The sequence below is a fragment of the Taudactylus pleione genome, unplaced genomic scaffold (genome assembly GCF_031769625.1).
Source record: "Taudactylus pleione unplaced genomic scaffold, aTauple2 ptg000370l, whole genome shotgun sequence".
Classification (NCBI taxonomy): Eukaryota; Metazoa; Chordata; class Amphibia; order Anura; family Myobatrachidae; genus Taudactylus; species Taudactylus pleione.
The window spans coordinates 1,814,967-1,887,055 of record NW_028284771.1 but is presented as its reverse complement, the minus strand read 5'-3'; positions in this window follow the sequence as shown (position 1 = coordinate 1,887,055).

The window sequence follows — 72,089 nt, the reverse complement described above, 5'->3', positions numbered from 1 at the left end:
TTTCGGGCCACCCAAAGCGTCTCCTGCACGCCCCTGTCGCTTTTCAGAAAATTCCCAGATGTAATGCCCGCACAATATTGGTGGCGTTGTCAGATATCACAAATCCCCAGGAGAGTCTAAGTGGGGTAAGCCACTGGGCGATGATTTCCCTCAGTTTCTCTAAGAGGTTGTCGGCGGTGTGCCTCTTACTGAAACCGGTGATACACAGCGTAGCCTGCCTTGTAACGAGCTGGCGTTTCTGAGATGCTGCTACTGGTGACGCTGCTGCTGTTGCTGCGTAAGGTGATACATCTACCCAGTGGGCTGTCACAGTCATATAGTCCTTAGTCTGCCCTTTTCCACTTGTCCACATGTCCGTGGTTAAGTGGACATTGTGTACAACGGCATTTTTCAGGACACTGAGGACACTTTTTCTGACGTTTCTGTACAGTCTCGGTATCGCCTGCCTAGTGAAGTGGAATCTAGACGGGATTTGGAACCGGGGACACACTACCTCCATCAATTGTCTAAATCCCACTGCACTAATGGCGGATACCGGACGCACGTCTAACACCAACATAGCAGTCAAGGCCTCAGTTATACGTTTTGCTTCAGGATGACTGCTGTCGTACTTCATCCTCCTCGCTAAGGACTGTTGGAGGGTCAATTGTTTAGTAAAAGTAGTGGTGTTCCTACTTCCTCTCTGGGATGATGAACGACTCCCAGCAGCAGCAGCAACAGCAGCAGCGGCAGCAGTAGGCGTAGCAATGCAGGATCCTCCGGAGGAATCCCGGATAGGAGAGTCAGTCATGCCAGTGATATGGCCTGCAGGACTACTTCCGATCCTGACTAAGGAGGAAATTGACGAGGAGGGAGTTGACGGTGTGGTTTGCAGGCGCTTGGATACAACAGGACAACGGGATTTAGGTGTCCCTGGACTGCTTACGGTCTGAGCCAAAGTTTCTGAACTTGACAGTAACTTTTTATGAACGCGCTGCAGGTGCCGTATAAGGGAGGATGTTCCTAGGTGGTTGACGTCCCTACCCCTACTTATTTCACCTTTACATATGGTACATATGGCAAGACAGTTGTTGTCCGGATTTGGATAGAAATATTGCCAGACCAAAGAGGTGGAATGTTTGGTCTTCTGCCCAGGCATGACCGTGATGGGATTTTTCATCCCACGGACAACAACTGTCTCCCCCGGAGCCTGATTTAAACAAACCACATCACCATCAGAATCCTCCTCGCCAACTTCCTCCTCAGCGCCAGCTACACCAGTATCCTCATCCTGTTGTACTTCAACAGTGACATCTTCAATTTGCATATCAGCAAGTGGACTGTGGGTGCTCCTTTCAGCACTTGCAGGGGGCGTGCAAATGGTGGAAAGAGCCACCTCTTCCCGTCCAGTGCTGGGAAGGTCAGGCATCGCAACCACCACCACACTTGGACTCTCCTTGGGGATTTGTGATATCTTCTTAGAAAGCACAGTTCTTCGCTGTGCTTTTGCCAGCTTAACTCTTTTGATTTTTTTAGTGGGAGGAGTGCTTCCATCGTCATGTGAAGCTGAACCACTAGTCATGAACATACTAGGGATCGACCTTAGCCGTTCCTTGCCACTCCGTGTCGTAAATGGCATATTGGCAAGTTTACGTTTCTCTTCAGCTGATTTAAATGTCTTTTTCAAGGTCATTTTCCTGAACTTTGCCATTTGGGATTGTATGTGCCCTCTACTATGACATTGGGCATCGGCCTTGGCAGACGACGTTGATGGCATGTTATCGTCTATGTCATGACTAGTGGCAGCAGCTTCAGCACTAGGAGGAAGTGGTTCTTGATCTTTCTCTATTTTATTTTTATCGGAGAAAGTTTGGTCCTCCATTTATGTTATATCGATTTGATATATACGTGCGGCTAAACACAGAAAATAATTTTTTTTTTGGTTTGGACTGGAGTGTACTTTGTGGGTTACAGCACCCTTTAACGGTCAAGCCAGCCGGCCCTTTACTTATGACACAGGCGCACTCTTGGCACTACTTTGTTGATGCACGTGCGGCTACTGCGCACACAATTCACAAACACAGAAAATAATTTTTTTTTGGTTTGGACTGGAGTGTACTTTGGGGGTTACAGCACCCTTTAACGGTCAAGCCAGCCGGCCCTTTACTTATGACACAGGCGCACGCTTGGCACTACTTTGTTGATGCACGTGCGGCTACTGCGCACACAATTCACAAACACAGAAAATAATTTTTTTTTGGTTTGGACTGGAGTGTACTTTCGGGGGTTACAGCACCCTTTAACGGTCAAGCCAGCCGGCCCTTTACTTATGACACAGGCGCACGCTTGGCACTACTTTGTTGATGCACGTGCGGCTACTGCGCACACAATTCACAAACACAGAAAATAATTTTTTTTTGGTTTGGACTGGAGTGTACTTTCGGGGGTTACAGCACCCTTTAACGGTCAAGCCAGCCGGCCCTTTACTTATGACACAGGCGCACGCTTGGCACTACTTTGTTGATGCACGTGCGGCTACTGCGCACACAATTCACAAACACAGAAAATAATTTTTTTTTAGGTTTGGACTGGAGTGTACTTTCGGGGGTTACAGCACCCTTAACGGTCAAGCCAGCCGGCCCTTTACTTATGACACAGGCGCACGCTTGGCACTACTTTGTTGATGCACGTGCGGCTACTGCGCACACAATTCACAAACACAGAAAATAATTTTTTTTTTGGTTTGGACTGGAGTGTACTTTCGGGGGTTACAGCACCCTTAACGGTCAAGCCAGCCGGCCCTTTACTTATGACACAGGCGCACGCTTGGCACTACTTTGTTGATGCACGTGCGGCTACTGCGCACACAATTCACAAACACAGAAAATAATTTTTTTTTAGGTTTGGACTGGAGTGTACTTTCAGGGGTTACAGCACCCTTAACGGTCAAGCCAGCCGGCCCTTTACTTATGACACAGGCGCACGCTTGGCACTACTTTGTTGATGCACGTGCGGCTACTGCGCACACAATTCACAAACACAGAAAATAATTTTTTTTTGGTTTGGACTGGAGTGTACTTTCGGGGGTTACAGCACCCTTTAACGGTCAAGCCAGCCGGCCCTTTACTTATGACACAGGCGCACGCTTGGCACTACTTTGTTGATGCACGTGCGGCTACTGCGCACACAATTCACAAACACAGAAAATATATTATTTTTTTAGCACTTGGGGGGAGCACCCCTGATGGACAGAGCACCCCCTGGACAACACTACAGCACCCCTTTAGGACTGGGACACTGCACAGGACTTTGGAGTGGACACAGCCCCTATGGAGAACTGACTGCACAACACAGTCCAGCCAGCCCCTATGGACTTTGAAGTAGTGGACACAGCCCCTATTAACAACAGCAGCACAGCACAACACAGCCAGCCCCTATGGACTTTGAAGTAGTGGACAACAGCAGCACTACACTACACTACACTACACAGCACTAACTCCCACCCTCCCTCTTCACTGTCCACAGCCGAGTGAGAAAATGGCGCCGACGCGGGTACCTTATATAGGATCCAAAACCCGCGAGACTCGGAAGGCGGGATGATGACGTTTTGCCTCAATGTCAGATCCGAGTCAGGCGGGAAAAGTCGAGCCTGACTCGGATCGGACTCGGATCGGGGGGGCTCGGGGGGGTTCGGATTTCAGAAATCCGAACCCGCTCACCCCTAATTAAAACTAAAGTTTATTAAATTCTTAAAATGAAACATAGACACTCGAAATCAACTTATTATACAAAGACAGCATAGACAAATAAGAACATTAATAGTGTATGATACACTATATCTATTAACAGTGATCCACTATATCCAGGTCTATTTGACAGTACTGGAAGTATAGTTATAAATATTTGCTAATGATATACACAATTGAAATCAACAATTCATCGAAATGCCACCCTAAATAGTACACATACGATACTTCACTAATCACAGAAACCATGCATATGGTGCTGGGGGTATAGTTATAAATATATGCACAATTGAAATGGATAATTCATCAAAGTACCACCCTACCTAGTACACATATTAAGATGCAATATTTCAAAGATCACAGGAAACATACATATGGTATGTCTAGTGAAAGTAGTCCCTCAGTAATCCACCAGAACCAGTGAAAAAATAATACATAAGATGAGCCCACCACAGCCTTCTAATGTGATATTAGTTAATAAAGGTGTAATGTACTGTTATCTAGGGTAAGATATTCTAAGGTTGAGTGGATCCACCTGTATATTTAGATATACAAATAACATATAAATATAAAAAACATGTATCACAATTGACATACAAATACAAAACTAAAGGCAAAATAATAAACAAATACATACAACATGCAAAAGGTATAATGATACCACAATATTAAAATGCTGAACACCACGGATACCACCTATATATATAATATGGAGGTTATTAGAGGCGTCCCTCTATTCCGATCTGGGAGAGTACATATGGTACTAAATATTTTCCTGATATAGATACAGGTATAGAGTGGTGTGCTTATATGCCCAGGATCTGCTGTTGCCTGTCTTAGATATTAGAGGACAGGGAATGAGAGTCCCAGGAACTGGCACCAGAAATTAGAAAGATGCTTCTGCTGTTACAGCCCAGTCTCACCAGTATCCCTGTTGCCGTACAGCAGCGCAGGGAATCCAGGCAGCTGGCTATAATGAGAGAGCAGGAAAAAGTAGAAGGAAGAAAGTACCTGCCAATATTGTCTCCCTTCTGTATGATCGTCCGTGGTGCAGGGGTCCAGAGTGCGCTCTGTGGAGCCCACCAGCAGGCTGTCTGACACGTGTTTCGCCGGGGCTTTATCAAAGGAAGCTTCCGGCGAAACACGTGTCAGACAGCCTGCTGGTGGGCTCCACAGTGCGCACTCTGGACCCCTGCACCACGGACGATCATACAGAAGCGAGACAATATTGGCAGGTACTTTCTTCCTTCTACTTTTTCCTGCTCTCTCATTATAGCCAGCTGCCTGGATTCCCTGCGCTGCTGTACGGTAACAGGGATACTGGTGAGACTGGGCTGTAACAGCAGAAGCATCTTTCTAATTTCTGGTGCCAGTTCCTGGGACTCTCATTCCCTGTCCTCTAATATCTAAGACAGGCAACAGCAGATCCTGGGCATATAAGCACACCACTCTATACCTGTATCTATATCAGGAAAATATTTAGTACCATATGTACTCTCCCAGATCGGAATAGAGGGACGCCTCTAATAACCTCCATATTATATATATAGGTGGTATCCGTGGTGTTCAGCATTTTAATATTGTGGTATCATTATACCTTTTGCATGTTGTATGTATTTGTTTATTATTTTGCCTTTAGTTTTGTATTTGTATGTCAATTGTGATACATGTTTTTTATATTTATATGTTATTTGTATATCTAAATATACAGGTGGATCCACTCAACCTTAGAATATCTTACCCTAGATAACAGTACATTACACCTTTATTAACTAATATCACATTAGAAGGCTGTGGTGGGCTCATCTTATGTATTATTTTTTCACTGGTTCTGGTGGATTACTGAGGGACTACTTTCACTAGACATACCATATGTATGTTTCCTGTGATCTTTGAAATATTGCATCTTAATATGTGTACTAGGTAGGGTGGTACTTTGATGAATTATCTATTTCAATTGTGCATATATTTATAACTATACCCCCAGCACCATATGCATGGTTTCTGTGATTAGTGAAGTATCGTATGTGTACTATTTAGGGTGGCATTTCGATGAATTGTCGATTTCAATTGTGTATATCATTAGCAAATATTTATAACTATACTTCCAGTACTGTCAAATAGACCTGGATATAGTGGATCACTGTTAATAGATATAGTGTATCATACACTATTAATGTTCTTATTTGTCTATGCTGTCTTTGTATAATAAGTTGATTTCGAGTGTCTATGTTTCATTTTAAGAATTTAATAAACTTTAGTTTTAATATCAACATCAATACATCTATTTTCAGATATATTAAATGGGTAAATATATGGTGGTCTGTCTGCTAATTGAGACATTAATGTAAATTTCACATATGATCATGATCTCACTTAGATGTAATCAGTTTGTCCTATTTCTCCTATACTAATTTTGTAGCCATCAATACAGCACAGGAGTGTGCCCTGATAGGAGTCTTTTCTTTTTTTTTTTTTTTTTTCTCTCCTCTTCTAAACCTTGATAATATTTACTCCTGGGATGCACCTCCAGTTTTTGAAATATACCTAGATACGTGTATCCAATAAATCTATAATTAGATCGTTAGAATTAACTGTTTTCCTGTGCAATCAATCTTCTTCCCCTTTTCCTGTATGACAGTGCAATGTGTTTCTCAGCTGCGGCTGAGAGAGAGTACCTGTGCCTTACCTGCCTGCCTGTCTGTTACTTTACTAGCCTGAACCTTGCCTGCTCCAACCTGCTGGACTTACCCTGTACCCTCCATATACCTTCCCACCTGCCTGAGTACCTGAACCTGCTGTTTCCCTGCACCTTGCCTCATTTCACTCCCAGCTGGACTTCATTACCTCTAGCCTGCATTTGTTTCAGCTCATGATACCTGCATTCAGTTACAGCTCATCATACCTGCATTCTGCTACAGCTCACTATAATTGTATCCTGGACTGTTCCTGTCTGTCACTATCTGGACATTTCTCCATGTACTCCCACTACAGTTATCAAGTGCACTTTAGTGCAATACCTGGACTTTTTCATTTGCCATTCCCACATTTTCTAAGTCACTTATTAAAAAAAACACTTTTTCATATATCTGCTTCTGTGTCTGCTCCTAGCACCACCCCGGGTCCACAACAAATTCAGAACCTCACAGAATTCAGCATTAAATTTCCTTTCATTTGATATATAAATCATTGCACTGCATGAAGCGTAACAGTTTTCATAAGCATGCGAAGTTGAAAAACTTTAAAATTTAAATTTTGGCAACCACTGTACATTGCTGCAATAGCGATAAAGCACTCACAATAAGCAGCCGGGAGTTGGCAGTCACGTGTTAAGTGCCCTTATGGGGAGTAAAGAGTAGAAGGAAGAGGTCCCTGCTCGTGAGAGCTTACAGTTCCTCATTTCCCTATCTCAATGTATGTTCTCTTGGCATAGTGGCAGTTACAAGTTCAAGACACAGTAGCTTTAATGCTATCCTGGTGTAAATCAATCATGAATTAGTCTATAGAACAGGAGCATCCCAGTACTCATGCTGGTAGTCATAGCTCTTCTTCAACATCTACTTTTAAAGAAGTTGTAAGAAAGGGCACTCCAAATCCAAACAATGTTTGACAATATTGTCAGAAAACATCACCTCCAACTATGAAGGAACAAGTTACTGCTAAAAAACATAAAATGGCCAACATGCCATACACCACACGCAATGGCAAGAAAAGACTCAGACTATGGCCTTTATTTATGAGTTGTGGTCCTATTACTGCTCTTTCATGCACTAGTATGCCTATTATGAAAGACAGGGCCAAACACAGTCAGGCATCTTCTGTAACTGCATGTACCACCATGAATTTGAGTCTACATGTGTTACCTCTAAAACAGGAAAATCAGTGCACAAAAAGAACACTAAGGCTGAAGAACAAATTTTGTGTTCACAAACTTCACAGATGCCTGAGGAGGGTCTAAGGGTATCCACAAGTGCTATTCATGTGGTCTGACATTTTGGATTATGACACTGTAATCTTAGAAAAGCGTACTTCCACTATTTCTGAACCCTCTGCACATGTGAGGATGAGTAGTAAAAAAGTAATGATGATGCTTTAGATATAGAATTATGGATGCTATTTTTGAAGTGTAACAGGAGGATAAGGGGGATAATTGTGTATCTGACACTAATGAGGATGTTGATGATGAATGTGTTGGATAAAACAAGTTGATACAATTCAGGAGGATGATGTTATTTGTGTCAAAGTAAGTCAGCCACCAGTGGCAGCAATTCATGCCAGTGCATTGTCAAGCCTGGGCAAAAAAACAAAAAAGCCACCTCTTCCATGTGCAATTATTTTTACCCATATCTCGACATCATTTGTCAAGCTATCTGTGGCATTTTAGTGTCAAAGTAAGTAGAGGTAGGGACCTTAACCATCTAGGCACCTCCTTCCTGTTACATCATTTTCAGCAAGTTCATTCAAGTTATTTATCAAAATCTGTTAAATCATATATAACAAGCACACCTTCATCATCAACCTCCTTATTAGACATCAGAGGAAGTCCTCATGCATCCAATTTGCAAAGGCAAACTGACTCCTCTAATGCAATCCACAATTCCCAAGAAAAATCATTGTGCGCTAGGACTGTTGATGGAGGTCAGTCTTTATCACAGAAAGGAACCAAAAAGACTAGTAGTTCCATTTAATAATTGTCTGTGAAACAATCCTTTGCAAGAAGAGGAACCAAGCATGACAGCCTCCATCCTGTTGCACAGCTGAAGTCATGACGCTATGATAGCATTAGATCTGCATCCACTATCTGCCATCAATGCATCTGGTTTTAAGCAATTAGTTGATGTCCTGGTTCCACACTATCAAATTCCATCTCAATTCTATTTTAACAGAACAGCAATTTGTCTCCTGTACAGGGATGTTAAACAAAAAGCTATTCTTTAACTAGAAAATACCATTTTACCGACTATCCACTTAACTACAGATATGTGGACAAGAGGTACTTGTCAAAATAGATTTTATGACCATAATAGCCCACTGGGTAGGTGTATTGCCTTAAGCTGCAGTATCTAACACACAATGCCAGCAGACTACTCGCTATATCAGTGGCTTCACTAGGAAACATACCTGTATCAATCTATTGGAAAAACACAGGGATGTGATAGCAAAATGGCTTACCCCGCTAAGACTCTTCTTAGGATTTGTCATTTCCAAATTGTATGACCTTTACAACTGGGTGATTTTGTAAATATACTGTACCATATTTTGCAAATGTAATAAACTTGGTGGTTCCAAACTTCTTAAATATGACAGGTGTGTGCAGGAGATGCTGTCTGTGGCCTGCAAAATTTCTGATCATTTTCGGAATTCATCAATCACATGTAGACTATTGCAACAGCTGCAAGAAAAGTTCAATTAGCCATGCCAACAACTGAAGCAAAAGGTAGTAACCAGGTGGAATTTCACCATCTATGTGCTTCAGCAGCTGGAAGAACAGCAGCAAACCATCCAAATGTACATCTCTAGCCATGAGATAGGGAGGGTGCATCTTACCTACCTGCAGCTCGCTGGAGTATACTCTCATATTTATGCAAGCTATTAAAATCATTTAAAATTATAACCTATGAAGTGAGTTCAGACACTGCCAGTCTGAGTCAGGTCATACCCTTAATTAAACTACTGGAAAAACAGCTAGAGAAGCTGAAGGAGGAGATTTCTTTGTTTGCTTTGACAGTACCAATGGGTATGCAACATCTTGCAATTGGATAACTACATTTTGGTAACCATGCATGAGCCTAGGTTTAAGTCCTATCTAATGTCTTTCTTTCCAACTGACACAGATCTTAAGAGATGTAAAAAAAAAATTATTTGCAAGCAAGTTGTCAACTCAAGTGGCACATGACACATCTCCTGCTTCAATTTCTCCTGCAAATACTGTTGCCAGTAAAAAACTGACCTTTTCCAAGAGACCAGCTGGTGATGATTAGTCAACTCAGCGCACCAGAGTGAAACATTATGACATCTTGTCAGGCTTAAATTGCCCACATATACCATGACTCAATCTGATACAGTAAGCATCAATAGAAGTGGGGAGGCTTAGTTTAATGATAATGTATTCATTAGCATCTCACACAGTCCCTTAGAATACTGGGAGGAAAAAAAAGGCAATTTGGAGCCCCTTGTACAAACTAGGTATGGTGTACTTAAGCTTCAAACCTTCCAGTGTTTAGCACAGCTGGAAACCTTGTAAGCAATCAGCATAGGATGCTATTTCCAAAAAATTTTGAAAAACTGCTGTAATCAAAATAAACTACAAATTTAATAAGGAGGAACACCTTAGCCACCAATTACAACACACATATACTGTATAATGTTTCCAGTGGGGATGAGCTAATATTGAGTGATGATGATATTAACAACAGTGATGAGGGTGATGATGATAATGATGACATCTTCAACTGTGAGGATGATTAACACTGTTAACCTTAAACCCATTGGTAGCTTGGTTTAACCAAACCATCAAAATGTTTTCTTTTGTGGGGCCCAAACAAAGTATTTCAGCCACAAAATTGACAGTCCCTATTGATGAAGTGTTTGGTTTGTTAAACTGTGCATGTTCTTTTTAATAAACAACATAAGGGTTTGTGGGAGGGCCCAAGGACAATTCTTTTATGCACCACTTTTCATTATGGGCTTTGCCAAGATTGTGCATGTTTAAAAGGCAGCATATATTACTGTACTTACTAGGTGTTTTGGCCCCGAGTCAAAATTATATTAATTCAAGGAAAAATTCTGACTGCAAGAAAATAACTCCCTATGTGATTGTCACCACTATCCTACAAGGAATGTAAATATTGATGGTGACAGAATAAACACATGTAAACTATTATGTGAATTAAAGAAGTCAGCAGATTATTTTAGCCAAACTGAATTTATGGAATTTATGGAAATACTAATAGGTGCCCTCTGGTAATGAGACTTTCTTTTATATATTCCCCCAATAGACTATAATGAGTACAAATCATTTGAGTTGCTCATTTTAGCTTTTCCTCCTTCAAAAGATGTTGAAGTATCAGCTGAAACTTTTCAACTCTCTTCTGGAGGTCATGGCAACAGCATGCATCTTGTTCTGGACAGCCACTTGTCACTGGCATTGATGTTCTGTATCTTGCAAGACCATCCATTTGTGGACATGGCTGTTTTCGGGAGAGTATCCTGCAAGTACTAATATACTGATATATATATATATATATATATATGCTCCTAAATTCAAATCTAAAGCTCTATCAAAGCAGGACTCACTCTTCACATTATTTTTTAACAGCCTAATGTGTAAATATTGACTTTTGTCATACTCACTTTTTGACCTGGCTTCAGTTTTCTTCTGGTTGCTAACAATTCCCAGCACTTGAGCTCAGACAATAGTTCATCTCTACATCAGCCACATTGTCTCTGCTTACCTACTATAATTGACTGATCGCGTCTCTGACTGAACAAAGATACACCAGGCACTGGAGCAATGTACAATGCTCATGCATTATATAAACATGGACTTCTATTAATAATAACTTAATTTCCATATTTGAGATCAGAGGTATGACCAATAGACATGTCATCCATACATGCATAGCTAGCCTATAAAGATCCAGAAACATACAGGTGAAATATTTACAGTATGGGGAAAGTTCTACGATATAACATACTGATTGTAATTGTAAGTCTCTCTCTCTCCATAGAATTGCAAACTGTTCATTTTTTTTTCATTTTAGTAATGACAGTTTCTCCATTCTATTATTGGATTGTTTTGAAAATCAATATAAAAAGTATTAACTTTTTACTTAATTATACTACATAATTTAAAATGTAATTGAACAGATTTATTAACTGGAGTTATTTGTGTTCACTTTTCTAATTGGATTTACTTTTTTAAGTTGATCTCAGTGCAAAAAGTGGGAATTTAGAAAAGGGCCTATGGAAATTTTAAACAAAAGCCCCCCATCCCCACCCCCTTCTGTTTCATTTGTCTGTCAGTCTCCTCATGTGCCCATATCTTAATTCTAACCCTCTTACTCTCCACATGCTCTACTTTGTGTCTGAATACCTGTTTCTCTCTCTCCTTTACTTACCCCCTGTACAGTACCTCTCACTCCCCTGCTACCCTTTCTGTCCAATTTCTCTCACCCCCTGCACCTATCACAACCTGCATCCCTCTCATCCCCAGCACCTAACACTGCCTGCTTCCCTCTCACCCCCTGCACCTCTCACTGCCTGCTTCCCTCTCTCACCCCCTGCACCTCTCACTGCCTGCTTCCCTCTCTCACCCGCTGCACATCTCACTGCCTGCTTCCCTCTCTCACCCCCTGCACATCTAACTGCCTTCTTCCCTCTCTCATGCTCCCCATAATTCTCACTGCCTGCTTTCCTCTCTTTCCCCCACATTTTTCACTGCCGGCTTCCCTCCCCCTGCACCTCCCACTAACTGCTTCCAGCTCTCACCCCCTGCACTCAATGCTTCTCTGTTGGTGGCACCGTGTTCCCCGCATTTACTACATTTCTCCAGTGCAAATTGGCACTCATCTCAGAATTGCGCTGGCAGAGACCGGCTTATCTTCCTTTCAGTCCCCCTGTGCCTCGGCTGGCATTGGGCTCTCTGCGGGCAGCTCGGTATCCTCCAGCCCCAAATGGGGACACATCTCTGACCGGCACTGGGAAGGAGCATGAGGTCATGCTGCTAAGGCAGATGTATTGGCAGTTTAAACTTGGCACAGGCTGCAAGCTCTGAGACCAGCGGTCATTCAAAAGAAGAGGTGACAGCAGCCTTTTGAATTTGGTGTCAGTTGCGAGCCAATCGCGGCATGGGTACAAGCTTGCCACAGCTGCTTTTGATTGGCTACCGGTCCGTGAGATGTGATAGGCTTGCAGATAGTACTAAAACTGCCACCGCATCTGCCATTGTGCCGGGACCCGATGCTTCATCCCAGTGCCGATCAGAGATGTGTCCTTAGTGGGGCATGTCTCCAGACAATGCCACCTACTCTTCCAGTGCTGGGATCCCATACTCGGTCCCAGTGTAGACTACTGTCATGTCCCAAGATGGTCACTTCTCCACACTGTGACAAAAATGAAGTGACGATACGTCATACCCGAATACCACAAGTTAATCTCAGAACAAATGTAAATTTATAAAAATTTTGTTTTATATTTCATTGAAAATGATTGATTGAAATATAATATTGCTTGTTATCGAACTATCTTTTCATTATTATTATCTTTAAGTTCTATGGAGCAATAATAACGTGGGATATAATGTAAATTCTAAACGTTGTACTAAAGTAGCTGATAAGCACCTGTTGTGAGCTGTTATCCCAACCCTTTGTTGTATGGTTACTCTTTGTCCAGTCCAGCAATCCCGCCTTTCCTCAGCTGTTTGAAGCTCTTTCCCTTGGAAGCTCTTTCTGTTGTCGGCCTGCTGGAGAGCCTGATGTCCATGGTGCACTATTGTTTTCTTCCTTTTTTCCAGGTTCGGCATACAAGTGAGGTGGTAGACGTGGTCGTAAGTGTGTAATATACTAACGATACTGCCTTTGAACCTCTATATACCCCTGCCTATACCTTCTAATATCCTGCCCATAAACCTCTAAGGATGATGCTAATTTGCGTAAGCAGTCATACAGTAAATAAAGACTCCAGACCTAGAACCTGTGGTTCCAAAGTACAAAGTATTATTCAAGTAAAAGTACAGAGGTTACACGCTATGATCCTCATATAATGTTAGCGCAATGAGATTATACAGACCCAAGTACAATTATACATACGTAGCGCTCTCTGGTCCAGATGTAGGCATCAGCAAGAAACCCATCATCAATCAGCATTCAGCACGAAGACTAGGAACCCAGGGTCAGAGCACACATATTTATACCCACCAGAAATAAACAACACAATAGAGAAGTTTGTTGCTAATACCATTGGTCCTAAAGGAGAGGGCATATGTTACAAGGCATTTAACAGGGTTGGTTCAAATAGAAAAAATGATAATAATGGGAGCGCTGGTAACTGGCTACTGGTTTATAAAATAGATTTATTCAATTTAAAACAAATAATTATACATTGCATCAATCCAATCTTTCCAACGCAAGTGGAATCATTAATAAGGCTAAATTGCCACAATTTAAGGCACGGATCCGGCTTTATCTATTTAAAACAATATATAGCATACGACATATGAAACATCGATGTATATTAAAATCAATCTGACGATATCAAACACTTTTTATCATAAATCATTAGGCATTGATTCAATCCGATTTTGGTAGCGGAGTATGGAATTGGAGGTTGATAATGGTCAGCGGATATATATTAATAGTTGTTAGTATAGATATCCATACACTGACAGTTAGTATGTGAATAGACAGTCACGCACAGTCACAATTAAATAGATGATAGAGAGCAGCTTATAATAAGCAATTTGCAGGATATTACTGCTGCTGTATATTTCATACATTACCATCCGTTTCATATGGGAAAGGTATAGCCAAATGAAGCTGACCTCTACCCCAATACAGGGGGAGGAGATTGGACAATGCTGGCCACCTGTATAAGTCAGTGTTGGACACAGTGTGTCAATAATAACAGCGCTGTTGATCAAGCGGTCCAGAGGTATATGTAGCCTCAGACAGAGGGACCTCTATTACTGATTCACGGCACTCCTTACCGCTGGCAGTGTGTAAGTCACTGAGACACGCTGGAACATGCTGGCTCCCTCACGCTCCGCTACTTCCGGTATCGGGCTTGTAGCTTCCGGTTTGCATTCCACCTACGTTCCACAAGTCACCTGACGCGTTTCTCCACCCTATGACACGGTGGTTTCCTCAGAAGATAACTCACTACCCATTGGTGCTGTCTTAGTATGCATTCATTGGTTCACTTTCAATCCTGATTAGGGAAATACGATTCCTCCAACGGCAAATTTTATTCATCAGAACCACATAGTTGGTGATTAGACTTTGATTAGCGCCCACTTTATTGTTTTATTTCTCTATTTTGTGGTTCAAATAGACACAGCCCAGCCTCTAACAACTGGTGGTCTCTGGTTTCCCGCCTCATGCAAATCCCAACAGTTGTCCATATAATATACATTTTGTTGCTTGAAGTCTCTGCGGTCCATAAGTTGAGAATGCATGTTGCGATCTCTCCATCGTTATTACTGGAATACTGTTGAGAGAGTACGCATCAGTACAATACCAAACATGGCTTACTTATCACGTATAAAACCTTAGTTACAAAATAACCTTTATTTCCTAGCAATGATAATAAATGTGCATACTCAAATCTTATACCTTATAGCTTATGGAACGTTGTATGTGAATATGTAATGTGTGAGTATGTGGGGTTTGATGTAAAGATGCTAGTTAACTTGGGGCAGATGCGTGTGCATGGAGCTAATATTCAGCGTTTTCATATAGGGTCTTATGCATTCTCTAATATGCGACTAGTTAACAGTGCAATTCTGTGTATTAATGTGTGTATGAGAAATGGTGAAAGATGCAATCGCATGATGCTAATAGTAATATCGCCACATGTACTAAAGTGTGAGTTTATCTAAAATGGCGCTTGGGCGGCCATCTGCAAAATGGTGTCTTTCTATCTCATTTCCAAGATGGCGTCGCTGTGATCCAATTTTAAACTGATCTTGTCTCAGCCAATTATCCAGCTTTGACAGTCCATCCTTTGATAGCGAACAGCATGCTATCACAATCTGATTTTTAAAAAAATATAATTTAGGCTTACATTTATATACTATTTAGTGTTATTATGGGATGGCACAAGGTGGTTCTTAATCCATCAATAATGTGTCTCTGAGTGGGGACATAAAACTACTATTATACGCACACTGCAGATCTTGGAAGATCATGTGTAAGGTGTGGGGATACACCAGTCCTATAAAGGCAGTCTTGAAGGCAAAATTTGAAACTTTCCATTATCTGAGGTGTTTTAAAATAACATTTTAATAATACATTCTATGCATGTCTAAATATAATACATTAAATGATGGTATTTCCTAGTTCAGGGTTGTAATGCTGTTCTGTATTTACCTCGGTATTCATACTGACCACCATCATAATTTCGTTCTTTCATTTTACTCTATTTTTACATTTTCCACACTTCAACACAATAGGAACACACCAGACACATATGCCAATTATTAAGATGACATCAGTATAAGGATTAAGAATTTGCCGATGCTGGCGATCACTTCCTGGACCCATTCCCCCTAAACCTGAGAACCATTTCACTGGGTTCAGCCATGAAACCCATCCTTCTATCTTCTGCCCTAATTCAGCCACTGAAGCATTATGGTTCTTATGAAATTCCCATTTTAGCTGCAGAATTTCATCCATCTTCCGGTCTATCACTTCCTTAGGGTTGCTGGTATCATTGGTGACATCGGGGCAATATTTTACTCCAAATTGGGTGGCCAATGTAACACAATACCCTCCAGTAACAGCAGTTAAATAATTTAACACTAGCCTGTGTTGCACCAGTTCTTTCTTTTACGCTTGCAATTCTCTCCCTGTATACCTGAATGTGTCATCGTACATCTCGGTGATATTATCTATCAATTTAGCAAGTGCCTGAATATCTAAAGTTTAATGTACCCCGAGTGATCCTGGTGGGATCCAATGCGATTTGAACTTGAAAGCCAGTTGTCTCACTAATTAACTGAGTGGCTTTGTGCATGTCATCAGGTATCATATTGTGTGTGAAGATATGGTGACAGTGTGTCTTTTTATGTTTACCAAGCATTTCAACATGTGTGAGGGTCATAACTTCTGGGACTACTCTTCCCAGGTAACACAAACCTTCGGAAACTTGGGGAGAGCCACTTATACACTTTTCTTCCACATATAAAATATACATTATCAGGGAGAACATAAGGAATGGTATGCATCATTATCATTAAGCACATTTCCCTTGCAAACAATCCTATTTCTGGGTCTTCCATCTGGTACATGCAAGTTTCTGGCTGTATTATTTTAGCACAATAACCATCTGGCACCTTACCAATAATTTCTTTGGTGGAACTCAATGCATACCGGTACCTAAAATGTCTCCCACTAGATTTAATTGAGCATACCAGATCATGGTTTATGGACTCATTATCAGGTCTTTGTGAGAAGGTCATTGTCTGATTATTCCCTGTCACTTCCCAACTCCCGGGTTTATTGGGGTTGGTTATGTTTAAACACAAAAGTGATCTATCTACTTGGAATTGATAGAGTTTGAAATGAGGTGGTTTGGATGAGAGGAATTTTCCATCCAAGGTTTTCCCTTTCTGTAATTCTAAAATTTCCGTGATTTTCAGCGGAAATGGCACCAACCCTACATTATGCTGTCCCTGTAGCACATGTGAACACACCCAGCAATCAGTTTGATTTAACACTTTGCCTACCATGCTATGATAATCCTCTATAGGATACCCACACCAGTACGGGTTATATTTAGGCTGGCACTGCTGGATACAATTCTCATCAACTAGGGACCCACAAAGCTCACAAATACAGGAATCTTCAGACGATAAACCTCCACACTGTCCCAGAGTATCCGGAATAACAGCTCTCTTAAAAATAACAGTACCAAGATTTTTCAGACACTCCCCTGATTGGCATTGCACTCCTTCTGACTCCACTCCATCAGCACTGCCATCAACTCCCCTCTCCACAATCGGTCCCCCTTCACAGAAACTGGACATTCCCGAACCGATCAGGATGATGAAAACTCTAAAAGAGAACATGAAAATGAACACAGCAGGCCTGTCCATTGCCACAAAAAGACCTGCAGATTTCTTTTAGTTCAGGTATCTCACTACAACCTTTTCAATCCTCCCGAAACAAGTTCGCGAGCGACAGGTCCACGCTATCAGCCTTGTCTCCGACTTGTTTCTCAAATAGTTGATTGACCTTTTTGTAGTGAGTGGAATGGACCCAGGTATCTCTCTCAACCACCTTCAGCAATGTAGTACTTGTCAGCAGCACCTGGTATGGACCTTTCCACCAATCAGTCAAACAACCTGAATGCAAGAAATTTCTGATCATAACATATTCTCCTGGTTCAACATCATGACAGTTAGTTTCAGGCATATCATTGGACAACAATTTCAGTTTCTGCTGCTGTTGTTTGAACTGCTTACTCATTGATATAAGATACTTTACAGTTACCTCGTTGTTACCTTTCAAGTCTTCCTGTGGACTTATAATCAAATGAGGTTGTCTACTGAACAGTATTTCAAAGGGAGACAGATTTAGAGGGGGTCTGGGAGTGGTCCTTATACTATGCAGGACCAACTGTAATGCTTCTGGCCAACCTAGTCCAATCTCTACCATGATTTTACTTAACTTACTTTTAATAGTCCCGTTCATCCTTTCTACCTTGGCACTGGCTTGCGGTCGCTAGGGGGTGTGAAGTCGGCTATTAATACCCATCAGCTTACACATATTTTGAAAAACATCACCTGTGAAATGAGTACCCCTGTCACTCTCGATGATTTTAGGGATACCGTATCTGCATACAAATTCCTGAACTATTTTCTTGGCGGTAAACGCAGCAGTATTAGTGGCCGCTGGGTAGGCTTCAACCCAATTAGAAAATACATCAGTGCACACTAATACATACTTAAGATTCCTGCAGGGTGGTAATTGGATTGTCATGTCTGAGACTGGAGAAGAGGACGTGGTGAGCCTAAGTTGGGGAAAGAAGCGGAGACGAGGGGCCTGGATGTACGTTCTCCTCATCCACAGGTCTTGAGTCTTGGCGAGACCTGGGAAAAGGTGCGGAGTCTAACCCACAGGATGGTGTTCGCCAGTGACCCCTCCAATTGGGATATGGGCTTAGCTGCACCCCGTGAGCAGGTCGCGGTCCTTTGACCAGGTACCCAAGCCCTGCAGGGATAGAGACACTACACCCGTGGCCCAGCGAGGATATGCCTGCTTAGGCACCAAACAGTCCCTTAAAACACTGTATAGAAAACACCTTGACACGAGGATCAAATGTCAATAAGGATTTCAAGTGGGAAGCAACTCACGGTTACTTGAGACGTCACCAGAGATAGAAGGCACACGGGTAGGGGTGGTATACGTTGTAGCACGGATGTTCACTGGAGACGTAAGGCACACAGGTGGGGATGGTAACACTGCTGCATGGGTATTCACCAGAGACGTATAGGCACTCAGGTAAAGGTGGGTACACTGCTGCATGGGTATTCACCAAAGACGTAAAGGCACACAGGTAAAGGTGGTAACACTGCTGCACGGGTATTCACCAGAGATGTATAGGCACACAGGTAAAGGTGGTAACACTGCTGCTGTACGGGTGAATAGGAACCTGGACCGGGAACTCACTAAAGCACGCTAGGAGACAACCGTTGTTCAGGCAATTTCCCATAACCTGTGGAACAGTTTTATACCCAGTGGAACCCTTAGACAGGTGCACAGCATCAGCTGAAAACGGGCCTATCAGGGAGAAGGGTCCAGTCACATGGGCCGACTGTCATGGCGGCGCCCATGTCCGGATTTGCGATGCCGGACACCAGCCCTCCAGGAAGCCACAGCATGCGGGGAGAATACTCAGCTTCTCCCCCGCCGTCGCGCAGGCCGACCGACCACCCAGGTTGAGGGGAAGCCGGCGGTGCGGTAAGCGGGCGCCGATCCCCGGCTGAGCCCTGACAGTACCCCCTCCTTTAAGGGTGGGCATTGAACACCCATCAGGCTTATCTGGAAATCTCCTATGAAAACTCTGGATTAGTCGCAGAGCGTGTACATCAGAGGCTCTGATCCAGGCCCTTTCCTCGGGGCCGTAGCCCTTCCAATCGATGAGATATTGAAGGGTGTTGAATCTGTGCCAGGAATCCAAGATCTTCTCCACCTCAAATTCAGTGCATTGCAATGTCTTGACTTGAGGCAATTTAGGGGAACAATTCTGAAAACGATTGAGCACCAGGGGTCGTAAGAGAGAAACGTGAAAAGTATTTGAAATCTTCATTTGAGGAGGAAGTTCCAATTTATAAGTTACTGGACTGATTATCTTAAGGATACAATATGGACCAATAAAACGTGGAGCGAGTTTCATGGACGGGACTCTTAAGCGAATATTTTTGGAAGATAACCAGACCCTGTCCCCGACTCTCAACAGTGGAACCGCCAAACGTCTCCTGTCCGCAAATTTCTTGTAATTCCTAGAAGATTGCTTTAGAGATAGGTGAATTTTATTCCATAAAACTGAAAAGGATTGAATCTCTTGATTCACAGCCGGAACATCTATAGATGGAAGCTTCTGGAAATCTGGAACTCGTGGATGTCTACCAAAAACCGTAAAAAAAGGAGTGGATTTAGAGGAAGAATGGAATTTAAAATTATGAGAAAACTCTGCCCATGGCAGGAGGTCCACCCAATCATCCTGGGAAGATGACACAAAGAGCCTAATGAAGGTCTCTAGCTCTTGATTGACCCTTTCCGTTTGACCATTCGACTGTGAGTGGTAGGCTGAGGAAAAGTTCAGTTTGATTCCACAGGTATTACACAGGGCTCTCCAGAATTTGGCTGTAAACTGAACACCTCGATCAGAGACTATTTCCCTGGGGAGACCGTGTAATCTGAAGATGTCTCGAATAAAAATTTTTGCTAATTGAGGAGCAGAAGGAAGGCCAACGAGCGGGATAAAATGTGCCATTTTAGAAAAGCGATCCACGACCACCCATACCGTGTTATGCCCCTTGCACCGAGGTAATTCAGAGATAAAATCCATTGAGATGTGGGTCCATGGAGCAGTTGGGATAGACAAGGGACGAAGAGGACCAACCATCTGTCTACGCAGAGTTTTATGTTGGGCGCATTTGATACAGGAGCCGACAAACTCCGTGACATCCTTCTTCATGGTCGGCCACCAGTAAGATCGAAGTAAGAACTGGTAGGTCTTGGTGAGTCCAGTGTGACCTGCGAACAAGGATGCATGAGCCCAAACCAGCAATTCTTTACGTAAATTAGGAGGTACAAAAATTTTCCCAGGTGGCAAGGACACTACTTGAGTAGGAGCAAATACAATTGGGTCAAAAATGGAACGAACTTGAGAACACTCCTCCTCCTCCAAGTTAGTCATAAAGGAGCGAGATAATGCATCGGCCTTCTTGTTCAACACACCTGGATGAAACTGGAGTTTTAAATCAAACCTAGAAAAAAAAAGTGACCATCGTGCCAGCCTGGCATTCAACCGGTGTGCAGTTTGCAGATAGATCAGATTCTTATGGTCTATAATAATCGTGACAGGAAATTTGGCCCCTTCCAGAAGATACCGCCATTCCTCTAAGGCTAGGCGCATGGCTAGAAGTTCTTGGTCGCCTATAATATAATTCCTCTCAGCAGGGGAAAATTTATGGGAGAAAAATCCACAGGGATGCATCTTTCCATCTTCAGCAGACTGAGATAATACCGCGCCTACTCCAACGGAGGATGCGTCCACCTCCACAATGAATGGTTTGTCTATTTGAGGCTGACAGAGAATGGGAGCTCGAGAAAAGGCACCTTTTAGGTTTTGAAAGGCTTGTACTGCTGGAACAGACCATTTAGAAGGATTGGCTCCTTTCCTTGTGAGGGAGGTAATGGGTGCTACCAGTGTAGAAAAGTGTGGAATAAACCTCCTATAATAGTTTGCGAATCCTAGGAAACGCTGAGTACCTTTTAAAGAAGTAGGCAGGGGCCATTCAGAGATTGCTTTTAGTTTATCAGGATCCATCTGGAGACTCCCCCCAGAGATAATATGGCCTAAAAAAGGTACTGAAGTTTGGTTAAACATACATTTGGAAAGTTTCCCAAAGAGGTGATGAGTGCGAAGGCGGAACAATACCTCCCGTACATGAAGACGATGGCTCTGTAAATCTCTGGAAAAGATTAAAATGTCATCGAGATAAATCACAACAAATTTATGAAGAATATCCCGGAAGATCTCGTTGACGTAACCTTGAAAATAGCTAGTGCATTACAAAGACCGAAGGGCATTACGAGGTACACGGTCTTCCACTCATCTCCGGTTTTAATTCGAATCAGATTATACGCACCACATAGATCCAGCTTTGTGAAAACCTGAGCCCCTTGAAGCTTGTCAAAAAGTTCTGAAATTAAAGGTAGAGGGTACCGATTCTTTATGGTGATTTGATTTAATCCTCGATAGTCTATACAGGGGCGGAGTCCACCATCCTTTTTCCCTACAAAAAAGAAACCTGCCCCTGCAGGAGAAGAAGAAGGCCGAATGAATCCTTTAGCAAGGTTTTCCTTAATGTATTCTTCCATGGCCGCGGTCTCAGGCACGGACAAAGGGTAAACACGGCCACGTGGAGGACTTTTTCCGGGAAGCAAATCGATGGCACAATCCCAAGGTCACTGGGTTATTTTATAGCCAGAACTGCTCGCAAAATTGTGGTAGCAAAAACCAACCACAAGAATAGCAAGCAGCTCATACCCTGTTCGATGTACTCGATTAATCTAATAAATAGCGGACATGACGTAGGATGCGTGCGGCCAGGGGGCGTAGTTTCCCAAAAAACGACCGCAAGTTTTGTTCGCTCGTTCAGACCTAGAGGCGTGAACAGACCGCAAACAGCGAATGGTTCATTTGAATAGCCACCCCTATTTTCTGGATGAGCGAGCGCAAATAGCGACCGGCTCTGAATCAGGCCCTAAGTCCTGTAAAGGCAAGGCCAAAATAGAAAAACCTAGGATCCACATTCTACAGTATCCACACATTCCCAAGAAGGTACGAATTTGCTGTTGATTCTGCGGCAGTGTCATGTTCTGTATGGCCTGGATTCTATCATTTGTGAGATGTCTTAACCCCTGGGTTAAGCAGTGGCCAAATATTTTACTCTGGATTGGCATGGCTGTAGTTTGTCCTTAGCCACCTTGTGTCCTGTATGCGAGAGATGAAGCAACAAAAGTTTAGTATCATTCAAACATGACATAAACGAATAAGAACACAGCAATAAATCATCCACATATTGAATTAGAACAGATCCATTTGCAGGTTGAAAAGATTGTAAACAGTCGTGCAATGCCTGGGAAAAGATACTGGGGCTGTCTATGAAACCTTGGGGCAACCGTGTCCATGTATATTGCACACCTCTGTATGTAAATGCGAATAGATAGTGACAGTCAGGGTGGAGAGGCACAGAGAAGAAAGCAGAACAGAGGTCAATGACAGTGAAATGGGTTGCGTTTGGAGGGATCTGCATAAGAATGACAGCTGGATTTGGCACTACGGGGAATTGGCTTTCTACTAAGGTCCTGTACCAGCCTGTAACCCCTCACACCACTCTTTTTCACTGGAAAGATGGGACTGTTGGCTACACTAGCTGTACAAACTAAAATTCCATGTTGCAATAATCGCTCAATTATTGGAAAAATCCCTAATTCTACCTCCTGTTTTAGTGGGTACTGGGGAATTTTTGGAGCTTGCCTACTGCTTTTCAAATTTACCATTACAGGGTTTATGTTTGCCATTAATCCAGTGTCCCGTCCATCCTTAGTCCAAAGGGAATCTGGAATCTGGGACAACATTTCATCTACCTGAGATGGATTTTCATTTAAACTTGTAGAGTGATACATTATCCTTTGGGGAGTGTCCAACATATCCTGCACCTCGTGTGCAACTCTCTCTGGGATATCTAAAAATACACCATGAGGGGTGCAATATATAACACATCCCATCTTACATAACAAGTCTCTACCCTGCAGGTTAGTAGGCTGCTGCTGCCAGGAGGAAAGAATGCCTGGTATGCAATGGCCCGATAGTAACCTCTGTGTATTTTGTTAAAGGGTAATATTGCACTTACCCGTTATGCCCATTGCTGGTACTGTCTCGTTGGTCACCTGTAAATTAATGGGAGATTTTATCACTGACCTGGTTGCCCCTTTGTCTACAAGAAAAGGATATTCAGTACCAGCTACATCAACCATCATGACCGGTTCTTCCCTAGTACTTCCCGTTAACCTGACTATCTGTAGACTACAGGTATGACCTGACCCCTAGCGTTGGCTACCATTCTCCAATAAAGCATTAATGGCCACAATTGGAGCTGGTGCTTGCTGGATATTTGCTGGTCTCTGTGCATATCCCTTATGGGGATTTCCAGGTACTCTCTGGTTTGAGGGTCCTACCCTTTTTTCTCTGCAGGTTCTACTTAAATGTCCTGGCTGGTTACAATTAAAACATATTTGTGGATTGGATGAAGACACGGGTTGTTGTGAGGTTTGAGAAGGGGGAAAAGGTGGTGGATATGGGTAGGGATATGGAGGATAAGGGTATTGTGGGGGATATGAAGTTTGTGAGTAGTGTGGGACCTGTGGTTGTGTAGGGTTAGTAGTATAGAGCTGTGTTTGCTGTTGTGTGGGATTAGTGAGGGCATATAACTGTTCAGGTGTAGGTGTGTGTGTAGATGCAAGTCTGTCTGTTGGCTGTGATGTTACCGTCATTCCTTCCAGAACTTGAATACTGACAGCCATTAGTTTTTCGCTCTGGGTCTCTTTCTTCTTTGAGATGTTTTTATCCTGTTCTATGGCAGATTCTATGAGTGTATCTATTGTGACTCCCCTCCAGCCAGGTTGTGAGGTCTGAACCAGAGTCTTTAAGTTTTCCTTAAGACCGTCCATGAGTACCGTGACTATCATTCCCTTTGGTGAGTGCTATCTTTAATATCTTCTATCCCAGTGTACTGGGTGATAGCCTGCAGAGCCCGGTCGCAATACTCTTCTGCAGATTCACTCTCCTTTTGCTTTATGGTGAAAATTTTGTTTCAGTTAACTACTACCGGAAAATATATACCCAATTGAGTTACAATGCGGGAATTGTTACCTTGGTTTACTTGGTCCGTTAAGGGAACGTCACCTTCCAATACACAATGAGTGATAAATTTTGTCATGTCGGTATTGTGTGGTAGACAGGCCCTTAACACCACATGCCAATCTTTATTAGTTGGCTCATGAGAACTACCCAAATTCCTCAAAAATCTCTGACATTGGGCTAGTTCCTTTTTGGGATCGGGGAAATCATTTATGATGGAATTTAGTTCTGCTCTTGTCCAAGGACAATGCATTACCACTTCCCTCTTGGGCACTACACCGTTCGCAACTGCATTTCCATTCAGAACAGTTATTGTCCGAATGGGATGCAGACCGGTAGCGCTGCTACCTTTGACCTTGTTACTTGGCTGGGGGTTTAATCTGTTTCTGCTACGTATGGTATTAACAACTTCCTCTACGGGTGTAGACGGTGTTAGCACTTCCCTTGCTGTTAGCGATGGAGATGGCGGTGTCACTCGTGATTGTCATGGAGTAGCATCTATAATTTGTACAGCATGGGAAATGGCAGACATTACAATAGGCTCATCATCCACATCATGAACATTTTCTTTATAGTTGCTTAAGAGAGGGTACAAATTGCTTGTTACATTTTTATGGGTATTTTTGATAACTGTACTTGCACCTCCATCCACATAAGGTGGGGTGGTGCGTGTGAACTGCTGGCAATACCTTCCACAATGCTACCTTGCTGCATGTGCGCTCCATTTTGCGGCTCGCCCGCATTGCAATTCAGCATCGCGGATGTATTCTCTGGCAATGCGCTCGCAACGCTAGTTTGCATCGCTTGCACATTTTTAAGCCATGCATCCCCTTCATGCTGCCACAGCTTTAAACATTCATAATATTTGACCTTTTTCTCTCGGGAGCGCATCAGACTGATGTCATCCCGGACATTATCTAATACATCTTTATCAAAACTACCAATTCTGGGAAACGGTCTAACACTCTTCATCGTCATTTTAAACCATACATCACAATACCTTATTGCATAAGTACCGTACTTAGTATGCATAATACGGCGGGCCGATCCAAACGGCGCTTCCATTAGCAGCACATCATTGTCTAACATCTATTGTTTGCATGGCTCCCATTCTGAGACAACTCCTATGTTTTTCAATAACGATTTAACTGGTGAAAGACAGTCAAGATACTTTCACTTACCTGTGGATGATTTAAACGGCAGCGCCCACACACCTGTGAAGATTTGAAGAAGGCTACTCCACACACCCGGATAAGATTTAAGAAGGCAACTTCCACACCTATGGAAGTTTAAGTCGGCTACTTCCACGCACCTCTCTACAAGAAAGACAACATGTACACCTGCTACTGTGTATAGAACGGTAAGCTGCTTACCGAGCGGCTAGCACTTAGCCCTTAAAGGTCATACGGTACCTCTAACTTTAGGGAACAAGTTACCCCTACCAACAAATACTCACTGTTACACACTTTTTTCCTGCGCAGAAAAATACACGTTAACCCAGATATTGACAACAATTGAAAAGAATGTAAACCTCAACGGCTTTGTTTAAACACATGGCAGCACGACCGGAAGTACGTATACGCTATTGTGCGACCAGTCGCATACACAATAATGCGACTACCACACAACCGTATGACAACCTTTAGCTGTGTACACAAAAGTGCATCTTTACTGTGCGCAAAACTGTGACTCAGCTGTGTGTTCAATACTGCGGCACCCCTTTAAATGTTAAGTTCTATCAACAAAGGAAAACAAACTTTTTCCTCTCTTGTCCCTTGATTCTAGTCAGCGTCCCTGGCTCACACAAAAACAGGGAGTGATCTCTCAGCACCGAGCAGTTGCAGGTAAACCCTGCATGTGGCCACTCCGCCCTTTGGTGAGAAATCGGTAACCGTAAGTGCAGTGTGAGCGGGTAAGTGACTTCACTACGAGCCCCCAACTAACGATACTGCCTTTGAACCTCTATATACCCCTGCCTATACCTTCTAATATGCTGCCTATAAATCTCTAAGGATGATGCTAATTTGCGTACGCAGTCATACAGTAAATAAAGACTCCAGACCTAGAACCTGTGATTCCAAAGCACAAAGTATTATTCAAGTAAAAGTACAGCAGTTACATGCTATGATCCTCATATAATCTTAGCGCAATGAGATTATACAGACCCAAGTACAATTATACATACGCAGCGCTCTCTGGTCCAGTTGTAGGCATCAGCAAGAAACCCCTCGTCAATCAGCATTCAGCACAAAGACTAGGAACCCAGGGTCAGAGCACACATATTTATACCCCCCAGAAATAAACAACACAATAGAGAAGTTTGTTGCAAATACCATTGGTCCTAAAGGAGAGGGCATATGTTACAAGGCATTTAACAGGTTGTTTCAAATAGACACAGCCCAGCCTCTAACAACTGGTGGTCTCTGGTTTCCCGCCTCATGCAAATCCCAACAGTTGTTCATATAATGTACATTTTGTTGCTTGAAGTCTCTGCGGTCCATAAGTTGAGAATGCATGTTGCGATCTCTCCATCGATATTACCGGAATACTGTTGAGAGAGTACGCATCAGTACAATACCAAACATGGCTTACTTATCAAGTATAAAACTTTAGTTACAAAATAACCTTTATTTCCTAGCAATGATAATAAATGTGCATACTCGAATCTTATACCTTATAGCTTATGGAACCTTGTATGTGAATATATAATGTGTGAGTATGTGGGGTTTGATGTAAAGACGCTAGTTAATTTGGGGCAGATGCATGTGCATGGAGCTAATATTCAGCATTTTCATACAGGGTCTTATGCATTCGCTAATATGCGACTAGTTAACAGCGCAATTGTGCGTATTAATGTGTGTATGAGAAATGGTGAAAGATGCAATCGCATGATGCTAATAGTAATATCGCCACAAGTACTAAAGTGTGAGTTTATCTAAAATGGCGCTTGGGCGGCCATTCGCAAAATGACGTCTTGCGATCTCATTTACAAGATGGCGTCTTGTGGCCAGTCGCAAGATGGCGTCGCTGCGATCCAATTTTAAACTGATCTTGTCTCAGCCAATTATCCAGCTTCGACAATACCAATGCTTTTCTCCTAAGCAGGGCTTCCTCAGAGTCTATACTATATACGTATACAGTATATTGATTGTCTCTAAGTAGGTTGCAGGGAGAATGTTCTGCAACATTTTTTAACCTTGACTATTACAACCTTATTATAATATTTATTGTGACTGTACCACTAAAAGCTCACATAAATTGAACTGTTTAATTATGTTTGTCCATCATTTCATTATATTAAATACATCTAATCTATGTTCAATGAAAAAAAACATCACTTTTTTAACAATATAAATAAATAACTGTAAAAAATAAAAAAAACACTTACAAATTGAAACTGTGCATTAAAATTATTTATCCCATGGTCTGTCCCAGGAAAAACCAAATGACACTCATCTGGCAAGGGAAGCCATTCAGTTATGGCTTGTGCCTTTCCACCATTTCCATCCTTTCTGGAGTAAAAAAAACTGTAATTATAATGTGGTGGCAGTCAATTGTTTATCAAATTAAACATGGAACATTTTAAAAAGTGAATTCTTCACTGTTGATTATTATAGTGTGAACATAGCTGTTTTGTTCCAATTTGGAAGTGTTTACATTTTTATGAATTTATGCTCTCGAATTATGCATTCTCATTATGGGCCTGATTCAGAGGGGCAAGCCGGGTCAATGTTGGATGCAAGAGGCCGATGTTTTCAATCTGCACACGCACCCGAGTTGATGGGTACCTCTCTGAGACGCAGAACAAATTTTGATGCAAAGAGAGTGATTTTCAGTGGCCGTTTCTGGGCGATAACAGGGGTTGGCTAGCCAGATGTGTCGCAGGCATTTCACAGACACAGTTGCAATGACAAATATGCAGTTGCACTGACACAGAAGGCCATGTTCAGACTGAAATTCTGTGCCTCCATAGGGTTGGCCCACTCTTCGATGGTGTGACCGCTGGTGTGACTAATGGTGCATCTTAATACGTACAGTGATGGATTAGTGCTGCAGCCGGTGGGCATCTCAGTAGGAAGACCATCAGCATAAAGACTGTAAAGCTAAATTAACTCAAAGATCTTTACACTCTCTGAAGTTACACATATACATCCATCTTGAGTGGACAATGTTGAGTTATCTAAGGCCTAAAGTGCCTACAAAATTAAACATGCTTTTCAGCAAGGATAAAATACTATATTTATTTATTTCATCTGGGTCCAGCCTCAAGGGTCAGTGTCCTTCATGGTCATTGGCTCCCTGAACTAATCTCCTGGGCCTTCTCCTGTTCCTGTCACTGCTCCATGAAACAGAGTTTATTTTTATCAAGGTTTTATTTCTTTTATTAAACAGTAAAATAGATACATGTGATGAGGTGCTCTCGGCGGAAACAGGTACTTTTTGGATACACAGAGTTAATCAAACAAAACAAACAAATATCCCAGCTAAATAATGGTTATTACACAAAACTTAGTATTTTAAGAATAAAATAACATTGCACTTTGCTTCGAATAGATGGTGACAGCCGGGTGAATGATCAAGCTGCTTTCCAGGAGCCCACGTCTCTGCCTGGAGCTGCAATCTTTATTGTATGGTTACATTCTGCAGTCAGTCCCAGGGCGAGGCTGCATTATTTGTAATGAGCTAGCTTATGTACCCTGCTCTCTGGACTAACTCCTGAATATTTATTTTAAAAGGTAAAAAACTAGAAAATATACATGAATACTAATAGAGAGTAGAGGGCAGTTTTGCCTCAATTATAGACATAAGCAATAATATAATTTACAATTATTTTCTAGACTAAGTTATAGGGATATTTAATATTGCCTATATTTGCAATGTAAACCCTTATCTATCATTATCTGTCAGTTCACGTACCAGTCAGGCAGCGATCTTTGGCCCTGATTCAGAGCCGGACGCTCTTTCAGAGCGCTCGCTCTGAATCAGGGCAGCATTTTTTTTTGAGCCGGCCTACTGGCCGCTCGCTAAGCTGTGGCTGAGCACCCACAGCTTTAGCGAGCGGCCAGATGATGGTCGCGATGGTCCCGACCATTGGGGCTTGTGATGAGACCCTTGTGGGAGGGTCTCATCTGCCGCAAGCCCCAGTGAGCTTCCAGCTCTAATAGAGCCGGAAGCTCACCACTGACATCACTCGTGATGTCAGTGGGGCTGCCCCCAAACGGCAGGTGTTCCTTCGGGAATGCCTCCATTTGGCAAGCCACCCCCCGACCCGCCTACAAAACGGGGTGAGCTGTTAATCAATATTGACAGCCGCCCCATCTTGTAGTGAGCCCATGAGCGACGGAGCTGCCGTCGTTCGCTGAGGCTCGCGCATGCGCACACCAGAGCCAGAGCCAGCTCCGGCGTGTGCATGCGCAGTAGGGGACCATCGACCCGCTTGCGAGCACTGAGCGCTCAGGAGCGGGTCTGAATCAGGCCCTTTGTGAAACACACTTTTCTGTCAAAATACACTTTGGAATCACCTTGTTATATTAAAACATCAAACTATATCATAAAAGTCACCATTTTGTATGCATATGACATGAGGGATACAGAAAAAAGACAAGGGGAGGGCATGGTTTACACAAGAAAACATTAAACATTTTGTTATACAATTGTACATAACTTGGGAAAGAAGTAGCACATGTACAACTCAGTTTATGGAAACAAAAGATCTGAAAAAGAGAATTGCTTGGGCATTCTGTAAAGTAACAAGGTCAGCTCCAATAAAAAAAAAAAAAAATTATTTAAATTCCTTATTTAACCAATTGTCAATATGTATGTGGCGCAAAAAAAAGAAAACCATACTTTGGGCACACCAAGAATATATACAAAATGTATTTAAATACATTTTCAGTGGACACTTACAATTATGTTTTGCCCTGATTGCCAATTCACAAAATTATTTTGTAAAAAATAAATGTTCCATAATGATTTAAGATTGAAAAAAATAAATTAATACTGTACAGTAATCACTTATAGTGAACACCTTAGAGAGTTGACTTTATTAAATTTAATTATTAATGTAGTATTGTAGTTCGTGGTCATATTATGCACAGATTTTTGAGTTACATAGCTTTGAAAAAAAAAGCCTTGCGCAAACTAAATAAGGGTGTTTGCGGAATAATAAGTTACAAATAAACAATACAAAATCTGTTTTTTTTAAATTACATTTTTAAATATATAATTCAAAGTTTCTATATTTAATAATTACATATCACATTTTTATTTATTTTGGAACTCATGGGGCTAAGGGGCCTACTTACCAAGCTTTCATAAAATTATGTAGAAAGTGACTGCAGTTTCCGCATAATTTTCTGTTTTTTGTTATATACTAATAGCATAATGCAGGATATTTCACAATAATTTCTGCAGATGGCTAATTAGTACTGCAGATCGCAGTTCCCATTATTATAATTATTATTACTACGGTCTGACCACTACGTACCAAACTCATACAAATGAAGCTTTTTGTAGTTTGGCCCCGTTAGTTTACATTACACTATCTTCAGATGGTGTAACCCACTTTAACCCTATAGAGGCTTATAAGCAGGAAAGAGATCTTCTGACTCTCTCCTGCAACCTCCAGCCGGCAGCGGAAACTGATACTGTGCACATGACCTTCCCTCAGATAAGTCTTTCACAAATGTGAAAGACTTATCTAAAATGCAGAGGTTATAACTCGCTGGGAGAGTGATTATCCCAACTGCTGTCCTGGCAAGTTTCCCTAGTTTGTACATAGCTCGAATAGTCTCAATAAAAATGAAAACATCTGCTGCAATATGGATTCTTAATAATTGCGTCAGTTAAGCGATTATTAATACATAGGCCCCTAAGAATCATATATTATTTTTAATAAAATAATAAAAACTCAGCTAGAATTTGGGCTTATTTGCTATGTTTTAATATATAACGATATAAAGATTTAAAATGTTAAGGGGGGTACCCACTAGGCGATTTTAGCAAGTGATTGCACGATAACAACGTTGTTATCGTGCAATCGCTTGCAAATCGCGCATGCATCGGGCATGTTTAGGTCGGAAGCAACCAGCGATGCGCTTGCACGCTGGTCGCTGCTGACATCTATCATCGGCCGTACATGCTGGTCAACCTGACGATCCCATCAGGTTCAGCATGAGCGGTGATGATGGATGCTCCTGGACTGAACGAGTGAACGTTCAGTCTAGGCACATCACTAGATATACAAACGAGAGCACGATTGCAATGTCGTAATCGTGCTCTCGTTTGTATATCTAGTAGTGGATACCCGCCTTTAAACTAATCTTTCAACATAGAATAAATAAATAAATAGATAAAAATAGATGTTATATCCTGCGAGTTTCAGGCAGCTGCGACTTTTAGCAGAAACACAGCTGAAGAATTTGAGACTTTATATGCCTCTTGATACATTTGGGGAAGTGGTACTAAGCAGTTTTACTGGCAAATGCCCTAAAATACTTATATATTTATTGTTTGAAAATATACCCTTTATTTTAATTTATTGAAATTATAGTATCTGTTTATCTGAATATGTATTTTTAGTTTGCACTTACAACTGAAATATAGTAAATAGTATAATTTCAAAAATGGAAAAACATATATGTATGATGCATTTGCAATTAAAATATTAAACAAGATTTGCATTGCAATTATAAAGATTTAAAATAAATATTATTTGTAGGAATCCTGGCATGTCATTTTTTTGAAGTGTGTTTACATAAATTTTTCAAAAGCATCAATGGTAGTACACTAACCATACACAATCACATAAGCCTAAGCACACATTATAATTTTAATCTAAATGTCATACAAAAATGTTTGTTCACATCCCTTTTGAATGCAAAAACATGCAGTCGCTATTTGATGTAATTGAAAAATAACATGCCTCTATAGAACTGCGGAGTGCTAATGTTCTTTTTGCTGGCTTGACAGCAAATAGTAAATGAGACAGAATAATAGAAACCTTCTAAATTATACATTATAGGTATAATAAATTAAGTGCTATCGGCTTTAAAAGTCAATGCACAATTATCCAGTCAGAAGATTTTCCCTGCCCCATACAGTACGTGTATTTACAATAGGTGCAAGGTGTGCACAGCTTGCACCCTGATATACTTACTTTGTGCCGGCAAGCAGGTCCCTCCTTCTCCACAGCACCATTTTTCCAGTGACATCTTCGGGAAGATGGCTCTGTGCAGTGAAAGCAAAGACTGGCAGTGAGCTAGAGCCTTTGTTCTCTAGTGCGCATACGCCATCTTCCCGAATATCATTGGGAATATCACTGGGAAGATGGTGCTGTGGAGGAGGAGCAGGGACCTGCTTGCCTCCACAAGGAAAGTATATGGGGGTCCTGCTACTCATGAGCCACCTCGGGTATTAATACACTGGTGGCATCCAACACCCTTAACAGATATGATAGCCCTACTAGATATTCCCCAAACCGACAATCATTCAAAAGCTTTCTCAATACTAACCACTCTGTGCTTGCCTCCTACAGTAGATCATCATGTCTACTTATTCTACTTCCTCCATACACCACATCCACTTATGTCCTATTTGTGCCTACAGTCTGCCTACAGTCTTTCTGTACCTCCTCACTGATTGCACACTCTAACATGCAGGGTTCTGTCTACCTAATGTCTCATGTCTGCCCACCTTATACTACTTTGATGTCATGGCTTAAGCAGAACATTCTGTTTGTTCACTCACACTTGTACCTGTATCTGTGTCATCTGTAAGTGTTAACCATGTATCTGTTATCATGCTTTATTGTATTCACTACAGTATATTTATTATGAAATCTAATTTCCCAGCACTATGAAATTTCTCACTGCCAGCAACAGTGCAGGTTATTTCACATAAATGCGCAGCAACCGGGTTATTGTACAGTGTGAAAGGACCCAGTTGAAATAACCCTAGTTGAGTGACCCAGCATTTCAACCCAGGTAATGAGCAGGGTTGAACTCAGGTTTTAACCCGGCTCACGGTGCAGTGTGAATGGGTAACCCGGGTCGACGCGACCCAGGACCAGCTCACAGCATAGGAAGAGCTGGCGCTTGGAGATGATTTAATCGGCACGTGATGGTGGTGAAGTCATCGACCCGGCAATAGGTCTTGCCTGGGATGGACCCGTTTACAAAATCATGGATGTGACCCGGGTTTGCAATGTGAAAGGGGTATTACTGACTGTTGCCCCTCCTCAGGCATAACACGATATATGTTACTTTATTGAACTTGGTAATCCCTCTGACTAGGATACAGAATTGTTCCCCTCTAGTACTTACATAAATCATACCATGACCACACACACACACTCACTTATAAATTGCAATTTTTTAGTATAAATACAAATTCTATTGCCTATAAGCCCCATTAGTATGTCCAGTCAAAACCGGGGTAAATTGATAAAATAAGAAAAATATGTAAACATACAACACCAGGCACTATTTAAAATATAAAATTAAAGTTGTTTGTAAATAATGTATAAAGAGTCGCTACCCAATAAATAGCTCTGATATTACTGCTTAACAATAGACAATTAATAAGGGGGTGGTTTCTGAAATTATTCACCTCAGGGTGCTCTCACATAGACATAAGGATACATATAATACAGTAAAATATTTTATTAAAATTACACAGTATTAACATATAAAACATTTATAAATCAGCATCTAAATGGCCATTCTCGCATATGCTTCATAATTGGATCAATAATAGCATGTGTAAACAGTCAAAGGTCCACTTGTATAAATAAGTATATTGATCTCCTTTAAGAATGTAATTATGTCCAAATAGAGCAATATTGCGCTCCAGTCCCATCAATAATTATGCTCCTGATTAGGAGGGGATAATGAAATTTCCAAAGCAAGTTTCAGCTGTTAAATGTCCACCCCAGTAATGCCTGAAGTTTGCCAATCAACACTCTCTGCAGCCAACCAAAGGTGATTCAAGGTAGCTATTTCAAAGAGGGTGAAGATTTAGTGGTACAGTCTCTGTATATTTACCCAGCTCTTGTCTCCCTAACATCGGTAGGGGCACTGCTGGTCCGAATTGCTGCTGTTATCTTGCTATTTCAAAGATGTGGAATCCCTTTCTCTGTGTAGTTACAGGGGGATAGATGTTGTCTGTGTGTGCTCTCACCTCACACAGTGGGTTCTCGTTCTCACTGCAAAACTGCAGCTTAGGACAGGAGACAATATTGCAATCCAGATATGAGAGAGTATTAGCTCCCTAACACGTTTCCCCGTCATGTGACGGCTTCTTCAAGAGGGTGGTATAATAGGATCTCTATTGGGGCACCTTATATTCCCCATTTGATTAGTTTTAAACCAATAAGATCGCTGATTAGTTAATTAGAACAGGTTGACATTTAACAGCTGAAACTTGCTTTGGAAATTTCATTATCCCCTTCTAATCAGGAGCATAATTATTGACGGGACTGGAGCACAATATTGCTCTATTTGGACATAATTACATTCTTAAAGGAGATCAATAAACTTATTTATACAAGTGAACCTTTGTCTGTTCACACACGCTATTATTGATCCAATTATGAAGGATATGTGAGAATGGCCATTTAGCTGCTGATTTATAAATGTTTTATATGTTAATACTGTGTAATTTTAATAAAATAGTTTACTGTATTATATGTAACCTTATGTCTATGCGAGTGCACTCTGAGGTGAATAATTTCAGAAAACACCTCCTTATTAATTGTAAATTGGTAAAATGTATATGTATGTATATGCGAGGGGGGTTTATTAACTCTGGTAAGTACTAATCACCAATGAAGAGGAAATATATCAGTATGAGTTTGGTAAGAGGCATATGATGGGCACATGGCTACTGTATATCTAATGAGTATGGCCAGCATTTGGTTCAAGTACTAGGCACCACCCTGTAGCTACATAAGGGTGATATACATTACTGAGTGCAAGGCTGTTTATAAGGGGAATGTGACTGGTGGTGTTGTGTAATTATTTGTCATGATCTATATTTATTCTGTATATATGGAAATAATAGTATTTATTTATATTTCTAACAATAAAGGACCCCAATTAATATCACCCATTTGGACCCCAAACTGGTGTTAGTCATATATGAGTAATTTCTACCTACAGTATATACTCTATTGCCTGCAAGTATTGAGTCTGCAAATAAAACACTACTACAAATTAGGGAGAAAAGTTGCATATTCAATTAATATAAGACGGGTATGGGATGCCGGCGCATCGGGACCCCGGTGGTCAGAATCCCGATGCCGGCATCCCAACAGAGTTAGGACCCTGACGCCTGTCAGTCGGTACCCTAACCCTCCCCCTCTCCCTACTCTAACCCTCCTTCCCCTCCCTACCCTAATCCTCCCTACCCTACCTACCCTAAACGTCCCTCCCCTGTGCCTAAACCTAACCAGCCCCCTAGTGCCTAGACCTAACCTCTCCCTCCCCGCACCCTAAACCTAACTCTCCCATCTTTGGGCCTAACCGTCCCCCTAGTTCCTAAGCCTAACCCCGATACTTACCTTCGGGATTCCAGTGGTCGGGATGCCAATGCTTAGATTCTGACAGGTGTCTGGATTCCAGTGCCTGCATTCTGAGCACCAGAATCCCTGCAGCTGGGATATTGACTGCATCACAAATAAAGTATTAGCTATGTCATGCAAATAAAGCTATTACTAAATTACACACAATGGGATGCAAAATACTCTGTAATCATGCTGAAAACTAATGTAATACCCCGCTATGTGAGGCATTATGTCAGACACTGTGCCATTACACAGACAATTTCCAGCAGCCTCTGCAACTACTGAAGAGGTCAGGAGCAGTTCACATGACCAGTGTCAGGTGGTTGGGTCTGGGACACTTGGATGTAGGTGACAGTTGGGGAGACTCCTGAGGTAACCAGCTGGGAGGTTTTAGCTGCACTGGCTGAGCACTGTCAGCTGTGGCTAATGGAGGCAGCTGCTTCTGGACAGTATTAGTGAGAGAGTCAGCGCTGGGGTTTGCCTGCTGCAGGAGACCTCTATTGTGCTGCAGGGGACCTCTAGTGTGCTGCAGGAGACCTCTATTGTGCTGCATTAGACCTCTATTGTGCTGCAGGAGACCTCTATTGTGCTGCAGGAGAGCTGTGTCAGTGAGCTCCATTTAAAGACAGCTCTGGTGCCACCCCTGAAGTCTCCCCTTTCCTGATGAGTGACAGCTGAGGCTCTGCACTGAGGAGAAAGTGCTGCATCAGTCCTTGGTGGCACTGAACTGCATTCTCCTGCCGACGAGGACCAGGTAACAGCTCCCTTCACTGCAGCCAAGTTAACAAGCCTGGGGTTTGCACCATGCAAGCATCCATTACAGCAACATATTGAGCAGCAGGAACCTTACCACAGCCCTGTTCATTCACCAATACATCAGCAAACCATTAACCAGACATGTGCACCAGCGCAAAGGTAACTGGCCAGAAAGTGTACATTTCTTCTGGAAAAATGATTGTGTCTTCATTAAAATCTTAAATAGGAATTGTTTGTGCTAATGTATACTGAAATTAAAAGTTACTTTGTTGTTAGTATGACATGTAAAATTGATGGCAAACAAAACTTTATTCTAAATGCGACATTTTTTGTATTTTCTTATGAACTGTGAAGTGTAACTCAATTTGCCTTTCAGACTACTTTAGAGTTCCTGCTAAATAAACTGCCATAGGGTGTAATAAATATGTAAACTACTATTGATTGAATGAATATATTGTGTGAAGCCGTATATGTGAATTTTATTACCCAAACTGTCTGAAAATCATTTCTTTGAATAAAAGAAGTTCATTTGAAAGGAAGGATACAATCACTTGTGTCTGGACTAATTCTCCTTACCTCTCTGGTGGAATAAGAAGATAACAGTAAGTAAAACAGCATAGACAAATTTCTTCCCCAAATAGGTAAATACGCAAACAACTCAACTTAACACACCTATACACCACCTGGTGGGGCATCACACTAAGGCATGTCTTCTGTGTAGCTATGTCATTCTGCATTTAGTTCATTAAATTATTTGTTGCACACATCCTATTTTAGGATTTGTGTATATGAGCATTACTAGGATAGTCATTGTCAGAGGCATGCTCCACACTGCCTCTGTTTACCAAAGCACAGTAGCTGCCGGGCACTAGGACCCAGTAGCCTTCTCCATGGAGGTGCGACCACAAACCCAGCACTTCTCCAAATGTGTGGCCTCCTACCACAGACTAGCCCCTGAGTATCTCCATCCACAGAAAGCTCCATGAGACCCATTAATCCACTGTGCCACCACTGCATAGTGCGTGTATATCAACCCCAATGCCACCACTGGATATCGGTCCACAGTTTGTAAACTAGGTGTACTACAATGACCAGCATAACCCTGCTGCTCCTGGCTGCAACTGAACAATCCTGTAAACCTGTACCTGCTGTTCTGTGTTTACCTGCTACCTGTTTCTACCTGGTTAATAAACCAATTCTCTGGTTAAGCCAATCTGCCGTGTGGACTAACCTCCATTTGCGAATTGCTACCACCGTAGTGTCTGCCAATAGTAATGTCATACACATATTTGTGTGCTTCCCTGTAACTGCAGTTATTATAGACTCCATGTTAGCTATACACAGGATCACAAACCTACACAAATAGATGCGATGTTCATTGCTAAATTATAGGTGGAGTAGGGTGGCCTGGGCAATCACAGAGGAATCCCCACATGTCAGCATAATTAAAAAACATAGAGGCAACCAGTTTTATTGGTTGGGGCTCTTACAAACATTAATTTGATATCAATCAAATATGTCATCGTATTTCAGTGTAAAGTTCTTTCTAAATAACTGTAATCATATGTATTATACTTTAGAATTTTAGACTTGGTATCTGCAGATAACGTATGAAGACAACAGAGAGAGTGTCACAATATTACATTTTCTTTCTCTGGAGTATAAATAGCTTTACCAATTCACTGGACTGTAAAGATAAGAAAGGTCAAGTTTGTAAGGAAACCAATCAAAAAAGTCAGTGACCTGTAACATTTCTGAGGTGGTTGAGTTGACATACAACTGGTTTATCTACTGCATTAATCATCTCCAGGTCTTGGTTCAGTGAAATATAGCAAGTAAATCAATAATTCTGTTAATCCGCATTTGAAATATTCACAAACACCTGTATTTAATTTGCTACAGGTCCAGATACTTGACTTATTTTTAATAATGTGATTATACTGTATCTGCCTCTTATGGATACAAAAGTGATGGGCGATAATATTGACAATATAAGATTAACATTAAAAATGCAAAAGAAAATATGTACAATCTTTATGCATGAAAGTCAGGTCCTGAATTCAGTTGTAGGCAATAAAGATGGAGTTTGAGTGCGCAGACTGAAGAAATCCCAGAATATAACAAAGATGCATGATTTATACTTACTGTAAGTACTTTGCACTTTTCAGAAAAAATATACAGATATTATTCATGTTTTGGCAAAGCAGTCACTGGAAGAAATTAGCCCTTAACTAAATAAGACAATTGCAGTATTGGATACAGGCTAAGATTTGTGAAAAAGCCACAAAATCTTCTTTTGTACGTCTGCCAGCATAAAATATAATCAGTCTTTAAGTTATGAATAGAATAAAATTTTTTGACTCCAATGAATTTATACAGGTGATATGTGGGGAATGATTATAATATTGACAATATAAAAGAAACATTACAAATACACAAAAACATGTACGATGTTTGTACACAAAAGCCAAGTCATGAATTTAGGAGATAAAGCTGGAGTTTAAGGGGTTTGGAGACTCCTCGTATGATGTGTTCCTGCTGGATGTTTAAGGTAACTCTCATTTCTGCTTGTTTCTCATAGGGGCATATTTACTAAGGTGTGGGTTTTTAGAAGTGGAGATGTTGCCCATAGCAACCAATCAGATTCTAGCTATTATCTTCTAGAAGGTGCTAGATAAATGTTAAGTAGAATCTGATTGGTTGCTATAAATAACATCTCCACTTATAAAAACCAGCACTTTAGTAATTATACCCCATAGAGTTGAGAACAAAAATGAGTCATATTTTCTTTACCGGATAAGCTATTTTTATATATTTGTTCAGAACACATTGCGCACATCTACTAAAGGACCTTGCAGTTCATAAAAAACATATTAAATAAAAGTAACATGCAGTAGGTGTATGTTTTGTACTTGTTTACTTTGCACTAACAAAGATACACACATACAGATCAACCCACAGACACAGATACACACACATACATACACATACACACACACTGACACAGATACATACACACTGACACAGATACACAAACTGACACAGATACATACACACTGCCACAGATACATACACACAGATACACACACTGCCACAGATACATACACACTGCCAATGATACACACAGATACACACACTGCCACAGATACACACACACTGACAAAGATACACACACTGACACAGATACTCACACTGACACAGATACACACACACTGCCACAGATAAACAAACTGACACAGACACATACACACTGCCACAGATACATACACACTGCCACAGATACATACACACAGATACAGACACACTGACACAGATACACACACTGCCACAGATAGACACACTGACACAGATACACACACTGCCACAGATACACACACACTGACACAGATACACACACTGTCACAGATACACACACTGACACAGATATACACACACACTGACACATATACACAAACTGACACAGACACATACACACTGCCACAGATACACAAATTGCCACAGATACATACACACAGATACATACACACTGCCACAGATACATACACACTGCCACAGATACATACACACAGATACAGGCACACTGCCACAGATACACACACTGCCACAGATACACACAGATACACACACTGCCACAGATACACACACTGCCACAGATACACAGATACACACACTGCCACAGATACACACACACTGACACAGATACACACACTGCCACAGATACATACACACTGCCACAGATACACAAACTGACACAGACACATACACACTGACACAGAAACACACAAACTGCCACAGATACACACACTGACACAGATACACACACTGACACAAATACATAGACACTGACACAGATGCACACACTGCCACAGATGTACACAGGGGCGTAGAGAGCCACGCTGGGCCCCGGTAAAGAGGGGGCGTGGCCTAATTTCAGAAGGCATGGCCACACCCCCTTGAAAATAAAAACAGTTTTGTGAGCCCCTCAGCCCGGCGCAAAGCCAGTGGGGGGCGCGATCAGTGTGATCTCTCCCCCCTTCAGGCATAGGAGATTGCTGTGGCTGCTACTTAGCAGCCGCAAGCAATCTCCCACTGCAGCCCAGCACACGCTGTGTGCTGGGCTGCTGCAGAGGGAGGGAGGGAGGGAGGGAGGGAGGAAGTGAGGGGGCGGCACCAGACCCGGGCCCCCGCCGGGCCCCTCTGGAAGCCCGGGCCCGGGTAAACTGTACCCGCTCCCCCCTCTCGGCGCCCCTGGATGCACACGCTGCCACAGATACATACACACTGACACAGATGCACACACTGCCCCAGATACACACACACTGACACAAATATGCACACACTGACAAAGCCTGCACAAAGCCTGCACAGACACACACCTCTATCACACAAATGCAGCCAGCCAAATAAATAAAACGCTGGCATCGTTTGTTATTAAAAGTCATCCCCCAGTCTCTCTCCCCCTCTAGCCCTGCTCCCCTCACCTCGGGCTCCACCGCCTGCCGCTACTCCAAGAAGCCAATGCAGAGCAGGCTGGTCATGTACTGCTCCTCCTTCATCTCCATGCTGCGCCTCCCTGGGAGCCCGGCCCATTGCACACATACACAGGAGATCACAGATCAAGCTCCGCACCTCAACTGAGGGTAGTGACATCCCCTTCTCCGGTGGCAACCTCAACCCAGGCAGCAGGGAAGACTGCCTGGGAGCAGGGAGGGGCTGTATGTGTCCACTGCAGCTGCCCCTACAGTCAGCCCAGCCAGCACCAGCAGGCACATTTGCCAGCTCATTACAGTCGGTCAGAGTGCAATGGTGGTGGGGGGCGGATGGTGCAGATACGATGCCCTAGCTGGTGTCGCCCCAAGCTGCAGGGCCTGCCACGGCACCCAGTGCACATGCCCCGCTAGACCCTCCCTAGTTACATCACTGCTTGTAGCTTCCTCTTCTCTTATCCCCAGCATCTCCTGGCCACTCTTATCTCCTCCCTAGCCAACTCCACCTCCATCTTTCCACCTCCCCAAGCACCTTCAGTCACATCCTCTTTTATTTAACACACACAGCTATCTGCCCCACAATTTCTGATGGTGGCTGTGTTCAGGGCTGACATTTCCTGACTCAGGTGTTACCAGCACACCTCTACCTTGCCTGTGAATTCAGCGGCTGGTGCAGCTGAATCCTCCCCACCGCTGATATTTGCTGCATATACACTACAAATAGCACTCTTTCCATATCTTCAGTCGGTGATCTATACTACTGCCTCCAGGGTTATGCACAGCTCTTCTGTTGGACAAATCCTGCAGCAGGTGCAGCTTCACAATGCTCTCCTACATTTATAGCTGGTGAGTTATACTGCATAATTATTGTATCATCACTGCAGCCACTGGATTCACACTGTATTTGGCAGTGACACCTTGATAACAGTGGTACAATGGAATTGATACCCCTTCATCATCTTAGGGGACAAATCAGATTTGTCATGGCCACACCCCTTTTTTGGGCACACATTTTATGTCCCTACTTGAAAAATGGGTGGGAAGGGTTGTGCTAATGCTCTTTCTGGCACAGGGTACCAAAAAGTCTAGTAATGGCTCTGGTATTAGGCTCTGGAAATTTATAAAGTGGAGAGTGATAAACGACCAATTAATCAACTGCTAACTGTCATTTTTCAAACACAGCCACATGACATGAGTGGCTGGTCGTTTATACTTTCCAATTTATCACTTTACAGAGCTTAATACATCTGCCCCTCTGTCCCACTCCAAGAGCCCATCCAGCAGCATTCAGCCAGTGGAGCTTCGCTCGACAGGAGGTGGTGAGCACTTTCATAAGTGAACCTAGCAAAGAGATATGACTTCCATATAAGTGAGGGAGCAAGCCAGCATAAATTACACTCTCTCTGGGTATTAATGATTCCAGAGAGTTGGGGGAGCTATAAAAGCCTACAGCTAGTAACCAATCTACTAGACTTCCATAGTAGCCATACAGAAGTATATAAGGCAAACAGGGCCTGATTCAGAGATGTGCACTAACCCAATGGTTAGCACACATCTCTGATGGAGGGAGGACTGCGAATGCGCAGGAGGTGTACTGCGCATGGGCAGCCCTCCATCTGGGTGCACACAGCCTCCCTGGCTTCGTAAGCTGCCAGCACCCAGTCAGGCTGCGGTAAGCTTCAGCTACCGCAGCCTGGCCCAAGGGACAACAATCGCGACTAATGGTCACAATTGTTCATATGGTGATCCCAGGCTGTGACCTTGGTTGCAGTGTTGTCTGACACCTCCTTCTGCATTTGCATTTTAAATGGACAGAATTTACAGCCGCTTGTGTGCAACTGTGCAATTCCATCTATCTCTGAATCATGCCCACAGTCAGGAGAGAGGAGTACAAATCTGCCATCAAGAGTACACTTACAGATTACCTACCAAGGGCAAACGCAGGATTTATAAGGGGGGGTTTCTGCATAAGTATGTGTGCATATATATATATATATATATATATATATATATATATATATATTACCACCCACGTGACTCTCGCACATGGATGTTTTTTTTACTTTGAAAAATTAAATTTTTTCATTGTATTGAGTAAGTATAGCTCTATTCCCAATTTGGACTGCCCCCCTCCCACACACAGACACTCAGACTGCAGATTACACACACAGATACTCAGACTGCAGATTACACACACAGACACTCAGACTGCAGATTACACACACAGACACTCAGACTGCAGATTACACACACAGACACTCAGACTGCAGATTACACACACAGACACTCGGATTTGAGACTCCTCCCCCCCCACCCTTCCCCCCACACACAGATTGCAGACTGCCCCCTCCACCACACACACGCTGGGACTGCAGACCTTTCTCCCCCACACCCAAAAGGAGCAGGCAGGTACCTGTGATGACCGTTATTTGTAGCAGTGGTAAATTACCTGCTGTCCGGACTTGTCTTGAGCTGAGTAGGAGTGCAGTGAGGGATTCACTGACACTGAAAGGCCCATAGGAGCTGTCAGGGAGGAGTTGCGCACCACAGCAGCTTCCCTGTAATGCTTGCCCATCTCCATGGCTACGAGGAGGCTGCCGCGCATGACAGGCAGCTCTGATCGCAGCCCATTCGGAGCTCCGGGACTGGCCTAATGAGATGGAGACAAGCTCTCCATCTCACTACAAAAAAAATAAAAATAATGATAATCGGTGTGCTGCGACGATTGCTCGGCCTGGCAGGGGGGGTTTCTAGGTACTCAGAAACCCCCCCTGCGTGCGCTACTACCTACATAATTATTTAGCTATACTTTGCAGCTCTCACTAGTTCTATTTTAAGGGGTATACTGCTACAAGAGCTAAGGATTTCACATCAATCATAGATAATTTTGGATTGTATAATATATGAAAAGGTCCTTTACCACCTGGGACAACTTTTATCTTTAGAAAAATCTGTCTTTAAAATGTCCTACTGATGAGATAAAATAAAGCAACTATGGACTGTTACCTCCAGGTGTTAAACTGACAACAAGCTTTTAATAGTTTCAATAAATAGAAATATCCTAAATAACTGTGTAACACTGTAGAATTGCAGAAGAGATAGATAGTAAATATCAGCCACAACTGGACTGCACAGTATATAAGTTGTAAACTAATATATCCTAATATAAATGTTTTTACTAAGCATATGATGCTGTGCGGTATACATACAGTATGAAGGTTTTATTCGTTATTCATTTATCAATATGGTTTTACAGATGAAAATTTCCATTCCCTGTTCCATGTATTGCAATTGTATGTTATAAATTTGAAATCAGATTGCTGAGAGATCAACATTTGTCTCACAATTTTACCATCACACTATGGAAGAAGGGAGATGTTATTGATAGTAGCTATAAAATTGTGCAGGTATAAAGAAGTGTATTCTTTGTCATTTTAAATATATTGTGACATGAGAAATTTAATGTTTTTGATAAATTGAGCAAATCAATGCTTATTACATCTACTCTAAATATATTACAAAACCATTGGTTAGAGCTTCTGAATTATTTATTACTTACCTGTCACACCTTCATCAAAGTTGGATAAAAAGGAAAGGTCTGTAAGGAAAATAGTGTGTAAATGTTCACCAGCTCATGATAATATAACTTTCTAGTAATATAATATTCAGAATAAACACACAGGTTTACCCAAGCAGGCCTATACCATAATCTACTACTACACTTAGTTTGGGTGGAGGCACTGAAATTAAGCTCCCTAAAGGGAAAATATTGTTAAAACAATAGTGCCAAAATAGCTGGGTTTTTTTACCTATGTTGTTGCCACCATAATGAACAACCAAAACTCTAGGTAATCCATGTTTAGCCACAGTTTCCAATAACGGACTCTGAAAATAATCCCAAAGCAAGCCTTTGAATCCAAGTCATCCCACTCGGGTTGGGTATGGGATCCCGGCTGTCAGGATGCCGGCTGTTAGAGTGCCGACTGCCAGAATCCCGACACTAAAAGGTAACTCTTCTACTGCTAACCCTTACCCCTACCCCTAACCCTCCCTCCTCGATGTCTAACCCTAACCTCCCCTCATAGTGCCTAACCCTAACCTTCCCCTAAACCTAACCCTCCCCATTATTGCCTAAACCTCCCCCTAGTGCCTAACCCCTAACCATAAACCTAACCCTCTCCTAACCACCGATACTTACCTTCGGGATGCTGGCGGTAGGGATACTAAAGCCGGGATCCCAAATACTGTCGGCAGTCCGTCACCGGTAAATAGACCGTTGGGATCCCGTATAACGGGATGCTGACTACATCCCATCTCACTCCACTGGTCCCAGGGAAAACATATGACCTCAAAATGGCCACATACCATGCTGCCCAATATACCTGAGCATAAGCTACATAATATTAGAGCAAAAACAAACATCAACACACAAATGGGGTGTCAGAGGGAGAAAACAAGTTAACTCGGTGAGAGGTAAAAATAAAAATTCTTCTGAGGGACATTTTTTTCTTAATTTGTAGCCATTTCTGTCCGTCTAGTTAGGCAAAATATAAAATAAAATCCCTCAAGACCCCCACTATGGAAGTGGCGAATAGAAGAGCCCGGAATGAGAAAGACAGGATTGACAAGGCTAAGAACAGACCAGTAGGACAATTTACAAACACAATTAAGATGACAAATGACAAATAACTTAGAAGACAAATAACATCATAAACAAAACAGCCAAAACCATGAGACAAGATTAATAAGAAAAATGGCGAATATAGCGTTTGTAAGTAGCCAATTTCGATCGGCCTAACGCTTTTATTTCTGGCACAGAAAAAACTTGCCGCTGCTGCAGTACTTCTGGCCCTGAAAAGAAATGGAAGAGTACTAAACTCCTGCGGCCAGAAACAAAGGCATGAGATACCGCTTTTTAAAATCCAGGAGAGCTGGTATTTTGTTAATGGTGCCATCATGATGGGTCTGCAAAGAATAAAAAGGAAGCGCTTGGAAAGACACAAGTTATATTAGATAATAAAAATTACATTTTAATAATATACAGTTAACAACCACACTGGCCAGTAGTAACAATATAAAACAGTCTCCACATACATAAAAAATTTCTAATAATAATCGATTGCATGAAGTGATGGTAAAACAAAGAAAGTCTGCCAACCTTTTAGGCAGTTATGCTGTTAGTAGCAATAAACAGCAGAGTTTTTCAATGCTGGTAAAACAAAGAGAGTCTGCCAGTCTTATAAGCAGTTATGATGTTAGTTGCAGTCAATAGTGGGGTATTTTCAATAAAGCTTAATTATCCCACTCTCCAGTCATGCGCAAACAGGGTTAGGATAACTATCCTTGAGTTATATATTATATGGTGACTGCCAGCTTAACAGATATCTGTAACACAGGGAATATAATTACTTCCTCTGCTTCGCATTCCTGGCCAGGTAACGCATTTTCTGGGCTATGTGCACCAATTGAACAACTACATAGTGTTGCAATCACAGTTCTTGTACCTCTTAAATGTTGATGCCTTATTAATAATGTAGCCTTTACCAGGGTGGCCTGTGCACAGAATGCAGACGTCTCTTGCCTTGGACCAATACAAGATGATTGGCTTGTGTGTTGTAAAGTACTCCCTTAACGCGTTTCCCCGCATCCAAACATAGATCTCAGCAGCTTCATCAGAAGGATGAAATGGATGAGTTCTAAACCCCTGTGGCCATAGACAAAAGCATGAGATGCCGCTTTTCAAAATCCAGCTGGACTGGTATTTTGTTAAAGGTGACATCATGATGGGTCAGCTAGGAATCACCACCTCCTGGCGAATGATTAGATACTCCTTGCCTAGTCACTGGGCAAATCTGCAAATCCCTGCAGGCTGCCAAGGAAACCCAGCGGTCCCTACCAAATTGATCAGCTTTGGAATAGTGTATCCTGCACCAACACTGAACTCTCACCAATGCCTGAAGAAAGCAAAGTTGCCGCCACTGTTTTAGACGCTGCAGCCAGCTCCGAAATCCAAAAAGCGTCAAAAAATATCATGACAAATGCCAATTGAAGCAATATAAACTTATAATTCACCACTGCAATTATAGAACTGCTACCGGTAAACGAGGTATTCTTTATTTATTTATTAACAGTTTCTTATATAGCGCAGCATATTCCGGTATAAGATTAATAATGATCAAATGCCTCTTGTCGCTTGGAATCAGAGCTGATACAGCCCAACATCACATATGTGATCACTTTGCTTATTATTATTACTAATTACCAGTACAGGATCTTAAAGGAGCATGTGACCCAGTGAGTTAGATCAATACATTCCAAAAAAATAATGCTTATTGCCGCACTAAGGCTTCTTAAATGTGCCCCTTAAAGTGTTACTTAACGGGACTAATACACATACAGGAACAAGTCACATGGTTACAGGTATCAGCTATTAAATCAGAGAATGTTTATGCTATCAATGTAAACTGCGAATGGAGAAAAAGTGTTGCAGTCATGGACACACATATTTTATTTAATTACTATAACCAGCTAAAAAAATTAATACAGCTTTAATTAATACAGCTGGGTACAGCTTTGTACAGCTTGACGAATGATATATCGCTAAGTGCATCTCTAAGTGCATCTGTCCGTGTGCATAGATGATATGTCTGTGAACGACATAATTCAAGACATATCGCGTTGGCCCTGCAGCATGGCAGATGCCTATACAGTATATCTTGCAGATAAAGCGGTGCATCCGTCTGTATGTATGGGCGACCCGCTGACCAGCCCATACACTGGCTGCAGGAACAACCGATACTAACATTGAAACTGGACAGACAAATATTAATGCCCATCCAGTTGTGATGTCTGGGCAGACATATCGTGTGGCCGATGGATAACTGCAGATGCTTACCAATATCGGCTGCAGTGTCTGTGGGTCCATCGATCGGTCAGTCTGTCATCGTAGTGTGTACACAGCTTGAGATAGAAGGGAAAAATAATTTCCTCTGGACCACCTTCCTCCTTTCATTCATATCGGGTCCTTCTTTTTGTCTCACATAACTTCTTAGAATCACTTCAGATAACACTGTTTGGCTAATTAAGAGCCTATGTAGAATGATAAGATGCTACCCATCCACTATAATAACGTTCATCTTAATAACCAAAGCAGAAAGAGGTGTTTTTAAATGTTTCCAGGATCTTTTAAAAAAAATGTCAGAGTAGCAATGGCCGGGTAGGTTCCAGGGTAACATATATTTCATAAGTTGTAATATAAAAAATGATTGCTTTTCATTTCTTCCTTTTGAGCTCAAACAAACCAAATTATTACATCGCAACTCAATACTCATCCACATCTCAATGCTCTCTTCATGCGTACAGTTTTTGCCATTATTATTTTTATGCTTTATTTCCATAGTACATAATGGATTCCATTATTATCCTATTATTGCATCACTCTGTATGAAGCCTAATTAATTTCTTAAGCTAAACATTAAACGTTCATGAAAACCAAAAGATACATTTTAAAATTGTGCCTACCTGGCAGCACAATGGACTTAAGCTACTCGCCCTTACACTGAGGTACTGTGGCCTAATTGTTTCCTTCTGAATGTAGGGAAGACCTGCAAAATGAAAACTATTACAAATCATTCTGTTCTTAGTTATATTATAAATCATTTTGTTCCTAGTTAAACAAAAGCTATAAAGAACTTATTTTCTTTATGTTGGGATTTAAGGGCTAACAAGAGATCAAGTGCTTCTATTAAGAAGCCTGTGTTTTACTGTATGGCAGGGTAAGACATCTTCCACAAACTCAAAAAACTCTGCAAGAAAAGGTAATAAAACTCTACAAATGTCTATACTATATTTTAAGCTTTTTTATTTGTGTTTCAAAGGGTCTTGTGGTCTTTTTCAGCTCTTGTTCATTACTGACTCACCCCAGTGGGCTGGCCTTGGGATTGTACACGTCAGGTATCACTTTGTACTTTTGTGTTAAAGCATTTCAGGGAGATTGTGAAAGCTACACCTTACCGTATGAGTGTTGCAGTAAAGTGGACGTGTACTGTTACATCGGAAAGGCGTGCCATAAAACTGGCTTACATCTAACAGTAAATGAGCCCCAAAGAGGTTAGCAAGGGCTACTTAATAAAAACACTGATATTTTTCAGGGCTTGCTCATGTATTGTGTTTTAAAAAGGGTTCCATATAAGTGGCCACAAATAACCTTATATGAAAATGCATGTAGTCATAGGGATCATTGTGCCAATGCAGAGAAATGTCACTGATATAGCACTCTAGGCTCCTGCACTCTGCTGCATAGAGCAGCTGACTGGGGGTCACCGTGCAGGATCCGGGAGACCAGCTGACCGGAGCCCCAGAGGGGGGACTTCATTGGAACACTCATCATCGAGGTAAGTGTAAGTGAGTGGCGGGGGGGGAATCGCAGGGGCGGATGGGGCAGGGGATGGTTGTGGTATCCTGCGGTTGCGTAAGAGGCGCAGGGGGGCCACGGGTGTGAGGAGGCGATCGCGGGGAAGGGGTTCGTGAGTTGGCGCGGACACCTTCTCACTGTATTTTTTGCGAAAGGGGATTCGCGGGGACAGAGCTTTATCACAAGCTCTGTCCCTGTAGGGGATTTTTGATAAATTCCTGTGATATTTCCTAAATTTGCAATGCGAATTTAGGTGAAAATATCATACTACAACTGCATTTGAAATGCAGATTGTAGTAAATAGGGTCCTACTGTATGTGTCTAATCTCTTCAATGGAAGATGTTGCCACAATGTAGAGAAATAAGAATAGATGCATCAAATAAATTTTTTCCATACACAATAAATTAACTTATGAATTAAAAACACATAAATATCAATATGAACATTGAATTGTGGTTAATTTCCAGCAGCAGGTCCAGCATACTTACTAATTGACTGGCCATTAGCAGAATGTATAAAATACTTGGCACCATAAAGCTCACCATTGTACTGCCGTTATCTGTGGCAACAGCCATGTCTGCAATAATCCTTCAACATGTTTCTTTCCATTCTAGAGAAAATTAATTACAGGGATCCTGTATATGTCTGGAAGGTGAAAAAAGGAAAAATAAGATAAAGTCACCTTTGCTTTAACAGAAGAAATTGCATATAAATACATTGTATTATTAGCTAAATCTGTTTAAAAACATAGACTTAATTTTGTATATATACAGTATTTACTATGGGCCTAATTCAGACATGTACGCAAACCCGATGGTTTGAATACAAATCTGATTGTCAGCAATCTGCACATGTGCAGGATCGCAGTGCCCCTAAGCCACAACATGAGTGACATGCTGTGGCCATTTAGGGGTGGACAGTGGGTGATGCTGGGCCGGCGATCGTGAAAACAGGAGGGGGGTCGCCCCCATCTTCTGGGAGTGACGAGGACAGGGCCTGCATTTTCCGATGCAGATTTCCTGGCCCCGGCTGAGCAGTTCCAGTGGTCATCCGGAGTCAGCTTAGGCTTCTGCTTCCTCAGATGGCCATTGGCTGTGAAAGGTCACTATGCTGATCCGACTATACATATTCGGACGCAGCACACGGGTCAGCATTGCTGTCAGGAGGCATATTTTGTCCTCAGATGCCTCCTGAAGCATTGGAATATTTTTCCATTGTTGCTGCGTCCAAAGAGCATAGCGTACATCTCTGAATCAGGCCTGATGAAAGTAAGTGTCATGCTCTTGCAAGAATAAAAATGATGATGCACACTGCAGGACCTGATCTCTGGTCTCTTATTTGCCGAACTTTTGATCCTGCCAGTTGCTGAGATAGACTGCTGTTTAGGGTTGGCCATTGACCATCGATGGTTAGCAACAATCAATAGTAATGGTAAGTGTTTTCACCATCGATGGGAGGACACTGATGGTAAACATTGGTGACCTATTTGTGAGTGCAAACCCCTCTATGTGCTTGGGCGAGTGCCATTTGTGCATGTGCACAGACAAACCATTGAGCAAAGACAAGAAGGAGCAAATATTAGCATTAGTGGTACAGTGGAAGAATACCTATGCTCATTATATACAATTCAATATCCATAAGATACAGCTACATGCTCATTATATACAACAAACATATTCCTGACAAGATAAAATGTGCAAAGTTATTGGACATATTTAATATAATAAGTCAAGGAAGATATACTATGCCCAATAATAAGCACAACAAGATAAATAGGGATGTAGTCAGGATCCCGACAGTCAGAATGCAGACGGTCAGAATGCCGACGGTCACTATACCGACAGCGGCATCCCGACGGTCACAATCCTGACAGATTCCTATGGTGAGTATTAGGGTTGGGGTTAGATTTAGGACTAGGTATTAGGGGCAGAGTTATGGTTTGAGTGGTAGTGGACAGTCAGGGTTAGGCTACGTGAGGGAACAGTTGGAGTTAGACTGTGGTAGGGGACAATCAGGGTTAGGCTGCGGCAGGGGATGGGTTAGGTTTTTCCTGCAGGTGCGGGTTTTTTGCTATTTAATTAGGTGCGTGGGGTTTTTTTTGTACGCCCAGAGATTTTTATTCTCGCACCTCCAGAGCAAGCGTGTTTTTTCCTAAAATCATTAATTTTAGGAAAAATCTGTGTGACTTGCTCTGGCACCCCGGCGTCACCCGCCCTTAGGACTAATTAAGCAATTGGAAGATTTCAAGTAGCTTAATTAGTCCTTAATTACTCACCTTCCGAAGTGCTGTCTTCTGCATCAGCGTCGGGAGCCGGCTCTTCTGCAGCAGGGTGAATATGTCAGTGTGTGTGGTGCTTGTAAGTTTGTATGAGTGACTGTGTGTGTGCATGAGCATGTCTGTGTGACCCCCGGTGTATGTGTGGCCCCCCCGGAATGGGCGTTGGGAGAACTAAATCTCCCAGTAGCCCTTGCCCCTCCCACCAGCCCCTGTAGCCTCCCAGGAGCCAGTAAGAAAAGAGAGGGGAAGCAACCGTGAGCCGCGGAGAGCACCGGAGACCCCCGGCCAGGTAGGTGAAGTTTTTTTTTTATACGTGGCCACTATTTTTTTTATTGATTACCATGGGTATCGGAGAATGCATACCCACGGTATTCCTAAATTAGGCGTGAGGTGCGCAAGGTTTTTTCCTTGCTATACCTCGCGCCCAATTGTATATGCCCCTTATGGTTTGGCTGCGGTAGTGGATGGTTAGATTTAGGCTGTGGGAGGGGATGGTTAGGGTTACGCTGCAGGAGGGGATGGTTTAGGCTGCAGTAGAGGACAGATTAGTTTAGGCTGTGGGAGGGCACAGTTAGGGTTAGGCTGCAGGAGGGCACAGTTAGGGTTAGGCTGTGGTAGGGGACATGTTATTGTTAGGCTGCGGGAGGGGACAGTTGGGATTAGGCTGCGGGAAGGGATAGTTAGGGTTAGGCTGTGGTAGGGGACAGTTATTGATTGGCTGCGGGAGGGGACAGTTAGGGTTAGGCTGTGGGAGGGGACAGTTATTGTTAGGCTGCGGGAGGGGACAGTTAGGGTTAGGTTACAGTAGGGAACAGTTAGGGTTAGGCTGTGGGAGGGGACAGTAAGGGTTAGGTTACAGTAGGGAACAGTTAGGGTTAGGCTGCGGGAGGGCACAGTTAGGGTTAGGCTGTGGTAGGGGACATGTTATTGTTAGGCTGCGGGAGGGGACAGTTGGGATTAGGCTGCGGGAAGGGACAGTTAGGGTTAGGCTGTGGTAGGGGACTGTTATTGATTGGCTGTGGGAGGGGACAGTTAGGGTTAGGCTGCGGGAGGGGACAGTTATTGTTAGGCTGCGGGAGGGGACAGTTAGGGTTAGGTTACAGTAGGGAACAGTTAGGGTTAGGCTGTGGGAGGGGACAGTTAAGGTTAGGCTGCGGTAGGGGATGTTTAGGGTTAGGCTGCGGTAGGGGAGGGTTAGGTTAAGGCAGTGGTAGGGGAAGGTTAGGGTTAGGCTGTGGTAGGGGATGGTTAGGGTTAGGCTGCAGGAAGGGATAGTTAGGGTTAGGCTGTGGTAGGGGACAGTTATTGTTTGGCTGCGGGAGGGGACAGTTAAGGTTAGGCTGCGGTAAGGGACAGTTAGGGTTTGGCTGCGGGAGGGAACAGTTAGGGTTAGGTTACAGTAGGGGACAGTTAGGGTTAGGCTGTTGGAGGGGACAGTTAAGGTTAGGCTGCGGTAGGGGATGTTTAGGGTTAGGCTGCGGTAGGGGAGGGTTAGGTTAAGGCAGTGGTAGGGGAAGGTTAGGGTTCGGCTGCGGTAGGGGACGGTTAGGGTTAGGCTGCAGGAGAGGGCGGTTAGGGTTAGGCTGTGGGACGGGTTTGTTAGGGTTGGGCTGCGGGACGGGTTTGTTAGGGTTAGGCTGCGGGAGGGGTTGGTTAGGGTTAGCATTGAGGTTAGAATACTTACCAAAATCCTTTGGAATTTTGATCGTTGGAATGCTGCTATCAGTATTCTGATCGTCAACATTATGACCCTTGGGATCCTGTACCCTGCCTGATTAATATGTCAAGAAATATGCCTACAAAAATGCCTTGTGCTATACCCAGCAAGATGCCCTGGACATGCTCAGCAATAGGTCATGTATGGGCTGAGCAGCAATACATAATACATACGCAATACAAAAAGTTACATTTCCATGAAACAATGTACTTTCAACCATATCTGCCTTTGAATGTCAACATTGTTCCCCAGTCACCTGAATGCTTTAAAATCCCATCCTTCCACTGTTTCTTTAAGACAATTTTTAGATCACATTTTCTTACATTTCAAATAATCTAAGTTTTTGTGAGCATAGCTGACATTGTAGCAGCTTGTCTCCATTTACTGTAGGTAATTTCTGAACACAACAGAATGTGAGTATATATGTCTTTTTGTTAAAATTGCAGTGGAAGTATTGCTCAGGAATGATTTTACGTGGAAATGACTCTTATTATGTTTCAATCACTGAGGAAGATACCTTAGTAATCTTAAAAGCTTGCACTCTTTCCCTATCAGAGAGCCAATGTAGGTACCACTTAAATGCCAGTTTCTCATGGAGCTGTTAACGCTAGAACAGTACAAACCATCTTTCTTTCTGCTATTTCAGTTTCATAGCACTTTACTGAATAAAACATTCATTTAGATTTTATTGTGGAAATTTATATGCATAAAAATGAGTTATTTGTTCAATTAACTACAAACATAAACATACCATCCACAATAATTGTATATTAATGTATGTTATATTGAAATGTTATATTCTGATTAAAACGGATCTGTAGCACAAAAATATTGCATTCTAGGTGATCCTTACATTTTATATTTTATGACATGCTTATGCTGGCCATACACCTACACGACCAGCATAAGATACGATTCATATACGATTTCCCTACGATTCCCCGGAACTCCCTGGCAGTCCCGGCAGCAAGTTTGTTGCTTGTCTTTAGCACAGGATCTGTCGTAAGATCGATCCTGTGTAACACAGGCTCATAGAAAAACAGTCATTGAAATGACTTGAATTGCTGCACGATGGATCGCAAATAAACGGCACGATCTACACACGATACGATGGACAAGATGTGCTGCACATCTGATCATGCGTTCCGATTGTAGGAGCTGCGGGAGCGCACTTTGGACCGTATCTTACTAAAATAATACATGATTTTCACAAGATCCATCTTATGACTCATTGAAAATCAGGCAATCAGCCCGAAATCGTGTAGGTTTATGGGCACCTTTAGTACCTAAATATATAGTAACACATTTATTTATACTTGTTTCATTGGACTTTTTTCTTATGTGCCATTGTGACAGAATCTATATTACTTCAAGACAAAATATTGTTTAAATGTTTTTGTATAAACATTTTGTATATATACTGTGTATATATATATTATATACTGTGTATATAATAATTTTAACAGTAACCATAAAGCACACATGGGGGAGCCTTGAAGGAAATGGGCTGAATCACTGAGGCCCTGATTCAGAGCCGGACACTCTGACAGAGCGCTCGCTCTGAATCAGGGCCGTCCCTCCTACCTTTTGGAGCGGCCTCCTGGCCGCTCGCATAGCTGTGTGTGACCACCCACAGCTATAGCGAGCGGCCAAAATGATGGTCGCGATGGTCAAGACCATCGCGACCATCGGGCTTGCGACGACACCCTGCGGTAGGGTCTCGCTGCCACAAGCCCAGGAGTGCTTTTGGCTCTATCAGAGCCAAAAGCACTCCCACTGACATCACTAGTGATGTCAGTGGGGCCGGACCCAGAAGGTAGGCGTTCCCATGGAAACGCCTCCGTCTGGGCAGCCATGGCCCCGGCACGCCCACCAAAGGGGGCGTGCTGTCAATCACCATCGACAGCACGCCCCCTTTGGTGTGAGACCCTTAACGACGGCATGGCCATCATTATTCAGGTCTTGCGCATGCGCACGACGGAGCCGCCTCCGTCATGTGCATGCACACTTGGGCACCATCGACCTGCTTGCGAGCACTCAGTGCTCGAGAGCGGGTCTGAATCAGGCCCTGAGTGCACTGGTAGGTAAGCATAATGGACTACTTTTAAGCTTCAATTTCTTGTTTCATCTTCCAATGAAGTAGAAAATGAACTAAGGGCTAACTATTCTTATTATGATGTTAATAAACATGATGCTAGATATTAGGACAGATTGCTCAGCACCTGATTTTAGGCAGTACGAATCGTAGGGACCGGGTTTATTAAACTAGAATGACTGGCGTAGTAAAATCACCATTACAGGAGTTTCAGTCTTGTAAATAACTCCAGCCTGGGGAATTCAGCGAGTGCACCATCAATTTCCAGCATAGGGTTGTAGAACATGGGAGGGACATACTGTTCTTTGGGGACCCCCTACTCTATAAAGGAACCAGCCATGCCTTGGCAAAGAATGACATTTCTAAGCACACCCCAGTAAAGAGTAGTTTCACACACATTATAGTGATATTCCGTCTAAACTGAACAGTATGTTAGGATAAAACCTCAAAGGTTTATTCAATTGGAAAGATACTAAAAAGTAGGACTTTTATGTGACTTTTGCACAATACTCCTCCTATAGATTTTTTTAAATAGGCACAATTTCAGTTTTGCGCAAGTTGTTAATGAGCGCAAAGAGAAGAACAACACCTTGAGGTGCACTTATTAGACCATCTAGGCAGGCTGGTGCAAAACTAAAGTAGTTTGTGGTGAATTTCCGGTGAGCTTCATAATTACCTCTAATGGTATCTTTTTTTTAGAGCACAGAACATTAAGTGATACACATTTTCTTTTTTCATTGAGTATTTTTATTAATACAGAACAACAAAAAAAAGATTGTTACACAGAACAAAAACAAAGAGTCAATGAACAATAATGTAAGGACAGTAAAAGCACATACAAATGGCACAAAAGAGCAGTTATAAAATTAAGATATGAAGACTAAGAAAACAAAGGTACTTGGGATATCAATATAAAGAATACAGTATAAGATACAGTAAAAATAGTAGAATGAACAGATAATTAAAAAACAGCCAAATAAACTATGCATAAAACAGGAAAACAATTAAGGTAGGGACATCCATGGGACACTCAAAGTAGTTCAGGGTACAGAAGGTAAAGGTCCAAGGTAAAATGGGATAAGTGCCAAAGAGACCACACCTTTTCAGGGCACTTGTGTTTAAGGTCCATGAAATGTTCATAAGAGGCAATAGTATTCACCAGCCCAATCCATGCAGCAAGGTGTAGAGCCTGTGGAGTCATCCGATTTCTAGCAATTAGCACTTTAGCTACTGTCAAAAAAACAGTAACATAAGTTTCTAGATAGGAATTTAGGGTGTCTTAAAGGCAGAGGCCAAAGATACAAGTGTGAGGATCAGCAAGGGAGATCACTATGCAAGTCTCACTAATACAACATATCACTGCATACCAGAATTTCTTATACAAAGGGACATGACCATAACAGATGACAGAAAACAGTGTCAGAAGAGTTGCATTGAGAGCAAGAGGTAGATGTCTAGCCTGGAAGCTTAGCCAAATGCACTGGGATCCAATAAATCCTGTGAAGTACTGTATATAGATTTGTATTTGATGAAAACAGGCATGGGCCAAAACCAATCGGAGGGAGCCAAGCACCTCATCCATCAGGGAGCCCAAGTCACTCTTGCATTGTAATCTTAGTGATTGTAGTCCTCCATCCGCAAAGTGTAATATCAGGGAGGAATGAACAAAGGAGATATGTTTCTTAGAAGCCAGAGTGCAGAACCAAGCTATAGCTGGTCCGTACCCTTCCTCCCAGTGTGCACAGAAAGCATGGCAGAGCTGCAAATATCTAAAGAAAAATCCTACTTGGAAGACTATAATCAGTCCTAATCTGAGAAAAGTAGAGCACACCTTCCCAATACAATTGACTAACATTCCAACTCCGTAAGACAACCAGAAGGACCCGTACTCAAGAGGAGTTCAGAAATAAAAATGGTTACCCCAAAGAGGGGAACAAGAGTCAATAACAACTTCATTGAAAATCAGTAGACAGTGCAGAGTCCTAGTGGAGAGCTGTACCACAGATCACAGAATAATTGTGGCTCCATGTTGGATCCGGGCAGGAGGTAGGTAAGTAGAGGGATTACCACAGGCTAGAGGATCATTGTGCAGGATAAAACAGCTGGAGAGCTTAGGACATGTGTCCTACTCTATTGCCATCCAGGCATTGCTCCCCACACATTTCTGAATTGTAATGCTTTACTTGAACCAAAGCTTTCTATATTCAGTGGATTTTTGGTCTATTACTAAATTGTGCATATTGATAAAAATAAAAACACTGCTGTTGGAAATCGCTACTTGGCCCCCTGCCGTGTGCTCCCAGCCATCTGTTTTCCCTCAATTGCTTACCATGAAACCGCCTTCCCAGCATTCTCTTCCTTCAACCAAAAAGTCATATGGTCTATTACTTACTCTCTTATTACAGATAAGCTGTGGTGCCATGTATTCATGGGCTTTATTACAGACTTGCCACATTCCATGGGCCATAACACTATCTGTTTAGTGGTCAATTACTTCTCAAAGATGGTGCAAAGCAACTTCAGCTCCCTCCTTGGCAATACAGTTAATTCAACACATCTTTAGATTCCGTGGGAAATTAATTCATTTTGTGGCAGTAAACTTAAAAATGCTGGTGGGCTCTCTGTATAAACAGATGAAGGTCAAACGAAAGTCCTCCACAACTTATCCTCCCCAGTCCAATGGGCAAACCAAACAAACTAACCAAGATCTAGAGAAATTATATAGACTTTACATTTCTACAAACCAAGACAATTGGGTAGATAATTGGGTAGACGTCCTAATGTGGGCTGAACTTTCCCATTATACTCACAACCATTAATCTTCTAGAAAATCACCAATTTTTATTGTGAATGGGGATCATCCTCATCTACAATTTTTATCCGAATGTGAATTGTGAATGATTTTTATCCAAATTGTGAATGGGTATCATCCTCGTCTACCATTTTTATCCTTCTGAAATTACTGCTGTGGATCCTTTTTCTACAAAATTTCCCCAATAAATAGACTCAAGTTAGGGAAAATCTCAGTAAAGTGGCAAAGTGCTGCAAATATTCTGCAGATAAGAAGAGATGAAGATGTTCCTAAACTATCTCACAGAGATAAAGTCTGACTGTTCACATACAGTACATTATCCCAGGCTTATAGACCTAATTGGTTTTCAAAAATATCCATAAAAAAATGTATGAGAAAGATACTTTATAGAATTGGACCTATTTTGTTTCCTATGAAAGTTTTTTTCTGCAACATATTATTTTATCACAAATGGTTACAAAACTTCAGCTTAATGAAGACTACTGTACCATTTGTTTACTATATGCAAACCTCATATCATTGTGCTTTTTACTTTAGACTAGCCTTATCCTGTGTTGATCATGGTATCCACTTGTCATTTACCTACACTACATACTGTATGTTGGTTCAAAGGACTTCATTGTTCACATTTAATTGCATATATTCTTATGCTGGGTACACACTGACAAATAGATTGGCCGATATATATCTGGTGCCCGTCGGCCAGTGTGTACTAGCTATATGTCTGTGAACGACATCGGCTGGCCCCTTCGTCCAACGGGACCCGCAACTGCCTGGAAGATGATGGTTGTTCAATGTATATGAACGACTATTATCTACAGATATATCTGCAGATCACTTGATATGCAGATATATCTTTGCAGTGTGTACTCCCCTTTAGGCATTACCAAGATAACTGGAGTCCACTTATATTTTCAGTCAATGATCAGATTGAACTCCTTGGGTGCTACTATCAGTGTGATTAATTGTGCTCCATCTAATTGCATTCCTAAAACTGGGAATTTAAAATTGTTCCCTTCATCTCACTGTGATATTGCCACTGCAAAGAAAATATTATGTTATTTTCAAATTACATCCACATAACTCGCCAAATTAAAATTTTCATTGTGTATTTTGTAAGGATTCATCCATATCATTTCTGTACTCTACCCTGAGCAACTGTTTGCATACAAAGCAAAATACTTTTTTTTTCCTGGTTTCTAAATTACTCCTAGGGGTATATTTATGAAAGTTCGATTTTGGTCAATTCTGTGTTTTGGGTGATTTTGCATTCGATTTTCATTCGATTTTGAGCATCAAATATTTACTAAAGTCAAAATCAAATGCGAAATCAAATATAAAACCAAATCCACTGTAATATTGAATATTGTCTAAACATTGGTACTTTTACACAGACCAACATAGGATCACCTGATTTACTAATATTCAGTTTGAAATCGAACACGAAATAACCAGGTAACCTTGAGTAACCTAGCGATTCCCACTATTGAAGTCAATGGGAACTGCTCATTGGCTGAGAGAAGGGGAGACTCGTCTCTCTCAGCCAATGAACACTCAATCCATGCATTTCTATGTGAAATGCCATGGCTGAACCGTCATTCGGGAAGTACTGTCCTTAGAGGACAGTACTTGTCCCTGTGCTCGGGTCTTATTTTTTTTTTGTTTTGTCAAGATGTGGATGCCTACATGGAGAAGAGGACGTGAAAGGCTACAGATTGTAGGTGAGTCTGTGTGAGTGTGAGTGTAATAAGCTTGTACTTTCATGGTGTGTTAGTCTTAATATTTCCTTTGCAGGTGAACCATAGGTACCAGCGGGTCCTTAATGTCCTGCTTGCTGGTACTCGTGGTTCTCTAAGTAGCAGCATGCAGGGGAGGCTTGCTGGTACCTCTAGTTCTACTGTAAAAGACTAATATTAATTCAACAATTTTTTTACACTATCAACCCGGCACCCACCGTCCAGGGTTGACAGGGATAGCACCGGGCTATCAGCCCAGGACTGGGGTGCCCTGGAGAGGAGGAAATCCTTTATATCAGGATCCCCACCTCCCGGGCTGGCTAGCGGTCAGGTATAATGCTTTGGCCAGGGGGACCCAGTGAAAGGGTACCCCGGCTGTGACATTACACCCCCCAATATAAGAGATCAGGGAACCACAAACATCAGCAGAATGCTGTTTATTAAATTTATCTCCCACTAACATACTATTGTCAGGGATGCAGTCAGGAAGGGGGGGAGCAGGGACTAAGTAACCGTTCACAGTTCTGTTTGGGGAGTCTGAGATGCTGGGAAGGTGCAGCATGCCTCCAAGATGGTATGGCTATAGCAACTTTTTGTGGGTGGTACCCCACTGTTTTCAACTGGGAATACAAAGCCATGACCCCTAGTACTTATTTACAAGTGGCTATACCCACGTGAAAACTAGCCGCAAAGAAGTACATTTAAGCAATCTACTTCATTCATACAATTTATGTTGATGTTGTTTTGTCTGTTTAACTAGATATATTACATTTATGTGTTTTACAATATGTCATTGAATTGCTTAGAATCATAATACAATCCAGGTTCAAAATTAAATATTCTATTTACTTGTTTCTGCATGAGAGGTGAAGGTTAAAGGATTACTTTTTTTAGTTATTAATCTATTTTAGGAAAATACTATATTATTTTCATGCAACAGAATTCCCTAATAAAAAGATTATGGGGGTCATTCAGACCCACTCGCGAGCGGCAGTAAGCTCGCAAGTGGGTCGATGGTCCCCACTGCGCATGCGCACGACGGAGGGAGCTCCGTCGTGCGCATGCGCGAGACCCGGTGAGCGAAGGACTTTCCATGGCTCCGGGTCTCGCACCAAAGGGGGCGTGCTGTCGATGTTGATTGACAGCACACCCCCTTTGGTGGGCGTGCCGGGGGCGTGCCTGCCAGACGGAGGTGTTCCCATGGGAACGCCTACCGTCTGAAGCCAGCCCCACTGACATCACTAGTGATGTCAGTGGGAGTGATTTTGGCTCTGATAGAGCCAAAATCACTCCTGGGCTTGTGGTTGAGAAACCCGACCACAGGGTTTCAATCGCAAGTCCGATGGTCGCGATGGTCAAGACCATGGCAACCATCTTGTTGCACGCTCGTATATGCTGTGGGTGGTGACCCACAGCTATACGAGCGTCCAGGAGGACGCTCCATATTAATGGAGGAGGGCCCTGATTCAGAGCGAGCGCTCTGGTCAGAGTGTCCAGCTCTGAATCAGGGCCTATATCAAGATGTAGAAACTGAACTTATATTAATGGTAGCTCATGAAACTGTACCCCACTGCATTCACATAAGTGGTGTGACTCAGCAGTGTCATTTGCGAAAAAGTTTTAAAAAAGTTAATACAAAGTAAAGATGTTTATATTTGTTGTTGTACTGTTCCATCCAGTGAATGTGCTGTGTTGTCCATCCACTCCACAGGCCATAGCCCACTGCATTCACTAACTCTGCATAAGAACTGTGACTCCGAGCAGTGGGCCTGATTCAGAGATGGACGCTCTCAATCAGGCCATTTTTTTTTTTTTGTGCGGCCTCCTGGCCGCTCTCATAGCTGACCACCCACAGCTATTGCAAGCGGCCAGGATGATGGTCACGATAGTCTAAACCATCGCGACCATCGGGGCTTGCGATGAGACCCTTGTGGTAGGGTCTCGTGGCCGCAAGCTCCAGAGAGCTTCTGGCTCTAATAGAGCCGGAAGCTCTCCCACTGACATCACTGGTGATGTCAGTGGGGCCGCCCACAAATGGCAGGCATTCGCATGGAAACGCCTCCATTTGTGAAGCCACCCCCCCACCACACCTACAAAATGGGGCGAGCTGTCGATCAACATCGACAGCCACCCTTTTTGAAGTGAGCCACGGAGCGAGAGAATTTCTCTCACTCCGGGGCTTGCACATGCACGGTGCGGTTGCTGCGCATGCACAGAGCACACCATCGACCCACTCACGAACGCTCAAGTGCTTGCGAGTGGGTCTGAATCAGGCCCTGTGTCAGTAAAAAAGAAAAGTATAAAAAAAAGTTTACAAAAATATATTTGGTTCTAATGTTACTTGTACTGTTCTGTGTGCTGTACCACAGTGAGTTTGTTCATGTACAAAGCCCTTTGAATCCCCGCAGTGTGAGCTGAGCTGCAAATTGAAAAATGGATAATGATCAGTTTAGAAGAGAAGAGCAGAAGCAACAACCAAATACTTTTGCTGCAGCTGCTGCCACCAGTCATGATGATACTAGTACTTCAACGTCTTCTACTAAAACCGATGCCCAAGGGCATAGAGGGTTTAAGTCTGGGCATCTAAAATCAAAGAACCAATATTATACAGTGGTAAAGAAAAAACACCTCTAATAAAAGGAAATTGTGTGCAGAAAAACATAAAATTGACAATATGCCATTTACCACATGAAGTGGCCATTATTTATGAGTGGTGGTACTGCAACTGTCAGTGAGTCATCTTCTCCTGCCTCTCATGACGATGTAAACCCTATTCACTCTAGAAGAGGTATCAAAAAAATGAAAACCACTAAGGCACAGGATCTGACTGTGTGCTCAGAAACGTCACAAATCCCTAAGGAGAATCTAAATGTGTCCTTGGGTGCAACGTGTGAGCCTGATGTTTCCAATACTGTACTTGAAGAGGAGCCTCCTTTCATCATTTGTGCACCCTCTGCAAATGTTGGGATAAACAGCACATGTTAACATGCTGTCGTAAAAAATTGAAGATGCTAATGTGGACGTGCACCAGGATGAGGGGGATATTTATGTAGCTGACACCAGTGCTAATAAGGATATTGATGAGGATGTTGTTGATTAGGTTGTTTGTGTAAGTCAGGCACCAGTGGAAATAGTTGTTGCTCATGATAAGAAAAAGCGCATTGTCATAACTTGGCTTAAGATGAAAACTCCACCTCTTATGTGTGGAATTATTTTCTACCCAAATCCGGACAACAATTGTCAAGCCATCTGTAGTGTTTGCAAAGCCACAGTAAGTAGAGGTAGGGACCGTAACCATCTAGGAACCTCCTCCCTGTTTCATCATTTGTAGCGAATTTATGGAACGTTTTTGAGAAAATCAGAGACTGGTGCTAAAAAAACAGATAGTCCAGCATCAATTAGCTCCCTTACCTCTAGACCCAGGCAACTGCAATCTCCACCGCCAACACTTTCATCATAAATATCCTCACTAATGATCAGTGGTAGTTTTGCGTCTAGGTGACTCCTCCCTTATCCAGGATTTCTTAGAAGAATCCTAGAGCACTAGACCTGCTGCTAGGGGTGGATCTTCATCCCAGAAAAGGACCAAGAAGACTACTACTAGTAATAGTTTAAAAAAACTATTGACAGGATATATACTGCATAAAGGATTTAATAAAAGACAATATGTAAATATACAATAGGAGCAATGTGACGTCAACCCACCAGCTCTTACCGTGTGTAGCAGCACTGATTCACGGACTGGTCTGCATTCAATTGCCGGGAGTGAGACCCGCCGACTGGCATTTATAACAGCTCCAGCAGTCACTCTGTCCTCGGCTCCATTACCGCGGACAGCTTCCACCTATCAGCTTTGGGACACTGATAAGGAATCAGTTTATTGTGATTTCCCCTATACACAGCTCACTTTGCGTTCCCTCCGGAGAATGATCATTGTTGCTGGTGCCCAGCGCATATCCGACAGATCTCAACTCCCTCTGCTCCACTTGCTGTGGCTGTTTTTAATTCAAGCCAGAGACTCTGTGGAGGAGCCAACACGCTGGGATTGTCCCTTGAGACCGGGTAAGAGTTACCTCCCAAATGTAAGGTATCTTACTTATACAAACCTATTACAAACAGGACATATGTGAATATATTTGTCCCTCATAAGGATTACCAAAATGAGAGGAACCTGGCTTGCCTAACAAGGATTTGGGAGTTAATATTTCCAGTGTGTCCGTGCCAACTGATACACATCATCTATTTACTACACTGAGGGCCTGATTCAGAGCCGGACACTCTGACCAGAGCGCTCGCTCTGAATCAGGGCCCTCCTACATGAAAATGGAGCGTCCTCCTGGATGCTCGCATAGCTGTGGGTGACCACCCACAGCTTATGCGAGCGTCCATGATGATGGTCGTGATAGTCAAGACCATCGCGACCATCGGGCTTGCGACGGAGACCCTGCAGTAGGATCTCGCTGCCGCAAGCCCTGGAGTGATTTTGGCTCTATCAGAGCCAAAATCACTCCCACTGACATCACTAGTGATGTCAGTGGGGCCGGCTTCAGACGGTAGGTGTTCCCATGGGAACGCCTCCGTCTGGCAGCCATGCCCCTGGCACGCCCACCAAAGGGGGCATGCTGTCAATCAACATCGACAGCACACCCCCTTTGGTGCGAGACCTGGAGCGACGGCTACCCCGTCGCTAGCTGGGTCTCGCGCATGCGCACGACGGAGCTCCCTCCGTCGTGCGCATGCGCAGTGGGGTAACATCGACCCGCTTGCGAGTGTCCTGCGCTCACAAGCGGGTCTGAATGACCCCCTGAATGCCTTGGATTCCCTTTTGATACATTGTGGCATTAAGTGGTTATATTTCCACAGTTCCAATTGCAAGACTTTATGACACATTGTATTTATCATTGTTCAATTTATGTTTCTTAACAGTTTCACAGTGTTATTGTCAAATTCATACTATAGAGTCTGATCCTTGGCTTTTAGAGCTGCTGATCCTTCATATAATAATTTGGATATATTTATGTATGTTCTATATTCAATTTATTATTTTTGATTGTTTTTAAACTTGACTCCTATTGTATATTTACATATTGTCTGTTATTAAATCCTTCATACAGTATATATCCTGTCAGTGGTACTGCACTTCTATCTCTTTTTCTTTCTCTGTCAGAATTGCTTTGTGAGGTTCAGCACCTCCTTAGAAGCTGCAGTCCCATGGGAGTTATTTATTAATGTATTACATTATTTAGCTATATAATAGTTTGACACCAACACTTTCTGGTGCCCTCCATTTGTTTCTCTTAAAAAAACAATTGACTGTTAAACAATCCTTTGATAGAGGAAGCAAGTATGACAGCTGTTACCCAGTTGCAGAGCGCATCACTGATGCCATGACGGCTGTGCTAGTATTAGATGGTGAAATAATAGAATTTGAGGATGATAGTGTGGAGGAAGTGCAAAAGGAGAATGATGTGGGTATTTGTGTCCTATCTGATGCTAATGAGTATTTTTAGGTTGATGTTTGTGTAAATCAGCCACCAGTGGCAGCAGTTCTGGCTCATGATAAAAAGAAAGCCATTGTCATGCCCGGGCATAAGACCAGAAAATCTATGTCTTGGGTGTGGAATTATTTTAAACCAAAGAGGTAGGAATGTTAACCATCTAGGCACCTCCTCCCTTTAATGTCATTTGCAATGAATTCATGCAATTTATTTAACAAAATTATAACAATTTGTAAATGAATAACAAGCAGTACAGTTTCAGCTACATGCAGTTTGCACAAGCACAAGCAATCTCCACCAGCAACACCCTCATCATCAACCTCCTCCTTAATGATTAGAGGTGGCCCAAACAAACCAAGTACTTCAGTCACAAAAGTGTCAGTCCTTGTCCCTAAAGTGCTTGGTTTGTTAAACTGCGCATGTCCTTTTTAATATCCCACATAAGAGTGGGTGGGAGGGACAATTCCATCTTGCACCCATTTTCTTTATATTTTGCATAATTTGGGGCATTGCCGACTGACATTTTTATAGTTTATTAAACTGCCATCCTGTCTGCCACTGCTGTGTGGCAATGTTTCATAGATGTCCTATATTTTTTAAAACTGCCATGCATTTGTGCCGCTGCTTTGCCATTTACTTTAGCCAGCCAGTTCGCTGCAACCTTTGGCCTATATTAGTGATAAGTAGTGAAAACATTATTGTGAGCTGTGAGGTGGTTAGAATTTACTGGACATGCCTGAAAATGATTGATATTAAGGTTAATATTACTGTAGGAACAAAAATAGGCCCAAATTATGTGATTTTACTTGGTTTTACAATTTTTAAAAAAAAATAAAGATCCAGAACCAAAACACACAAGGGTGGATTTGCAAAACCAAATTCAGATCCAAAACACAAGGAGATACAAATCCAAAAATGTAACCAAAACACAGGGGTCGGTGCAGATATGGGTACCTCTTATTTTATGTAGACATAATAAAAGTTCTATTTTAATCAATTCTATTTGTATTTTTCATCCAAGTGTGCCCCAGCAAATAGCCTATCTTTTCTCTGTATTTAGTTATGAATCTGTAGGCTTTGGGAGCTCCATCAACACCATAAATCATGATGTTTGAGAGATGTATGATGGTTGGTTTATTTGATTTCGATAACTAACGGATAAATAGTTATTCATATAAGGTTCTGCGTGGAATCCTTCCTTCCTTGTCGGCGCACATCTCTAAGATATAGTATATAGAGATGACACATTTGCACATTTGCAGAACTAGCCCATTTAGTACAAGTGGTTACATTCACTTGAGGAAGACAGACAGGTGGGCTTCTATGGAAACTACTGTATCTGACTGGGTGAGCTGCTTACAAATTACTTTTTTATGTAGCATTTGTGAGTAAAATTATATAACATGTTAACAACTATTAGTTCAGTGCTGGTGATCAAGAAAAGCCTGATTCAAGCCTACCTTCATAAAATATATACTTATTTATTTCACAATTATGATCTCCTTGATTTCTATTTAACAGTGCACAAAGAAAGTGATGCCACTTTCATTGAAATGTAACACTGTCTACAGAGTTCAGTTGCCCAGCAACCAAAAAACAGATATTTCTTCCTTGTTTCCAAGTTCTCAATGACATGCTGAGTCCTGTGGTCCCTGGAACCTCAAAGCTTATGATCATAAAGCTTACAAGACATTTATAATTGTCATCCCAGTGCAGGTAAACTGGGGGCCAATTGTAATAACCCGCGATTTGCGGGAGCCGGCATGATTCCATTGAGATAGTCATTAGATTTTATGTGCTAATTAGTTCAAAGGCAAAACCAGGTTGGTTTTGCCTTTAAACTAATTTCCGTTTTTAATCTAGTGACTGTAAAGTGTTAAGTAAAAGGGACTACAAAACTTTTCCAAATATGAGAATACACGCCTGCCGTAAACTTCCCCATCCCAAATAAGTTAACTGAGAGTACTTTCATATGTCATAAATGTGGATTATGCCATTTATCTTCTCAATGTATTCAGTTTGAAAAATAATATAGTTTTGTATTTATTGTTGTTTCTTATTCAAGCAATAGTCCATGTCAGAAAGGAAATAGAGAGGAATATCAATCAGTTTGTATAACGTATGAATGATTTTAAAGAATGGTAAGTATAAAATATAGTTGAATACAGAAATAATGTGTTCAATGACATATAATTCATTCAGATATCATTGAATTTATTATATACAAAACATAAGTTGTAATAAGATAGAAATAATTTGTCTGAAATTCCCCAATTAGTGTTAACAAAGTTTTTCTTATTAAAAAAAAAGGTAATTTGCAAAAGTGCATAAGTACATAAGAACAGTGTAAATACTGTTTTGTGATGTCAAAAACCTATTCTCATCAAATGCAGCACCTTTTAATTGTAATTATAGGAGTTTACATGTCAAAGATTGTGGTCCCTGTGGGGGTGAAAAAGCTTCCGCTATCTGTGGGAGTTTGGCAGATCAGAGGCATCAGCTGCTAAGTGAGGATCAAGTGCAAGTGTACTTCTTGGTTTGGACTGAGATGGAAAACAAGTTTCCATTTTGTGGGACAGTGGCTAGCCATGGAGAATGTTTCTATTGTTATCACTATGTGTATTTTCCATATTTATAACCACAAAAATGTAGACATATTCCCTGGTGACAAGGGGACAACTGCCTTCCTGGGCTCCCAGTCTGTTTACTGATAACACACAGCTTTGAAGGGAAAGGGTTACAGTCACCAGGCCACACCCAGATTTGCCTGACCCATGACATGTTCCACAAAAACAACACCTATTTCAGACATGAGCCCACACCTATAAGCATTGTCACTGTTGTGCTAGGTTTCGTATGTGAATCCAGGTTTGAGTCTCTGGCAAGAGTGGGTTCTAGGGTTGGTGCCTGGAAGTTGGCTGGTCTAATATACTTACCTCCCCTCCCCTTTAGGAGCGGCCTTTGGAAGCTTCTTGGCCTTGTGTGGGAATTTGACATGAAAATTCCAGATCAACTGTGGAGAATGTACATCTTCGGATAATACTCAGGATCTTTCCTAAGGTCAGTACCCTTTTCAATCTATAAAATATTGGAGATGACCATAGTGGATACGGGAGTCCAGAATCCTTACTAGAGTACCTCGAACTCCACTTCCCGTGGTGTCTGGACTTTAGGAGATTTTGGAAGGGCAGATTGGAAATCAATAAGCATGGCAGGCTTCAGCAGTGAAATGTGGAAAGAGTTTGGTATCCGGAGGGTTGGCGGCAACATGAGTCTGAATGCAACTGGATTGATGACCTTGATGATGGGAAAAGTTCCTATGAATCAAGGGGCGAATTTCGTAGATGGTACCCACAATCGAATGTTGTGTGTAGACAACCAGACTCTGGGGGTCATTCAGACCCGGTCGTTAGTGCCGTTGTGCTCAGACCGGGTCGATGGCCCCCCACAGAGCATGCGCACGATGGCGCCGGCGCCGTCATGCGCATGCGTGAGAACCGCTACGACTTACAGCGCCGGTCGTAGCGGGTCTCGATCCAAAGGGGGCGAGCTGTCGATGTTGATTGACAGCTCACCCCATTTGGAAGGCGGGCCGGGGGGTGGCAGCCCAAATGGGGGCGTTCCCATGGGAACAACTACCGTTTTGGGGGGGCCCCACTGACATCACTAGTGATGTCAGTGGAGAGCTTCCAGCTCAGACAGAGCCGAAAGCTCTCCAGGGCTTACAACAAGGGAGACCCTACCCTAGGGTCTTGTCATAAGCCCCGATGGTCGCGATGGTCTTGACCATCGCGACCATCACCTTAGGCAGTCATAAGGCTGTGGGTGTTAACCCACAGCCTTACCACCACAAAGGAGGACGTCTTGAAAATTCAAGAGGTCCTCCCCTCATTCAGACCGACTGCACGCTCTGTGTGACCGGCTCTGAATGAGGTCCTCTGTCTCTAACTTTTAGATGAGCAGCTCTTTGCTTTCTCTCCACACCTCTTTCCAGATTTTTGTGAACTCCTGAAGACAAGTTTTAGCTTCTGGCACATTGAAGGCAGGAAGAGATTGGTATTATGGTACTTGGGGGTGATGCCCATAAACCTTGAGGAAAGGCGTACAGTAGAATTCGAAGAGGAGTGATACGAGTTGTTATGGGCAAACCCGCCCATGGCAGAAGTTTCACCCAGTCATCCTTGGAGCATGTATAGGCATAGAAAAAGTCTCCAGGTCTTGATTCACATGCTCAGTTTGCCCATTGGTATGGGGATGGTAAGCTGTGGAGTACTTTAGCTTGACTTGGAGTGATGAACAGAGAGCCCTCCAGAACTTTGCAATGAACTGAACATCTCTGTCTAAAATTATTTCGTTTGGAACTCGTGAAGACTGAATATTTCCAAAATTAACAATTGGCCCAAATGAGGAGCAGAAGGAAACCGGTCAGGGGGACAAAATGGACCATTTTCGAGAAGCAATCTACTATCGCCCAGATCTTATTGTGCCCTCCAGAAGTTGGTAGATCAGTCACAAAATCCATGGACAGATGGGTCCAAGAATGAGATGGACAGAGGATGAAGAGGCCCATCTGGAATTTGACGTAAGACCTTGTGTTGGGCATACATCACACTTGATAACACAAATACCTGAACATCAGACCACATGGATGGCCACCAGTATAATCGGCTAATAAATGTAAATGTCTTTTGAGCTCCTGCGTGCCCAAAGAATTGGGAAGCATGAGCCCAGAGGAGAAACCTTTTGTATAGGTTTGACTCCATAAAGGACTTCCAAGGTGGTAGAATGGACAATAGCCTCGTAGAAGCAAACACAGCAGGATTGAGAAGAGGATATGGCTCGATGGCAGCTGATAGTTAAAAGCACTAGGAACGCCTATAGTTCCAGTGACTATACAATTCAAAAAACAATTCACGTTTCATCATTTTAATACACATAGGGCCTGATTCAGGTTGGTTCGCAAGGCTGCATTCGCACACAGCCAGCCGATGTTTGCATTCTGCACATGCGTATGCATTGCAGTGTGCATGCACAAACCAACCGATGCGATCAGGAATTGATCGCAGTAAGCACGCAGTCCCATGACAGTGATTGACAGGAAGTAACCGTTTGGAGAGGGGGGGTGGTGGGGTGAACGCACTCGTGCCTGTGCATTTGAACACCATTACAGGGGCATGCATAACTAAGCCCCTGTGATTGTATACAGGGGCTTAGTTATGCATTCATGTCGCCAACCAGAGATCTAGTTGGCGACAGGAAGTTCAGCAGTATGTGCAGAGGGTCATGACTTTTGGCTGGTATATTACAGTCAGGGCAAGTCCCATAGGTGCTCTAGGTTTTTACAGAGGTTTTCAAAGGCCACTAAGTAGAAGTGCACTTTATGGTTAATTACAGTTGGAAGATACTTAAATGATTTGGGCTACCGCTGCCAAAGAAGCAATCGTGCCATTCATTGTGAAGTGTGTTGGAAATGTGTGTACAGATGGTGGTTTGGCACACTAGCAGAATGTGGGATTTACCCAAGGCTAAGTCCAGTGTAGCTTAACTAGACCATGTGGTTAATTGGGCAAATTAAATTACAGCCATGCTTACTGTTATACTGGTTCAGACAGATCACTTGGATACAGTAGCAGTGCGTGTGACACTATGTCTCCCACTATGTCACTTATACACAGTAGCAAGATGGCCCCGTGCATGCGCACTAGTAATGTCCGGCGGCCATCTTGGTGGTGGAATAAAGTGTCATCCCAAAAGGAGCCATATTGGAGACTAGGCAGTATTGTTCTCCTATTCTAAGTGATCATGTGACACTCATATCCAATCTTGTGACTTGGGATAACAGCTATTTAAGTATCTCTCAGACAATTGCAAGATCAGCTATTTCAGACAGGGAATGGTCTAATCTCTGTGGTATTGTATGACAGGAGTGGTCAATTATTATTTTGAGGGGACCACTTTGAAATGTTAAGAAGATTTGGTGAGCTGGAAATAAAAAAGGATAAAATATATGTTAGTGTTACCCTTCCCTTTATATAGTTGTAAAGATATTTCGATCCCTCTTTATTAGGCTTGATTGTGTGCATCTCTTTATATAGATTTGCTCCCCCCTTTATTAGGCTGTAGTGATTCCCCCT